We start from the raw sequence: 57,476 nt of genomic DNA on the forward strand, positions 1-57,476 counted from the left end.
AATACTAAACAGTCACTTCATTCATCAGCTGGAAGGTGTTTAGATTATTCCCTGCAATGAACCTCCATGGTTGGCCCGACTGAAGATGCAGGAGGGGATTTTGCTCTCCTATCTCTTTATAGTATACCATAAGAAGCAGCCGCATGGGGGATATTCTAGAGCAGTACTAAGAAATGTAAACTGTGAATCAAGCACTGGTGTGAAATCTAATGAACTAAACTAATATAGTCCCTCTGCAGTCTTTCCAGATACTTTCTAGTCTCTACCTGCCCCCCTCTCTACTTCTGAGTAAATGATGAGTCGAGGATGAGGAGTAAGACAATATTACTTTTTAATCCACCCCAGCCCTTTAGATAGAACCCAGCCCTGACCACTCTGTATCTAGACCCCAGGTCACAACCCTTGTGTATACATACCCCACATCGGAAATCACCAGTATGTAGATCCCACACTTTCCTCCACCCTATATACATATACAGCCCTTAGACCAGACCACCCCCTATATACAGACCCAGGTCATACCCTACTTTTCTACAGGCCAGACATCCAGATACTCAACTCCCCATTCCTGCCTTACTCCTGAGCACCACTTCTCATGTCAGGCCAGTGTCAGGATGTCATTTGTGGTTGTGCCTTGGGGTATAGAAGAAATCAGAAAGAGGGAGAGGTGAGTATACTTTAAAAATGCCCAGAATATTTGCCTTCTCTTCTGGGAGTTTTTGAAATCTCTGCGTTTTCCATTGTGGAAGAATTAAAGGATGTCCCCTGCATCTTCATGGAGATGCCACCCATATCACTATTTTTACCTACCGTATTATATGATACTGATATATTGGGTCTTTAGTTTCCTATAAAGTTTCCAATACTTGGACTATGCTTGCCATCACATTTGTGATATATATGGCACTATGAGGTCCTATGTCAGGAAGATCATAGAATTGGGTTATTCCAAGAAGATTTATGTACATACACATCCCAATGGTCGCCCTAGTTCTTAAGCCATACAATGTACAGCCATACGCCCCCATAGATGAGTCAGCTCGGAAACTCTTAAAGTGGCGAACTTCTAACACAACAGACAATTATGTGTCCTCACTAAAGAACACTAAAAATCGTTAATGCATGAAAAAAAAAAAAAAAAATTCTGAGCCATCGGGTACTTATTGTAAGAATGTTGTAAAGGACACATCTTGAGGAATGCTCACCGCTCATTTACTTAGAACCACAAGAAACTGTACAGTGTTCTTTTCTTTTAGGGGTTGGAAGAAAATTCTGCGGATGGTTAAGAGACTAAGTCATCAAGCTCTTAGAACAATCTATTGACAGGCAGTGTCACAGGAATGTATAGAGGGTAAAGCCATTGTCACAAGGAAATAGCGTTTATGAATGGCTCCCCCCCCCCAACCAAAAAGAGAGCCTCCCATCTACTCTATTGGCTTTGGTGAATGATCAACTAATTCTTTCCCAGCCCAAAACATGTTGCCATTACCTAATGGAGATAATGTGAGATCCCCAGCTGTCTTACATATAGCACCCGGCCAGACAGCAATAAAGAGGGGTGGAACGACCTGGCGTTCCATTCTAGCAGAACCAGTATACTTTAAGGGTACCGATGACCCTCCTAAAGATCATCACTCCTGTGCTTACTCACTGTGCCAGCACGAGATGACAATACTATTAGGACATCCTTAATTTTATTTTGTTGCGTTTTGCTTTTTTTTTTTTTTTTTTGGAGTAGTAGTAGTAGTAATTTGTAATTTTTTTTTGTTTATTTTGTATTTATTTTATTTTTTATTTATTTACACATTTTTGCACACTTAATTCAATATACAACTTGCAACTAATAAGTCCAGGCAAAAACTATAAAATGTGTATTAAACGATGCTAGTCCTCAACAAAAAGTCATCCTTCAGCACTCGGGAGAGGAAAAAACCCCTGTGGAAGAAACCTCTAAGGAACCATGGCTGAAGGATTGCCCTACCCTTTGGACCTGATATCTGATACCAAGTACAAAAAAAATAAGATTTACCATAATTCATGTATTAATACCATTGAAGAATAAACATTAACCCCTTGCCGCAAAATGACGTTTGGGAAACGTCATGTAAAGCAGGTAGTTCCCGCAACATGACGTTTCCCAAACCTCATGGTTTCCCTGCCTCCCCCACTGTCCCTAAGTGAGATCGGGCAGCAGGAGGAGGCTGTGTCACACAGCATCCTCCTGCTGCCTCTGCCCGGAGGGGAGCTGCGCTCCCCCCGGGCAGTTAACCCCATAAACGCTGCGGTCAATGCGACCACAGCGTCTATGGGGAGTTTTAAAAGAAGGCCGGCGATCGGGCGGCGGGGGGAGGCTGTGGCATGTTGCCTCCTCCCGCCGCCACTGCTGATCCCCCCCTGGCCCTTCCGTGCCCCCTCCGGTGCCGGCGGATCGCCACTATTACCGTTATAGCGGCGATCCGCCGGTACCGGCCATTACCGGCGCCGCCGCTGCATTTCATCTCCCCCCACCGTGAATCCACGGTGGGGGGAGATGAAATAAGTGTAAATCAGACCCTAGATCAGCCCCCCCCCCTAGTGGCCGATCACTAACCCCCCTCCCCGGGCGGCCATCACATCCAAGATGGCCGCCCCCATCGCTGCGAACAAACGATGTTTGTTCGCAGCGATGGAAATAAAAAAATTAATGAAAACCCCATGCTCTCCGCCACCGGAGGTAGCGGAGAGCATGGGGCAGTGATCGGGGACCCCCCTGGGGGGTCCCGGAGCAGGCGATCGGCGGTATATACTATATACCGCTGATCGCCTGTTCTCAGTGCTGCCTGGCACTTTTTATCCCCTGTCACCATAAATCATTGGTGACAGGGGATAAAAAGTCTCAGTGTCCCCCCCCCAAGTCGCCCCCCACCCCCCCCTGTCACCCCCGTCCTCCAGTCACCCGCCCTTCCCCATATACGTTACCTGATCCTGGAGCTCCGTCCTCCTCAACGTCCTGACTGCTTCTGATGTGCGCATGCGCGTCAGAAGCAGTTAGCTCTGAAAATTTAAAGTGACAGAGACCAATTTGGTCTCTGTCACTAAACTATGATTACTGTGATAGAAAATATCACAGTAATCATAGAAATACAGTGAAAATGAATGTGTAAAAAGCACAAGTGAAAAAGTGTAAATGTGAAAAAGTGAAAAAAAAAACAGATTACCCGTAACCCCCGCAGGTTCCCCGTATTCGCCCCAGGTTGCACGTAACCACCGCACGTTGACCGTAACCACCCCAAATTTCCAGTGACCCCCTGCAGATTGTCCGTAATCACCCCAGTTTGCCCGTAACCGACGCAGGTTGCCCGTAATCACGCCAGATTACATGTAACCACCGCATGTTGCCTATAACCAACGCACCTTGACCTTAACCACCCCAAATTGCCAATGACCCCCTCCAGATTGTCCGTAACTACCGCATGCTGCCTCTGACCACCGCACATCGCCTCTGACCACCGCACGTCGCCTCTGACCACCGCACGTCGCCTCTGACCACCGCTCGTTGCCTCTGACCACCGCAGGTTGCCTCTGACCACCGCAGGTTGCCTCTGACCACCGCACGTCGCCTTTGACCACCGCACGTCGCCTGTAACCACCGCACGTCGCCTCTGACCACCGCACGTCGCCTGTAACCACCGCACGTTGCCTGTAACCACCGCACGTTGCCTCTAACCCCCGCACGTTGCCTCTAACCACCGCACGTTGCCTCTAACCACCGCACGTTGCCTCTGACCACCGCAGGTTGCCTCTGACCACCGCACGTTGCCTCTGACCACCGCACGTTGCCTCTGACCACCGCAGGTTGCCTCTGACCACCGCACGTTGCCTCTGACCACCGCACGTTGCCCGTAACCACCCCAAATTGCCAGTGACCCTCTCCAGATTGGCTGTAACCACCCCAGGTTGCCCGTAACCACCCCAGACTGTCCGTAACCCCCCCCCCCACACACACACATTACCTGTAATCTCATTTTTTTATTGTATTTTAGTAACTGCGCTATTCTAATAACTATTACTAGCTGCGGTTTTGCTCAAGCAAATTGGCGCTCCTTCCCTTCTGAGCTCTGCTGTGTGCCCATACAGTGGTTTATGCCCACATATGGGGTACCGTTCTACTCAGGAGAACCTGCGTTACAGATTTTCGGGTACATTTTTTCTCCTGTTCCTTGTGAAATTTAGAAATTTTAAACCAAACAAACATATTATTGGAAAAATTTGAGTTTTTCAATTTTACTGTCTTCTTTTGAATACTTTCCTCCAATACCTGTGGGGTCAAAATGCTTACCACACCGCAAGATGAATTCTTTGAGGGGTGAACTTTCCTAAATGGGGTTACTTTTGGGGCGGTTCTCTTCTGCGGACACTACAGGGGCACTGCAAACGCACCTGGCGCTCAGAAACTTCTTCGGAAAAATCTGCACTGAAAATGCTAATTGGCGCTCCTTCCCTTCTGAGCTCTGCTGTGTGCCCATACAGTGGTTTATGCCCACATATGGGGTACCGTTCTACTCAGGAGAACCTTCGTTACAGATTTTGGCATGCAGCTTCTCCCCTGTTCCTAGTCAAATTGAGAAATTTTAAACTAAACGAACATATTATTGGAAAAATTCTAGTTTTTCAATTTTACTGTCTTATTTTGAATACTTTCCTCTAATACCTGTGGGGTCAAAATGGTCACCGCACCCCAAGATGAATTCTTTGAGGGGTGTACTTTCAAAAATGGGGTGATTTTTGGGGGAGTTTACTTCTGCGGACACTACAGGGGCGCTGCAAACGCACCTGGCGCTCAGAAACTTCTTCAGAAAAATCTGCAATGAAAATGCTAATTGGCGCTCCCTTCCTTTCTGAGCCCTGCTGTGTGCCCATACAGTGGTTTATGCCCACATATGGGGTACCATTCTACTCAGAAGAACCTGCGTTACATATTTTGGGGTGTGGATTCTCTCATGTTCCTTATGAAATTGAGAAATTTCAAACTAAACGAACATATTATTGGAAAAATTCGAGTTTTTCATTTTTACTGTCTAATTTTAAATACTTTCCTCTAATACCTGTGGGGTCAAAATAGTCACCACACCCCAAGATGAATTCTTTGAGGGGTGTACTTTCCAAAATGGGGTGACTTTTGGGGGGGTTCTCTTCTGCGGACACTACAGGGGCATTGCAAACGCACCTGGCGCTCAGAAACTTCTTCAGCAAAATCTGCATTAAAAAAGCTAATTGGCGCTCCCTTCCTTCTGAGCCCTGCTGTGTGCCCATATAGTGGTTAATGCCCACATATGGGGTACAGTTGTATTCAGGAGAACCTGCGTTACAAATTTAGCTGTACTTTTTTTTCTCTTGTTCCTCGTGAAATTGAGAAATTTCAAACTAAACAAACATATTATTGGAAAAATTCAGGTTTTTCATTTTTACTGTCTTCTTTTGAATACTTTCCTCTAATGCATATGGGGTCAAAATGCTCACCTCAGCCCAAGATGAATTCTCTGAGGGGTGCACTTTCCAAAATGGGGTGACTTATGGGGGGTTTTCTCTCTGCTGACACTACAGGGGCACTGCAAACGCACCTGGTGCTCAGAAACTTCTTCAGCAAAATCTGCATTAAAAAAGCTAATTGGCGCTCCCTTCCTTCTGAGCCCGGCTGTGTGCCCATACAGTGGTTTACGCCCACATATGGGGTACCGTTGTACTCAAGAGAACCTGCGTTACGAATTTTGGGGTGCTTTTTCTCTCATGTTCCTTTTGAAAATGAGAAATTTTAATCTAAATGTATATATTATTGGAAAATTTTAATTTTCAATTTTTTTACGGCCTAATTGTGAATACTTTCCTCCAGCCCCTGTAGGGTTAAAATGCTCATTATACCCCTAAATTAATTCTTTAAGGTGTGTAGTTTCCAAAATGGGGTCACTTATGGGGGTTTCCAGTATACAAGCCTTCTAAATCCATTTAAAAAAAGAACTGGTCCCTAAAAAAAAGTAGTTTTGGAAATTTCATGAAAATGTGATAATTTGCTGATACATTTCTAAGCCCCATAACACCCTAAAAAAGTAAAATATGTTTACCAAATTATGCCAGAATAAAGAAGACATATTGGTAATGTGATTTAGTAACTCATTTATGTGCTATGATTTCCTCTTTTAAAATCAGAGAATTTCAGAAGTTCATAAAATGCTAAATTTTCAAATTTTTCATGATATTTTGATGTTTTTCACAAAAAACACACAAAGTAGTGACCAAATTTTGCCACTAATATAAAGTGCCATATGTGACGAAAGAACAGTCTCAGAATCGCTAGCATACGTTAAAGCATCACTGAGCTATAAGCGCATAAAGTGAGACAGGTCAGATTTTGAAAAATGAGCCTGGTCATTAAGGCCAAAACAGGCTGCAGAGGCAAGGGGTTAAAAAAGGGGAGGATTATTTAAGTGTAACATCATAAGCACACATATACTTCTCCCTAACCACCAGTGCTTAAATGTATACGATTAGACAGGAAAGACTGCAGGGGCTAAAGTGCCTTCCCTCCAAAAGTCATGTCCCCTTTGCTTAGCTCTCCGGGGGAGTTTTATAAGCTGTCCATGCATAGCTGTCTTTCCTGATCCCCCATACACGTTGTGTCTTTTGAATAGAGAAAATAAAATGAAATTTAACATGCCTGATCCTCCTGTCCCCTTAAATCATCTATCAGTCACAAGTAAGGAAGCCCCCAATACACATTACATGGCTGGCCATGCCCACCGTAATCGTCTTAGTCACCACAGCCTAATGGGTATCTAATGACCAAATGGGAGTCCCCATATACTTTCTACTTCTGTCAGCCGAACCCTACCTGTTTTGTAGTCTGTTATCTACAAGTACACCTGTAACTCCCTCGGGACATATCACACATCATTATTATTATTATTATCTTTATGCATAACGTAACATACGCACATCTTCCATTAGCCGTACTATACTACAAAGTAGGGATGCACAATGCCCCGAGATATTGATACTATTACCGATACTAGGTGCCTAAAATTGGTTCGATACCAGGATACCCTGGTTTACCATACTTAAAAAAAATAATAATAATTTGGTGAACAGCATAAACACAGAGTCCAAATTTTCTGATTTTTGGTCTCATAACATTGCAGAAAAAAAAAATAATAAAAAAGTGATCAAAAGGTCAGAATAGGGTAATTTTAAGCACATTTATTTAAAAAAAAGTTTTTTTAAGTAAAATAATATAATTAGTATCATTGTAATAGCATAACATGTCATTCTGGGGGTATTACATCCTCAGCCTAGGAAGGAGGGGGGCATTACGTTTTCAGTCTGGGAGGGCATATTAATTATATATTGGGGGGGGGGCATTAGATCCTCAGTCTGTGGGGCATTAATTATATCTTTAGTCTGGGGGGCATTATATCTTTAGTCTGGGGGGCATTAGATCCTCAGTCTGGGGGGCATTAATTATATCTTTAGTCTGGGGGGGCATTAGATCCTCAGTCTGGGGGGCATTAATTATATCTTTAGTCTGGGGGGCATTAGATCCTCAGTCTGGGGGGCATTAATTATATCTTTAGTCTGGGGGGCATTAGATCCTCAGTCTGGGGGGCATTAATTATATCTTTAGTCTGGGGGGCATTAGATCCTCAGTCTGGGGGGCATTAATTATATCTTTAGTCTGGGGGGGGCATTATATCTTTAGTCTGGGGGGCATTAGATCCTCAGTCTGGGGGGCATTATATCTTTAGTCTGGGGGGGCATTAGATCCTCAGTCTGGGGGGCATTAATTATATCTTTAGTCTGGGGGGGCATTAGATCCTCAGTCTGGGGGCATTACTTATATCTTTAGTCTGGGGGGGCATTAGATCCTCAGTCTGGGGGGCATTAATTATATCTTCAGTCTTGGGGGGGGGGGGCATTAGATCTTTAGTCTGGAGGGCGGCATTTTTGCTTTCTTGTTCTTTGACAATAAATGGCTTCACCCAACTACTAACTACGAGTGGAAAAAAAGTTTTTGAGTTATCATTCATATTCTTTGAAAAAAGGACAAAAAAAAAAAAGTTCTGCCGGGTTATGTAAACTTTTGCGCACATCTGTATCTTACGTTTGGAGGGGGCATTATATCCTAAATCGGTGGGGGGAGGGAACACATATTTAGATTTTTGTGGATTTTTGTACTTTATTATAAGTACTGACTTGGTATTGAGTATCGTAATACTTAGTTGGTATCGGACTCAAAATTCTGGCATTGTGACATCACTACTACACAGCTGCGGAGATAGAAACCTTGCTGCTAATCCAACCTCTATATCATTATTCATAGGTTAAAAAAGAAACAAGCCGAGCCACTACTGGACCATGGGATGCCACCAGCGTAGGAATCATTGACCACAACTCTCTGGGTACAGTTTTCTATCCAGGTATAAACTAAACTTCCTACCTCTATAGACCTTCAGTAACCCATCAATCGTCAATGAGAGACGGACGAAAACACTTTTATAAATTCAAAAACCAGACACTGTACAAAATATACATACAGTACATCACCTTATCATGGGTATTCCTTAGCGCCCTATCAATCTGATAACAGAACCACCGGCTTCTCGTGACACTTAGGAACAGGATTACACCTGGCACTCAATGGTTAAGCTGGTTAAGAAAAGTGTGAAAAAGACTTGTGTGGAGGGAAGCCATCACTAAAGAGGTACCTGAGGTATATACAAGCGGTGAACCGTGTGATGGGGGCACGGGAAAGACACGGCTCCGGAAATAAAGGAGATGGAGCCGGACCATGAAAAGCCTCCCTCTACCTCCATTATAACCTGGTGCGTCCTCCTTCCTTCTTATAACTCGTCCATTCAGCTAAATAACAAGAAGCTTCTGGACTTCAATGCAAAAACACACCTGCCATTTATGATACTGGTATCTTTTATAGCCTTGGGGCCGGGGTGCAATTGCTACTTTTGTATCCATATAGCCTTCCATCTGTTTTTTTTTCTTTCAAATCAACAGGTTTCAGAAATTTATACAGATTTGTAATTAATTCTATTTAAAAGTACTTCTCAGCTGCTGCATGTCCTGCAGGAAGTGGTATATTCTTTCTAGTTTGACACAGTGCTCTCTGCTGCCACCTCTGTCCGTGTCAGGAACCGTCCAGAGCAGTAGCAAATCCCCATAGAAAACCTCTCCTGCTCTGGACAGTTCCTGTCTCGGACAGAGGTGGCAGCAGAGAGCACTGTGTCAGACTAAAAAGTAAACATTTCCTCCAGGACATATAGCAGCTGATAAGTATGGGAAGACTTGAGATTTTTAAATAGAAGTAAATTACAAATCTATATTACTTTCTGAAACCAGTTGCTTTGAAAGAAAAATATTGTCGCTGAATAACCCCTTTAAAGTGACCCATAGCAATGCAGACACACAAGAACCTACAGAATCGAGTTAGACAGCACCAACCACTAATCCTAACCTTACACATTTTACGGCCCCTGGACGGTCGTTCTCGGCTATTGCAGCTTTGGCTGCGGTTAAGCCTATGATAATATACATGAATACTGTATGTGTACATAATGGTTGAAAGCACGCCCACACAAAATACTGTCATTTGGGCAAAGAGTATAGTCCAGTGACCGTACACATTGGTTAAGATGACAAGTCAGATCCAGAGCTGTGCGGGGGGATTAGATGGTACAACAAATCTCCCCATAAAGAACAATAAAGAGCTGGCTCGTATATAATGGAAAAGTAGAATTATCCTTCCAGCACCCTAAGGCAAGTCACTCTATGTGTAGCTGGAGGACTAATGGGAAAGAACTGGTTCCTCCAGGTACAGACCACCTGTATATAAAACACAGGAGGACAGGTCCATAAATAGATGATATATATATATATATATATATATATATATATATATATATATATATAATTCTCTGACCAAAAAGGAAATTTTTAAAATATAGCTTTTATTACTTTTCTTTTAAAAAGTTTCATAATAATTCAAAAAATATTCAAAAAATATTCAAAAAGAAAGAAAATTGTACAACGCAGCCATCACCATTCTCCTGTGCATATGTAAAGACTTTCTTGTCCATAAATATTAAAGTTCATAAGTATTTTCAGTTTAGTAACATAGTGTGCATATTTCTTTTTTTGTATGTATAGCACTTATTTTTATTTGCACTTATATAATATTAGCACACTATCGTTATGTTTAATGTCCCATTCGGCTTACTTTGTGATGCAAACAGTCTTTTTTTGTGAGCAATTATTTTCATACACTCTATTTGAGTTATTGTAAAGATGTGAAGAATTTATTTACTTCCCTTTTATTTCCCCCGTAGTAGGTATCAGAAGTCCTTCACTTTATATTGCACTGGCCCGACGCGTTTCCTAAACCATTATCCTCCAGGGCCGTTGGGTAAGCTCACGTTCTGTGTGGGACCTTTCTTGCATTCCTTCTGCACGGCTCTGGTGATGGCCGCGTTGTACAATTTTCTTGCTTTTTGAATATTTTTTGAATATTTTTTGAATTATTATGAAACTTTTTAAAAGAAAAGTAATAAAAGCTATATTTTAAAAATTTCCTTTTTGGTCAGGGAATTGTGAAATTTGAGGAAATAAATTATTTCTATCAGTGTAAGTATACTATATATATATATATATATATATATATATATATATATATATATATATATAAACATATGATTGGCAGATGGATCCCATTTTAGGTCCTATATAGATTTGTAATTTACTTCTATTGAGAAATCGCAAGACTTTCAGTACTTATCAGCTGCTGTATGTCCTGCAGGAAGTGGTGTATTCTTTCCAGTCTGACACAGTACTCTCTGCTGTCACCTCTGTCCATGTCAGGAACTGCCCAGAGCAGGAGTAAATCCCTATAGAAAACCTCTCCTGCTCTGGACAGTTCCTGACATGGACAGAGGTGGCAGCAGAGAGCACTGTGTCAGACTGGAAAGAACACACCACTTCCTGCAGGACATACAGCAGCTGATAAGTACTGAAAGACTACTTTTATAGAAGTAAATTAGAAATCTATGTAACTTTCTTAAACCAGTTGATTTGAAAAAAAAAAAATTAAAATCACTGGAGTTTCCCTTTAAGTGCAGACTCCTACATGGCATAATCTGTGGGTTCTGCAGACTTTACCCTAAGGTATATAGGGACTTTGTGGACTTTCATGCAGATCTGGAGGTTTATTTGTTCCAGACCCGCTGAGGATTTCTGCATTGCAAAGTCTGAAATCTGCAGCTAATCCGCATTAAAATATGCCTGTAACAAATGCGGATTTAGCAATGGTTTACACAGCGCTCTAGGCCCCATAAACACATGGTGAATTTAATTGTGTATTCTGCATCTAATGCGATGAAAAGTTGCATCACATGCATATCAATAGATTTTCCGCAACCCTGTTCGTATACCATGGACAGTTCCTACACCTATTTTTACATTTAAAAATTCAACGTGAAAAAAAGTTGCATGAGGTTTCTTATTTATGGAAAGACAGCGGATTATTCCCATTGAAAGAGAATGAATAATCCTCGTGTAAATCTGTTGCACACTCACAACATGAATGTGAACGACAGACTGGAATTTCCGTCAGTTATCTCTCCCGTCCGCCCCCCGTCTTCCCCATATACAAGGAATGGTTGTCACGGCCAAGCTCTCCTGTGTTCTCTATGGAGAAGGTAAGCCGTAGCCAGACAGCTCTGTCTGAGGCTCATCTCTTCCAGAACAAAGGGGTTGGGCGGTGATTTTACATCACTTCTAACCCCAATCTCTACCATCATCGGACGGTGGTCAGTCGAGATCCCATAAACGCTATACACAAGCAGAAGGTATGGCCAACAAAAGTATAATATGTATGGGAACTGTGAAGGAGATTTATCAAACATGGTGTAAAGTAAACCTGGCTCAGTTGCCCCTAGCAACCAATCAGATTCCACCTTTCATTCCTCACAGACTCTTTTTAAAATGAAAGGTGGAATCTGATTGGTTGCTAGGGGCAACTGAGCCAGGTTTACTTTACACCATGTTTGATAAATCTCCCAGAGCATTGGCTTGAGTTTTGACACACCTGGCCCATCCACATATTACTTGGCGGCCATTTCTTACTACATTTCACCTCCAGCGGCTAACAGACAAAACCTGTCACTGGAGTTGGCAGAACCAGATCCAGCTGATCAGCTTATTGCCAGGCTGTAGTCTTAAAGGGGTACTCTGGCAAGTAAAAAATACTTTCAAATCAATTGGTTAGAAATTTATATAGATTTGTAATTAACTTGTAATTAAAAACATTACGTCTTCCAGTACTTATCAGCTGCTGTATGTGTATGTCCTGTAGGAAGTGGTGTATTCTTTCCAGTCTGACACAGTGCTCTCTGCTGCCACCTCTGTCCATGTCAGGAAGTGTCCAGAGCAGGAGAGGTTTTCTATGGGGATTTGCTTCTGCTCTGGACAGTTCCTGACAGAGGTGGCAGCAGCAATGTGTCAGACTGTAAAGAAAACACCCACCACTTCCTGCAGGACATACAGCAACTGATAAGTACTAGCAGACTTTAGATTTTTTTTTGTCTGGAGTAGCCAGAGTAGCCCTTTAAGAGAAGTGGTTTAAGAGAAGGGGTTATCCTTAAAAAGAAAAAATATAGTTACTTTCTACCAGAAACCACTACCACTCTCATCCTTAGGTTGTATGGAATATTACAGCTCAGTGCCAATGGAGCCAGGTTGTAATACCACATACAACCTGAGGACAGGTGTGGCGCTGTTTTTGGAAGAAAGCAGCAGTGATTTTTATTTTTTATTTACCCCTTTTAAGAATGCATCCCCCATCTACCACATTACACCATTGTCCATTGGTTCGATGTAAATGGACTTGTCCGTCCTGATTGTCCCACCTTCTAGGCTTAATACCAGTCTCTGTGGACATTTGTGCTTAGAGGGGGATTAGGATAATTCCATTTGGGGGGAAATCTGGAGAACGTGACTAGCTGCATATCCTCAAGTTCAGAGAGGGATAGGAGGAGCAGGTGGGCCCCTGGTCATTGTGGTGGTCCCAGCTAATGATAATGGTTCTCTTCCTTACCCCTCCTGGGGGAAATCATTCATATTGCATTTTAAAAGAGGAAGGGAACTCAAGACCCCTGGGGTAAGGGGAGAATAGGAGAGCAGGTTTCACTGGGTGATGTATCCCCTGTGTATTGTGAGCCGTACACTGATACACAATGTCAACAATCTGGGAGGGCGCTGAATAATAGAGCTGTACATTGATTAGTGTACAGTGCTGGCTGGGGTACAATACAGGCAAATAGTGAATATACAGCACTGTGTATATCTATGTCCACTCAGGTGGGCTATTCTATAGGAACAGTAATTGCATCATATTGATGGAAACCAGGCCTGTAGCTATAGTGCAGAGATAGGGAACCTTCGGCCCTCCAGCTGTAGCAGAACTACAATTCCCATCATGCCTGGGGTAAGGCATGATGGGGTCGTAAAGTTATACAGATTTGTAATTTACTTCTATTTAAAAATCATGTTTTCTAGTACTTATCAGCTGCTGTATGTCCTGCAGGAAGTGGTGTATTCTTTCCAGTCTGCCACAGTGCTCTCTGCTGCCACCTCTGTCCGTGTCAAGAACTGTCCATAGCAGCAGCAAATCCACACAGAAAACCTCTCATGACATGGACAGTTCCTGACATCCACAGAAGTGGCATCAGAGATTAATGTGTAACACTGGAAAGATTAAACCACCTCCTGCAGGGCTTATAGCAGCTGATAAGTGCTGGAGGAATAGTAGTTAATTACAAATCTGTATAACTTTCTGACAAAAGTTGATTTGAAAGATTTTTTTCTTTCCCTACAGTCCCCTTTAAATTAAAGGGCTATCTCTGTAATACATGAATGTGCTGGGTCCTCCAGGAAGAGACACTGTTTGTACATGATTGGGCCTATTGACGGAGGTCCCTTTAACTCAAACTGTTATTAACTAAACCAGACTATCCCTTTAATGGTCTTACTACACAACATGACCGGCGCATTTCATTCGCCAGTGACTGGCACAGTTTGCGCTCACCTACATAATTTCATATATTCATATTTTATATATTTATCATTAAAGGGGTACTTGAGTGGAGATCTTTTCCTTCCAAATCAACTCGTTTCAAAAAGTTATATAGATTTGTAATTTACTTCTATTTAAAACTCTAAAGTCTTTCCACACTTATCAGCTGCTGTATGTCCTGACATAGTGCTCTCTGCTGCCACCTCTGTCTATGTCAGGAACTGCCCAGAGCAGCAGCAAATCCCCATAGAAACCCTGACATGGACAGAGGTGGCAGCAGAGAGCACTGTGTCAGACTGGAAATAATAAAAAAACATTTACTGCAGGACATACAGCAGCTGATAAGTACAGAAAGACTTTAGATTTTTAAATAGAAGTAAATTACAAATCTATATAAAACTTTCTAAAAACTAATTGATTTGAAAGAAAAAGATTTTCGCTGGATAACCCCTTGAATGGAAATCTTTACAAGGGTCATGGAGTCCAGGCCATTCAGCGGTAGACAACAAGCTGGTGCACAAACACATTGTCCCACAGATTACCCCCTGTAACCTGTGAACAATGACCCGGCTATAGGACCCAAACACCATTAGCAGGTGACATGTGTCCTGGGGAGGCGCCTGCTGGGATCAGACATAGGGAGACATGGTGATGAGGGGATGGGGACTTACAGGATACATAGGCATCACAGATATACAGGGAGTATAGCATATTGGGATAGATGCTAAGGACAAGACCCCCATAAACCGTATAAAGAGGGATCCTACTTCCATGACCCCCATGTACCTTGAGTATACAGACGGGTTGTCATCATAGGACAATGCTATTAAGACTTGGCTCCAAGCTGCAGGATGTGTGGTAGAAACTGTGACCCTGAGGTAACACTTAGCCGAATCCTTCTGTTCATATGAAAATATCAGCAGAACAGGTCTACATAACAAGCATCCCCGTCACGCCATTGTTAGTGTGCAAATGTCCCATTTACAAGTGGAATCCGTGAGAACAGTAGCGCACATTGTCACACTCGCCTAATACTTCTGTAGATATGTATATACAGCTTATGACTGCCTTAGGATATGTTCACACATGTATTCAGTGTATGCCCTGGGAAAGCTCCCACATCCACCTGACATATGCCGAGAGGGTGTTTTCCTCATATTTATCATAGACGTTCAGTATATTTTATGTTCTGCTGTATGGAATAGTGTAGTCGACTATGTTATTCAATACAGAGGCGTCTGGAGAGGGCGCTATTACACCCCGAGTTCATAGATCGGCGCTTGTTTGCTAAGCCTATTAAAAGGTCTGGTAAACGGTATGTGTCGGGAGCTGTCAGCTGCACATCCTCCATTATACAGAGAGATGTAGAGCTGACAGCCGATGATTTTTAAGGCTGGACCATAGTGTATATATGCTGGCGCTATATAAAAAAAATTATTATTGTTATTATTATTGCGTCCCAATCAGACGATAAACATGTGTTTGCTTGTTCAACAGCTGATGGCTGGCCCTAATACACAGGGTGATATCACCCCAGGGCAGGGGTAGGAAACCTTGGCTCTCCAGCTGTGGCAAAACTACAACTCCCATCATGCCTGGACAGCCAAAGCTTTAGCTTTGGCTGCCCAGGCATGATGGGAGTTGTAGTTCTGCAACAGCTGGAGACTCAAGGTTCCCTTCCCCTGTCCTAGGGAAATAGTCTCTAATAGAGTTGAGTGAATTTCGGGCACACTTGGATTAATCTGAACCTGAGTGTGCAGCATTTGAATACCGGGGGCTGAAGAGGTTGGATGCAGCTCTAGGGAGTCCTGGAAATATGTATGCAGCCATAGTCTGTATCCATGTTGTCCAGGTAGCCTAAGGGTGCTTTTACACAGAAAGATTTATCTGACAGATTTTTGAAGCCAAAGCCAGGAACAGACTATAAACAGAGAACAGGTCATAAAGGAAAGACTGAAATGTCTCCTCTTTTCAAATCCAATCCTGGCTTTGGCTTCAAAAATCTGTCAGAGAAATCTCTCTGTGTAAAGGCTCCCTAAGGGCCCTATTCCACCGGACGATTATCGTTCAGATTATCGTTAAATCGTTCGACTCTAAAGGATAATCGTTCGGTTGAAATGCAGTTAACGATTAACGACCGAACAAGAAATCGTTGATCGCTTTATAAGACCTGGACCTATTTTTATCGTTGCTCGTTCGCAAAACGTTCGCAAATCGTTCGCATTGAATAAGACATCGTTCGGTCGTTTGCAGTAGATACAAACGCAATAGCGAATAAATAGCGAAGAAAAAACGATCTCAATTACGATCATAAGTAACAATTATCGTTCCATAGAAATGAGTGAACATTTTCAGGTCTTTCGCAATAGCGGTCGTTTGAGATCGTTAATCTTTAACGATTATGCAAACGATAATCGTCTGGTGGAATAGGGCCCTTAGGCCTGCATCCAACTTCTGCAACCACCGCTAATTAAATGCCGCATGCTCAGGTTCAGATGAATCCGAGCGGGCTTAACGTTCACTCTGCTCTCCAAGCTATTGGTCTCTACCAGCAGGGCCGTATTACCAGCTGCTGCTGACCTAGGCACTAAACCTGAAGGTTTCCGCCAAATGCATTGTAGAAACATTTTCTGAATCGTGTTTTTCCATGGTTTTTAACAGCTTAAAACATAAATTTCCATAAAGAATCAATGATTAGAACCGTCTGCACATTGTCTGAAGGAAATAGGTAGGTAATAGCTCCAGGCATCACAGCCATACCAGACCTGATCATAAGTACCCCCCTCAAAAAGACACCAGATTTACTGGCAAGTCTCACTGTGAGGTGAGATACTAATAAAAGAATAAAAAGAATAAAAAGTTGTTTCTTTCCCCCTGCTCACTGGTGCTGCTCCCCTGCAAGGTGCTACCCTAGGCACCGGACCACAGGCGCCTAGTGGTAAATACAGCCCTGTCTACCAGGTGAAGGCTGTCAGGGCTTGCTTGGAGTTGTAGTTGCACAACAGCTGGGGGGGGGCACAGCCTGGGGAACATTCTCAACTCATGGCCCACTATTGGTGCCTTTATACATTTATCTGAAAGATCTTTGAAGCCAAAGCCAGGAACAGGCTATAAACAGGGAACAGGTCATAAAGGAAAGCCGGAAATTTTAACTCTTTACAAATCCATTCCTGGCTTTGGCTTCAAATCTTTGGCAGATAATCTGTCAGATAATCTTTCTGTGTAAATGGACCCTATAGGCACCCTATCAGGTCAGGATTTGAGGATATCCGATACAGAGAACACTTCTGATAATACCTGATGCACTGACTATAGTTATATCACCTGTGACATACTAAGGCTAGGTTCACACTGTGTTTTCAGCATCTGTTTAACGGATCCGTTTTTTGCAAAAAACTGATGCATTTGTGTGCATCCGTTTTTGATCCGTTTTTCCATTGACTTCCATTATAAAAAATGGATCCAAACGGATGCGTTTTTTTTTTTTACGCACAATAAAGTACTGTTGACACTACTTTTTTGACCGTTAAAAAAAACGGATCCGTTAAACGGATGGTGAAAACGCAGTGTGAACCTAGCCTAAGGGTCCTATTCCACGGGCCGAGGATGGCCCGATCAACGATGTAAACGAGCGGTGATCTGCTAGATCGCCGCTCGTTTACTGGGCCTATTCCACGGCTCGATGATCGTTGAGCGAGGGCTGCAGGGACATCGTTACCGATGTCCTTGCAGCATCATACATTACCTGGCTGCAGGGCTTGTCCTCCGCTCCGTCTCCTCCCCGGGTCCCCCGCGCTCTATCTTCTGAATGGCCGGTCAGCTGACAGGCCACACTCGGCGGCGGTCCCGGCCTGTGATTGGCTGAGCGCTCCGTCAGCTGGCCGGCCATTCAGAAGATAGAGCGCGCGGGACCCGGGGATGAAGACAGCGCAGAGAAGAAGCCCTGCAGGTAATGTATGATGATGCTGCTGCTGTTGTTTCTTCTCAAATCGTCGGTCGCCCGCCGCGCATCGCTATTTAACCGTAGCGATGCGCGGTGGGGGAACGATGATTTTAGGTCTGGCCCTAAATGAACGATCAGCCGATGACACGATCATCGGCTGATCGTTTTTTCTATTTCACCGAACGATAATCGGCCGAATCGGGCCAAATGGGGCCGATCCGGACGATTATCGTTACTGTGGAATAGGGCCCTAAGGAAATCCTGAAAACATGACCGTGGCCATGAGGACTGGGAGGGAGAAGCACTGGTCTATGGAAAGACACCTAGGGAATATTCACATGGGTCATGGTTGATTTGGGAGTGGAATCCGCACAAATATATGTGAAAATTAGAATGGATTCCGTTCACAGATCTGAACCTCCATGAGCAGAATATATTACTTTTTAATGCTTCTTCATGGGGTTTCAGTGCAGAATCCATACTGGAGAACCAGGATGTGGATAATATATGTGTAAAACCGATGTGCTCTATGGGCCAGTTCACACGGAGCAAAAGCAGCGAGGAAAGTGTTCCGCCCGAAATCAGCACTTGTGGAATTCTCGCTTAGGCTGCATTCCCACGTTCCGTGATCCATCAGGACGTGGAATGCATGTACCGGAGTCCCCCTGCGCCCGGACAGCATCTGTAATTAGATGCTGGGAGGGGGGGAGACTGTATTCATAAGCGCTGCGCAGTAGTAACAGCACCGCGCGGCTGATTCATGACAGAGCGACGCTTATGAATACAGTCTCCCACGCTCCCAGCATCTAATTACAGATGCTGTCCGGGCGCAGGGGGACTCCGGTACATGCATTCCACGTCCGTGATCCGTCAGGATCACGGAACGTGGGAATGCAGCCTTATTCCGTGCGGAAATGTGGGAGGGAGACACAGGCAATGTTGCAAAGTTGGCTTTTGAATTATTATTATTTTTTTTACAATTCCGCACGCAGCTCAGAAACATTGTTAGAAAATATTACTTTACTGAAAGAGTAGTAGATACTTAGAGCAAACTTCCAGCAGATGTGGTTGGTAAATGTTCAGTAAGTGAATGTAAACCTTCCTAGTATACACATATCTATCCTAAGATAATAATAATATAAGGGCTGACTAGATGGACAAGAACAATCTTCTATGTTTCTATGAATTACTTATGAGCTACTGAGCTCTTTATACAGCTGTAATGATTATTGATCAGTTAAAGGGGTTATCCGGCGCTACAAAAACATGGCCACTTTTCCCCCCTCTCTTGTCTCCAGATTGGGTGAGGTTTCAAACTCAGTTCCATTGAAGTAAATGGAGCTTAATTGCAAACCACACCTGACCTGGAGACTAGAGAGGGGGAAAAGTGGCCATGTTTTTGTAGTATTTACACAATAGGATCAGCAGAATCATGGGTGTTGTCAATGGCCAACTTTATTAAGAAGTTCTGACTGATCCCATAATATCTTAGAATTATTGCACATAGACCTCTGACCTGCTGGGTTAATGTTTTGTGTCTGTGAAGTGTCAGCTCTCCTGGCCCAGTCTATGAGAACAGTAGCAGACACTTTAACACCTACTATAGGACTGGGCAGTTTAACTCTTTTCTTAAGGGTGTGAAGAAGGACAAAAGACTTTTCTCAAAGAAATAAGACCTCATTAACCACTTAACACCCATGCCTCCCCCCCAATGTCCAGCCAGCTGATGGGACAGACTCCTCCTATGGACACACACACAGGGGCTTTTATCTCACACTCCCACACTCTCTCCCACATTACTGGGATAGTCTCTTGTCACAGACAAGCACACAAGTGGTCTCCAGCTAGCCGAGGTATCCTTCCCAGCAAGATGCTGGGCCGCTATAAGAAGCTGACCTTCGGGACACCATGCAATGAAGGTAAGAGCACTATATATAATATATATATTTTTTTTTTTTTTAAATTGTTACATAGACAATTATTTACTTATTATATGCTGAGCCTATATTGGGTCGGGGGACCCTTTAAGTAGAGGCGTTCTATAATGCGGATTCATTTTATTGTGCTAATAGTAACTGGTTATGAGGGATCCCTAACACAGTGTTCCCCATATTCAGCCAGGGGAACCCAAAATCCAATTTAAGGGTGCGTTCACACCTATAGGATCCGCTGCAGATTTGATGCTGTGTTCAGTTATTTAAATTAAATCTGCTGCAGAAAATCAGCTGCGGATCCGGTAAGTGTGAACGTACCCTGAGGGTACAAACACACACCGTATATGCAGCAGATTTGATGCTGTGTTCAGTTATTTAGATCTGGTGCGTATCGCAGCAGTAAATACGCTGCGTCTACGGTGTGTGGGTTTATACCCTAAAGGGTTAGCAGAGCTGAACTTGCAAACTGATCTTAAAAGGGTTGAATGACAAACTCAGCTCTGCTACATCTTGTCCCAGCAGCATAAAATAGTAGAGGTAATATGCATGGTTGAAGAATTGTATGTTCTATGTTGTTGTATATGGGAAATGCTGAATGAGCATGGTGGACCTTTATACAATGAGCACAAACTGGGAATTGTTCCCGACAGTAAATGAGATACAGCAGAATATCATTATATGCTAAGCTGACGGGTGGGTAGGAAAACCACAGCTAAGCTGAGTCTCATTGAGAACAACATAGACGCCATTGTTTAATCATCCCCAAAATGAGTTATTTTTTAGGCCTTTCTCACGAGGACCATCATCATTTCATATTAGACTCCTATACTATGGCATAATTAGGCAGATTTCTCTATGAGCGGTCGTCAATATCTGTTCTCATGTGATATCAATAATTAAAGGGGTTGTCCAAGATTACAAAATAAGGTCTGTTTTTATGTTTGTAAAAAACAAAACAAAAAAACAGCGCCACCCTTGTTCACAGGTATCTGGTACTGCAGCCCCACCACACGAGTTTGTGTCTACACTAAAACTCCGATCTTATATCCACTCTCTGGATTTTGGTGCGGATTCTTATGTGGATTTTCATTCAGATTTTTTTAAAGATATTATTGGTTTCAGTGGAAGCTTATGTGGAAACATTTCGGCTTTTTTATTTTTTTTCAACACTTGCCATTGAAATTAATAGTGCAGTTTCTACATAACTTTTTTTTTACTGTGTAACATGCTATGTTTGGTAAAAGCAGACCATTACATCCTATGTATGGAGACGCTGCCGTATAGACGTATATACAGTAACAGGTCTCCATATAACCCAGTTCCTGACAGTGTGGTTAGTTTTTCTTTCTATTTCTTCCCTGGAGGACCCCTGTTCTTAAAGGGGTTATCCAGCGCTACAAAAACATGGCCACTTTCTTCCAGAGACAGCCCCACTCTTGTCTCCAGCTTGGGCAGGTTTTTGATGCTCAGTTCCATTGAAGTGAATGGAGCTTAAATGCAAACCGCACCTGAACTGGAGACAAGAGTCGTGTTGTCTCTGAAAGAAAGTGGCCATGTTTTTGTAGCACTGGATAACCCCTTTAATTGGGGAAAAAACCAGCGACGTGTAAATGCTTCCCTTTCCCACATTCTTGTCTTATGGCAGCGGGCGTGTATGAACGGTATACGTACACAGATATATGCCGCAATACAGCACATTACCCCTATATAGGACATTCTCAGCTGATTATTATCATACGGTGCGGGTGACATGATAATGATCGGCTGTCAGGGAAACATTTTAAGCACGTCTTGTGTTAGTAGAGGATGTGATATTACACATATTGCTATATATAACTCTATAGCTGAATTAAAGGAACACTTCGGATAAAGCTAATACACTCTGTTATGTCTAGTGCAGAGGACGGGCAATATCCAGTGAAGGCCAGAATGGGTCATGTACTGCCCCCTATGGCCAGTCGTCATAGCACAGTCTATCAGCTTTGTCCACAGTGTTCCCGTGGAGTGCGGAATTAGATGGGGGACATGTCATATAACGGGGTATATGTTGTACTTTGGGAATAGTAGTTAAAGGGGTACTTTTTCGCTGGGACTGGGGACGAGGTGGCTGAGGAAAAAGACGTCCACTCACCTACCCAGTTCCAGCGGTGGGTCCTGCATCACGGCGCTCCGGTGCGCGGTTCCCGGCCGCTTCCTGGTGTCTGACGCGGGCACAAGACGTGACGTCTCAGGTCCTCTCAGCCAGTCAGTAAAGGAGGCGGGATCTGAGCAGACTTGAAACGGATCCCACCTCCTTCACTGACTGGCTGGCTGAGCGGACCTGAGACGTCAAGTGGCCGGGAACCGGGCACCGGAGCGCTGTGATGCTGGAACCGGGGAGGTGAGTGGATGTCTTTTCCCTCAGCCACCTCGTCCCCGGTCCCAGCGAAAAAGTGCCCCCCCTGGAGTACCCCTTTAAAAATGAGCTATGAGTAGAGATGAGCGAACCTGGAGCATGCTCGAGTCCATCCGAACCCGAACCTTCGGCATTTGATTAGCTGTGGCTGCTGAACTTGGATAAAGCCCTAAGGCTATGTGGAAATCATGGATATAGTCATTGGCTGTATCCATGTTTTCCAGACAACCTTAGAGCTTTATCCAAGTTCAGCAGCCCCAGCTAATCAAATGCCGAACGTTCGGGTCCGGATCGACTCGAACCCGGTTCGCTCATCTCTAGCTATGAGCCATATACTAGGAGCTGTAGGGTGTTTTGCTTATAGGGGCCAGCTGTCTTTATCCACCAATCAAATATGTTCACTCTGGTGCTTAGCAACAGAGGACATGGCAGGTGGGTGACAACACTGGATCCTCCGTGGCCTTGTGAATGAGGGCAGCTGGTATAGTGTCATAGGTGGGAAAGAAAGGAAGATGATGGCTGGGACTTGGCAATGGACTGTGGGTTTCTGGGGGCTTTTAAGGTGTCTATAGATTTTGGATTACTCACTCAGTCAACAGCTGTCACTTCCAATCCCCATATACACGCTCAGCTGAGCAATCTCCTCAATTGGGGGGCAGTTTTCACTTGAAAACTGCCTCACAAACAACTAGGGGGTGCCTCAGAGTTTGAGAAGCACTGCCTTTAGATAAAGACTTATGTCCCCAAGAACAAAAGGATCCGGCAGACTGAAATCAAACCTCTTTCTTTGGACATTATATGGTTAGCTGGTCCCACCAGTTTGTGCCTGTAGTTTTGCAACAGTTGGAAAGTGATAGTCTAGCGAAGACTCGGGGCTAGCAGCTAGCTCAGGGATGGGGAACCTTCGGCCCTCCAGCTGTTGCAAAACTACAATTCCCATCCTGCCCGGACAGCCGAAGCTTTAGCTTCGGCTGTCCGGGCAGGATGGGAATTGTAGTTTTGACACAGCTGGAGGGCCAAAGGTTCCCCATTCCTGAGCTAGAGTCATTGGTTGGTAAACTCACAACATGATCCATAGCCCTATGCACATCATAAAGTGACTATATCTAGATGGGACATCTATGCTAAGCTTGTGGGCACAGCCGGCTGTCAGGGTAGTAGCCCTTTACGTCTGGCATTAGGTACCTTGTCTTTTTTTTTTTTTTTTTTTTCTGTCTAGAACTGGAAACTCCAGATTTGCATTATAACAGGAGAGGCAGACATGTGCTTTGTAGCCGGCCTCAGAGCCCACCAGCGCCGGCTGGAGACGGGTGTGCTGGAGGGGCCGGTGGCTGGATACTGAAGGGAGTGACAAGTGTGAAGTGGTATATAGAGAAAAAGGGCAGGAGGATGAGACAGGAGACAGATTTGTCTCCATCAGATTTCCAAGAAGATGTAATGACTGAGACGGGCGGATAATGATATACAATACATAGTCCTGCCCTTCCATTACACAAGGCTGTGCTATAGACCAATACCAGGCACCCGCACTTATCATAGACGTCTATACCTCATAGCCGTCTGCCATTACTAAAGTGCTCGTACTCCTGTTACTGATACCACCCATGCAAAGTGGTCCCATCAGTCAAAACCACTACGACTGTGTTCACACACATTCAGGTTTTTAATAGCAATTATTAAATACAAAGCCGGGAACAGATCATAAATGGGGGACACAAATAAAGTAAAGACTGAGGCGGCCTCTCCAATTCCATTCCAGATTTTGCATTTAATAACTACAATTAAAAACCTGAACATGTGACCAGACCCTCATCCATCTGCTGTTTATCGCAGATATTGGCGGGATATTGATCAAACATGGTGTAATGTGAAACTGGCTCAGTCGCCCCTAGCAACCAATCTGATTCCACCTTTCATTCCTCACAGACTCTTTGGAAAATAAAAGATGGAATCTGATTGGTTGCTAGGGGCAACTGAGCCGGTTTCACTTTACGCCATGTTTGATAAATCTACCCCATTATGCATTGGTCCTTTAGGTTGTGTTCACACATTGCGGTACTGTGTCTATTCGGTGAGACCACTGCAGTACTGCAACAGTACTACGATGTGTGTGAACACAACCTTAACAACCACTTTCCCAATATGGGACAAATTGACCAGCGCAACTGTGGTTGATAACCATACTACTTTGGTTACACCGATAGGGTGTCCATTTCGCATACAGAGTACACCCTCTAGTAGTCAGAGCGGGCACTTGGTTTTTCTAAGTTTTAAAGGGTCTGTCCTAGTAACATAAGCAATTTCCAGAAAACGTGTTTTTTTTTTTTTTTTTTTTTTTTTTTTTTTTAGTGAAACTACCTCATAGAAAATCTAGCAATCGCTGTAATTATTTCAGATCTCTTTATTGCAGTCATAAAGTAATATCTATTTTAGTTAGACTGGTCCTTTTTTTTAAAGGGTGAAAAGGTCCTTTTTCGGTGACCTTTTTTTTTTTCAAATCAATTAGTTTCAGAAAGTTATACAAAATTGAAATTTTCACTAAAAATCTCCAGTCTTCCAGTACATATCAGCTGCTGTATGTCTTGCAGGAAGTAGTGTATTCTTTCCTGCTCTCTGCTGCCACCTCTGTCCAGAGCAGTAGCAAATTACCATAGAAAACCTCTCCTACTCTAGAAAGTTTCTGACATAGGGTGCCTTCACACATACTGTATCGCTGCGTATTTATCGCACGAAAGTAGCTGCGTCTTTTGTGGTGTTAAAATCTCCTGTGAAAATCAAAACTCGCATGTAAAAATCGCACCAAACACACATCAAAATGGCACCAAAACGCAGCGAGAATACACGTACATTGACTTTATAGCAATCAGTATCACTGTGGATTTATGTGCGAGAAACTAGCAACGATAAATACGCAGCAATACGGTATGTGTGAAGGCACCCATAGACAGGGCTGGCAGCAGAGAGCACTGTGTAAGACTGGAGAGAATATACCACTTCTTGCAGGACATACAGCAGCTGACAAGTACTGGAAGACTTGAGATTTTTGAATAGAAGTAAATAACAACTTTCTGAACACTTTTGCTGGAGTACCTCTTTAAATCGGGTCACCAATCAATAGTTCAGTAACCCTATATCGATCCGGAGCACACAGTCCGAATAGTTGTGTCCCCATTAGAACAAATATGTCGGTCACATCCTGTTACGGGAGTCATGCCTCTGGTATGCGGCTTGCTGTAATCTGATAAATTCCATAAAGAACTTCTTGGTTGATGAAGCAGAACTATGTGGGTGTCTGATAAAGGGGGCAGAAACAAGTTCACTGTGTTCCTTTTATAATATGTTATAGAGAAGATTTTCCCAAACTGTGTCCCTCCATCCGCTGCAAAACTACAACTCCCATCATGCCCTGACAGCCGAAGGCTGTCAGGGCATGGTGGGAGTTGTAGATTTGCAGCAGATGGAGGGCCACGGGTTGGAAAACACTGCTGTAATGGAGTGGAATACCCAAAACAGCGCCACACTGGTCCACTGGTTGTACGTGGTATTACACCATCTTTAACACAAATGGGAACAATGATGATATGTGGGTTTGAGGTGGTCAAATAAGCAGGGTACGTCTTAAAGGAGTTGTCCAGGTTTGGAAAAACATAAGTTTCCCCCCGCCCCCATAGAAACAGCGCCACTCTTGTTCTCAGTTTGTGTGCGGTATTGCAGCTCCAATCCATCAAATTCAATCTCTATTACCACATATAACCAGAAGACAAGTGTTGCGCTTTTTCCGGAAGAAAGCAGCCATGCTTTTCTAATCTTGGATAACCCCAGCTACCATGCCCGAACGTGATGATCGATGGCTGCACTCGGCCACTGACCACACGCAGTAGCCACCAACGTAGTTTCATGAACAATCAGAATAGATTATAATAAATTATAGGTCAAATAACACATTCAGCTCTGCTACATCAGTATTGAGAGACTATGATCAGACGGTCCTAGGTGAGCACGTCGTCTTGTGTATAGCCCAGCATGCGCTCCATTGTGTGTATTGTCAATCTTTTGACCTGTTCCTATCAGATGAGAAGTGGAATGTAGTTGTGCCGGTTGTGCTGCATTCCCATATCCCAGCAGCGGTGGTGGCGGCGGCTCTGGATAGTGTCAGTGTGTGTGCGCTATGGCAGGAATCTGACTCGCAATAGGCAGCCATATAAGGAACTGAGGGAGCTGGGAGGAGCGAGGACAGGTGAGGCCGGGCAGGTATGACATGGACTGGGCTAGGACGGCTCAGTTTCAGTTCGGCACATCCAAGGGTGTAGATCATGGAATGCCACTAATACCTGGATAGACCTGTCGTAGAGCTCAGTCTGACCCCGCACCCGTCCGCTGCCAGGTAGGTCACTGCAGCAGGTGTATTATGTGATATTACGATACAGCTAGAATACTTTCAGTGCATTGTCTGTGATCATTGTGTGAAAGTGATATCACTTTGTCCTTCTCTATACATAGACTCGTAAGAATTGAATTGTCACTCGTCATAGGAATGTATCATGTCATAACTCCATTGCGGATGACTCTTTCCAGCAATGCTCATACTCAATGTAAATGCTAATACGTCACATAAGTACTATGCAAATTACCATTTAGCAATAGCTTAGAGTAACGTGTCTATAAGTCATTCGGAATACTTGTACAGTATATGTAACGTATGGTTTATATGCTTGTAGATCATTCGGAGGGCTGCGTACTGCTTGGAAGCACTGCTGTATACCGGCGCCTGATGGATTCTACCTCGCCGTGTAATGGTCCAGCGGTTTCACATTACGTTCAGTCTACGACTAACCATGGAGGGAGCAGAGGATGTATAATTATACGTAAACGCTTTGAGAAATCGGAGTCTGAAGATTCTGGGGTGGAGTTACCACCACCTTCTCCTTTTGGATCTGAGAGTAGCTACAATCCTGATGAATCTGACAGTCTGGAAAGCTCCACCCCTGAGTACTCTGAGAGTCTGGATAATCCCACCTCTGAGGACCCTATAAGCACTGTTACTGAAAACCAAGGCTCCTCAGAGGAGACGGTCATATTGGAAAAATCATCTGGGAGCTTTAAGATGCATGCAGAAAAGGATACGGAGACAATGAAATGTTTGTTCACCCAGCATCGGGAGAGGGACATGTCGGGTGTGCCGCATAAACTGGAGCAGGCCATCCTGAGGAGCAGGAGGCAGCGGAGTATGTACAGAGAGCCTGCTCAGAACAGGGTCCCAAGGTATAACCGGCAGTATGTTGGATCATTGAAAGAGCAATGGAGAGGGGATAATATATCTTACCAGGCAAAAAGTCCAACACGTCAAAGTCAGGAGAATAAGGTATGTGATGTTGAAGAACATGCAAGAAGACATACAGTATATGTTGATTTAATTCTTTAGTTAACAGGTCTATATTGACATAAACCAAAGCAGTTTACAATGTATCCCTATTATACATAATATATATGTAATGCTAGTCATATGTTCTAGAGCCGGGGTGTCAATTTCGGGCCCTCTTGCTGTTACAAAACTACATTTCCCATCATGTTTTAGATACAGTATAGCATCCTTCTGGAATATTGAGAAAATGCTCTGCAACAAAGGTGTCAATCGCAGGTCCTCCAGCTGCTGCAAAACTACAATTACCATGATGCCTGAGCAAAGGTAAGCTTTGGCTGTCCATGCATGATGGGAATTGTAGTTTTGCAACAGCTTAGAGACTGAGTTTGACACCTGTATTCTAGAGCATATTCTCAATGTTCCAGAAGAATGGTATACTGTAACTGGGAAACTTTGCCCAGAGGAGAGGCAATTCTCCAGCCTTGGCTCCCTCAAGGTTTCCTCTACAGGGTGTTTTTCTTTGTGATTCGAGAGTCTGTTTATTTTAGTAACCCTATTATATGTAATGCTACTCATCATGTTGTTGTTAGTGATGGAAGAGGCCAATGCAAACATGGAAAGAACATACAGACAACAATTTAGGATACTCATCGCTCTTACTTTATCTTTCTTTCTTAGGAACAGGACCCACTGGTCCTCCCCGGGGATGGTCTCCGCTACCTGGAAAGCCTATGTCAGATGTTAGAGCAAATAGCAGAGCTGCAGCAGAAGAATCAAAGGCTTCAACAAGAGAAGAGAGAAGCTGAAGGAAAGCTGCACAAAAAGGAAGAAGAAAGGCTGCAGAATCAGGTGAGTAACATAACGTACACATACGACTGTGCGTGACACTCACCATAGGGACAGGGAGATGTTATATTGCTCCTCATAAATAACTCTCTCCCTAGGCAATGTGACAAGTAGCTGTCATTTCTAGGCTGTTCGTGTTCATTTAGAAAGGTTAAAAATACCTTTAAAGTTCTCAGAATGACATCTTAACCTTACTCTCTCATACTCAAGGTGATTGATGGCAATGCTCAATTGTGATCTATTTCCTTGTACAGGTGCTTTTTCTAGATTCCTGTGTATGTGGCGCCTCTCAAGCCTCTAGGGATTCAGCGAATGACCTGACCGATAACCCCAAACCCATTGAGAAGATCTGGCAACCAACACACTATAGGAAGAGATCGAGTTCTCACGCTGGGGTGCTGCTGAGCGTAGCCAGACCCACCGGTAAGTGTATAGCCCCACTAGGCATGGAGGCCTCAATCCAATCTGATGACAACATTTTTCCTATAAGTTGATGGAATGCTAATTGTGTGTTGTCTTTAAAGAAAATGGGTTAAAAAAATCAGAAAAAATGGACCCCCAATACGTGAGTGTACCAAACCTGCAAGAAGGAGCGGGAGTGAAACCAAGGAGAAACTATAAAGTAAGTAGTACCTATAGAAGAGGCAGACAGTCTGTAGGAGGGGGGGTTACCTCAGATGGAGCTTCATTATTGCTGTTCGTTTTAATTTTGAATGACCGATTTGGATGTTCTAGAAAACTGGTTTCCAACCTTTGGTTCTGCATTAGTTATGAAGCTACAACTCCCATCATAAGGCAGTCTAGGGTTGGTCGGACATGCTGGTAGAAACAACTGGAAGAGTCTTAGTTTGCAAACCAATGTTGTAGAGCATATTATCACTGGTTCAGAATAGCAGTATAATCTATGTAAAACTGGGAGCCTTAGCACAGGGAAGGGGTAACTCTCCAGCCGTGCTTCCCTCGAGGTTTCCTCCACAGGGTCTTTTTCCTTGACTTGGTGTTGGAGAGTGACTCTTTGGGAGTTGTGGATTTTTTTTTTCAGTGATTTTTTTTATATAACTTTGTGGCCGTGTGACACCTGAAGAAAAACTGGGAGTCTTGGCTGACAAGACACACAGACTCTGTCCATAAAACCAGTGTTTTGTGACATTTGTACTATTGAAATACACAATCTGATCAATGAAATAAGAGAATTGTCCCTACAGTTGTCCTTTCCCAGTTGTATGTTTTGCACCATTAGTACTTGGCTCTAATTAAGAACATCATGGTTGTCCAAGGCCCAAACTACCAAACACAAATATTTGGCCAGTCCAAAAATTATGATCATTACTATTGCTTGGGTAGGTGAAGAATAAAAACAGATGTAGGGAATGGTTGTTGTGTACGGCTTATGTTCTTACAATAGGTATACGTAATATAGCTGTATATAACACTTAACTTTCTTGTTCCCTTAGCCTGAAACAACTCAGTGGCACAGAGTGAAGGAAATGATATCTCGGATTGCAGGGAAAGGTGCAGGACCAAATAATGGGAGCAGCAAGACGGCAGAACGGCGCAACAATTGCAGGTACGGTAATAGACCATAACCATACTCCAGCATGCTCAATCTTTCAGAATTTGAAAACCGGGGGCAGAAGAAGTTGGATGCAACCCTAGGGAGTGCCGGAAAACATGGATATTGGCTATGGCTGTATCTATGTTTCCTGGTACTCCCTAGGGCTGCATCCAACTCCAGCCACCGGGACTCAAATACTGAACGATCGAGCATTCTCGAGTTACGCCAATCTGTAACCCATACAAAACCATAAAAACGTGCACTAGATGGTGTCAGGTTTACATATCTAATACTGTCATCTTCCACAGGACACAAACATTGCTAGAGGGAAACTCTCAACACCCAAGAAGATTATTCCTGCCCGGGCTGGTCATCAGACCCCGCGACCATGGCCGACTGTTTCATTGAGTTTTCTGTATGGACTGATTAACTCCAATGCACTGTAAAAGAAGGATTCACCACCAGTGAGTCCGCAAGAAACGCACCAGTATCTGGGAAGATTAACATTGGCACTAAGTGTCGTAGCTGAGGAAAGGACCTCCATGCCCATAGTCATACTCTGCACTGTACAAGTCTATGATAATGCTCCTATACATCTCATTATGGAGGTATATATCCAGAGGACTCAGGGGGGTTATCATCTGTATCATTATGTAGAGAGGCACAGTAAATATATGTACATAAAGGAAAAAAATATATTTCTTTAAGTTATAGATATGTATTATTGGAATGAAGATTTGCCTTATTTTTATGCCCATTGGTTTCTTATTTTATATAGAAATAAAGTAATGATATGTTACTGATGCAAAGTGTAGTTATTTATTGCTGACTATAGTGCTGTAGGAGATAAGTGTATGACTGTGTGTGACACTCTATTCATATAGAGCAGTGGTGTCATACTCAGGCGGCCCTACAGCTGTTGCAAAACTACAATTCCCATCATGCCTGGACAGCCATCATGGCTGTCCGGGCATGATGGGAATTGTAGTTTTGTAACAGCTGGATGGCCTGAGTATGACACCAGTAATATAGACTATAAATTAAGAGGTGTGGTGTTCCTGTGCTCTTATGTAAGACTTGGGACTCTGTTCTCGATCATACACTTATGCCCTATCATACACTTATGCCCTATTCTGTTGATAAAGATAAATTTTAATGGTGGACAACCCCTTTAAAGGGGTACTCATGGTGTGTGTGTGTGTGTGTGTGTGTGTTTTTTTCCCCTTTCAAATCATCTGGTGTAAGAATAGATTTGTAATTTACTTCTATTTAAAAATCTAAAGTCTTCCAGTACTTATCAGCTGATATATGCCCTGCAGGAAGTGGTGTATTCTCTCCAGTCTGACACGGTGCTCTCTGCTGCCACCTCTGTCCATGTCAGGAACTGTCCAGAGCAGTAGCAAACCCCCATAGAAAATCTCTACTGCTCTGGACAGTTCTGGATATGGACAGAGGTGGCAGCAGAGAGCACTGTCAGACTGGAAAGGATACACCACTTCCTGCAGGACATAAAGCAGCTAAGTATTGTAAGACTTGAGATTTTTAAATAGAAGTAATTTCCAAATCTGTATAACTTTCTGACACCACTTGATCTGAAAAAATAAATAAATAAATCCCCAACCACGCAAATCCCATTCCCCCCCCCCCCCCCCCCCCCCAAGTAACCCTTTAAGTGTCAGTGATGATATAACCAACCTGGTGTCAACTGGCAATGATACCTGTTGTAGCCTTATATCTGCTGCCAGGTATACAGCTCCCTCTGTGGTGCCAGTACAGTACAACATTGACGTCTGTGGCACTATTGGCTGACGTGCCTCCATGTAGCTGGGAATAATCTACACATATAATAGTGAATATCCTGCCTTTGATCTTTGGAGTCTTTCCCACCATTGTATATATTTATATCCAATTTAGAGCAAATTCTAGAGCAAACAGCTAAACGTTACAAGCTTCTCAAGTTACACCCCCCCCCCCCCCCCCCCCCAAGTTATCACTAACGTCTATGGATTACTAGAAACCTAAGCATATCTATAATACATGAGGTCCCATACCAAGAATGGACTTCGCACTGACAGTGAAAGGTTCCTCTTTTCTTAGCCTGGATATTCCTCTTTAAGGGTATGTGCACACTGAGGAAAAGGCGAGGAATTCAGCTTGAAATTCAGCTAAAAATTCAGCTTGAAATTCCTCCCGTAAAAAATGTGCAGAGCAAAGTCCCATTGTGTTCAATGGGTTTTCTGCTCTGTTGTTCACACTGCAGAATTTCCGAGCAGAATTTTCTGCTGTAGATCTACTAGAGGAATCCTATAGTAGTCAATGGGGGGCTTAAATTCTGCTTGAATTCTGCCTGAAAACTTTCAGCTACAATTCCTCGAGAATTGCTCAGTGTGCACATAGCCTAATGGTGCTTTCACACCTACAGGATCTGCAGCTGATTTTCTGCAGCAGATTTCATTTGAATAACTGAACACAGCATCAAATCTGCTGCAGATCCTGTAGGTGTGAACGCACCCTAAAGCTTTTTTTTTTTTTTTTTTTTTGGCGGGGGGGGGGTTAGGTGTTATCAAAAGGGTTTAAACTGAAACTGGCTCAGTTGCCCCTAACAACCAATATGATTCCACTTTTCATTTTCCAAGGAATCTGTGAAGAATGAAAAGTGGAATCTGATTGGTTGGTAGGGGTAACTGAGCCAGTTGTACTTTACACCATGTTTGATAAATCTTCTGCTTTATCTTTAGCAATAAAAAGGGAAAAAGTGTACATAAAAATTTAGTATGTGCTTAACATTTTTAGTGTGTGTGTACATTATAATATATATATATATATATATATATATATATATATATATATATATATATATATATATATATATATATATATACACACACACAGTGGTACCTTGGTTTAAGAGCGTTTTGCAAGAAGAGGGTCTGCAGCACAGTACTCTGACCCAGAAAGTCTCTCTCACCTTCCAATTTATAGCAGATCCACTTCAGGCTGGGGCTTGCATCAGGGGACAGGACTGTGGAGGTAATCTCTTTATAGCTTTAACGCCTCTCTCCCCGGACAGAGAGTGCTGCTATACTGTGCCACATCTGCCCTGCTCATTCCTTCATGCTCCCTGCAGTCTCTATCAGTCCTTGTGTTTCCCATCCTCTCCATTCCTGCTATAATGTGCTTGCACTCACACTCAGCTATACACACTGCTGCTATAATGACTATAAAATGATTTTTGGGGTGTGGAACCAATTGTCTACATTTCAATGATTTCTTATGGGAAAATTTGCTTTGGTATAAGAGTGGATTTGGATTACAAGCACGGTCCCGGAACGAATTATGCTCGTAATCCAAGGCACCACTGTATATATATGTATGTACACACACACAACAGTTGGAGCTCTGGTCACCAAATCCTTTGCTTGGTCCTGAAACCACCTCCTGTTTGGGTGCGGAATTGCAGTTTAGTACCATAAAGGATTGAGCTGAGCTGTAATACCACAGAAAACCTAAGGACAGGGGTGGCGCTGTTTCTGAAGGAAAGTAATTAATTATGTTTTTCTAAACCTGGAGAACCCCTTTAAAGGGAACCTGTCACCCCTGTGCTGGGGTGACAGGCTCCCGATCCCCCGTTAGAGCCCCCTGTACTCACCTAATCCCGCCGGGTCCCGCTTCTGGAGATGGTCGGGTCACGGAGATCTCAGCCACTGCAGCCCGGCGTGCGCTCCTCAGATGAGTCCAATGCTCATAGTGAATGACGGAGCGCTGGACTGTCCTGTCATTCTCTGAGTGTTGGACTCATCTGAGGAGCGCATGCCGGGCTTCAGGCGCCGATATCTCCGTGACCCGACCATCTCTAGAAGCGGGATCACGTGAGTATAGGGGGGTCGGGAGCCTGTCACTCCGTCACCTCGGGTGACAGGTCCTCTTTAAATGTCAGTCTACTGCTGATCCCTTCATAAATTACCATTTTTCACACTGAAATCCTATAGATACAAAACTTCAACCAACCTGGACCAAAGTTCATACAATTTGGTGCTGCTGTTTATCTTCACCATGGAAATTCCCCAGTGTTTCCAGTGTATATGAAAGTACCCCCAGTCTTTGCCCCGGGTGAGGGAAAGCCCAGCTCTGTAAGGATCTCAGCCATAAAGCAGAACAGGTGGAAGCATTTAGAGCTAATAGTCATTTACTATATTACAAGGGAACAACCCCAGGGACCGAGAATTCCATGGGAACAATCTCTCACACCTGGGACTGTCCCTAGAAATTAAGGAAATGACAGGGTGTGGACGGCTATAATAGAGCCATGAATCACAGATACTACTGGCAGGAGGATTCATAGTCCTGAATGTATCCTCACAATGGGCCTCATGCCTCAGTCACACCAATGAATGGACAAGAGCATTGTCACCGGCCAGCTCATAGAATAGCAGGGTGTAATGTGCTGCCGCAATGGATGCATAGAGCATGGCGATACAGAACGTGCTCACTCTCCCATGTCCTTGGCTCCAGTGATGGGGATATATATATATATATATATATATATATATATACATACATACCTCCCAACTTTGGCTGGGAGGAAAGAGGGACATGGACACGCCCTTAACCCCACCCAAAGACACGCCCCTAAATAAGTCATAAAAGCAGCGTTTCGGCGAGTCGATCGCCATTTTCACGCTTCAAGATGGTGATTGACTCGCTGAAACATCGCGTTTGTGACTGTTTGCTGTGCTGCACTATTTGTTATTGCTTTGCATGTTGATGAAATAAACACTTCTTTTGCAACATAGAACTTGAGTGCCGTGAAGTATCCGTATGGTATAGACATCTATCTCTGGTCAAGATATCTATCTATCTATCTATCTATCTATCTATCTATTATCTATCTCCTATTTATCTATCTATCTCCTATCTATCTATCTCCTATCTATCTATCTATCTATCTCTCTATCTATCTATCTCCTATCTATCTATCTATCTATCTATCTATCTATCTATCTATCTCCTGTCTATCCATCTATCTATCCATCTATCTATCTATTTATCTGTGTTTCTCCTGTCTATCTATCTATTATCTATCTATCATCTATCTCCTAGATAAATAGGAGATAGATAGATAGATAGATAGATAGGAGATAGATAGGAGATAGATAGGTGTTTAGGTCCCAAAGCTCGCAACAGAGTGAGGACCTGAGGGACTACGTATCAGGGTGGTTTGGTGCTCTCCCCACTAGGAGGCACCCCTTGGCAATGGGCTTCCTTCTCTGGAGAGAGGGATATCTGGCTATTCCCGTGTTTTGAGACTTGTAACTGAGGCTCCACGGACCCTTTTTTTTGCATATTTAAATTTTGTATGGGACAATCAATGGAGACTCATAAATGAGTACTCCATTGGAATTTTTCACTTTTCTCCCTGAGTTCGGTGATTGTTGTTTTTTTGTTGGTTTATTTATCATTGCCCCAGTAGCCAGAATCCTGCTCCACACTGACGAGGGGCAAATACCCGGAAACTGCAGTCTGTGGATGGATGCCTAGCCTTGGTAACCCTTTTCTTATGTCGTTATACTCGCCACAGAGTTAGACTTTGACTTACAGGGGCCACCCTGGTGTTTCCCTGTTTAGGTCCCAAAGCTCGCAACAGAGTGAGGACCTGAGGGACTACGTATCAGGGTGGTTTGGTGCTCTCCCCACTAGGAGGCACCCCTTGGCAATGGGCTTCCTTCTCTGGAGAGAGGGATATCTGGCTATTCCCGTGTTTTGAGACTCGTAACTGAGGCTCCACGGACCCCTTTTTTGCATAGATAGATAGATAGAAGATAGATAGATAAAAGATAGTTTATCTATCTAAGTAAAGCCCCCCTGTGTACCAGAAAAATAAAAAAAAGCATACTCACATGGCTGCACAACAGAGGCTTTCTCCAGCAGAAGCTCAGCAGTAGTGGCACAGCCCCACACACAGCTCCCAGCCCCCGCAGCTTCTATCTCCAGTCCCGTGGCCCCTGCACTCTCCTCACTCCTGTCTGTCCCCGACATGTGACATCATCAGCAGCGTGGAGAAGATAAGCAGGGGAGAAGATGAATGCCAGTGCCGCGGGGCCGGAGATAAGTGCTTCGGGGGCTGTGAGCATGTGACCTGTCAGTGGCCACTGAGTGATACTGAAGGCCGCAGCTGCTGAGTGTCAGATGGCCTTCAGTGTCAGTCAGTGACCCCCCCCCCCCCCCACTGGTAATCTGGGCCTGATACACTGCTGATCACTCTGCTGTCTGACTGCACCGACCCCCCCCCCCTCCGACCCCAGTCGGGATGCATAGTACAGACAGCAGAGTGATGAAGACCCCCCTCCCCCAGCACTCCCATGATGAACACCCTTCCTGTCAGCTAGCCTCCCCCACCATCCCTCGTTAAGCACATACTCACTGCAGTTCTATGCTTCAGCCCTCCAGCGTCTCCTTCCATCTCGGCTCTGGGCAGACATCACTCCTCTGCTCCGCGCCGGAACGCAGGGGATGAGAGAGACCTCTAGTGACCGGAGGCAGAATGCAGCTTCCGGCCACTAGAGGGAGCTGTGCACAGCCCAGCATCTGCGAGCGCTACATCAGGAGCGCTCGCGGTTAAAGGGACAAGTATGTTTTGGAAAGCGGGACACACGGGGGCCGTTCCGGGACAGGACCCCGAAATCGGGACTGTCCCGCTTGATCCGGGACGGTTGGGAGGCATGTGTGTGTATATATATATATATATATATATATATATGTATATATGTATGTGTGTATACACACACTTCTCATGTATACTCCCCCCGTTATTATACTATACCTCTAAATCAGTGGTACATATGCTGCAGTGCTATATTTTCTAGCATACATGAGACAGACTATCGTTCTCAACACTGAAACTGCAAAACCAAGAAAGAAAAGTTGTGGAATTATGGAAGTCACAAGATTGATAGATGTGTCAATGATTTTATTAAGAGTTTATTAAAGGGGGTGTTCAGCCAAAAAAAATCTTTCAAATCAACAGGTGTCAGAGATTTGTAATTAACTTACTATAAAAAAAAAATCCAGTACTTATCGGCTGCTGTATGTCCTGCAGGAAGAAGTGTATTCTTTCCAGTCGAGCAGGAGAGGTTTTCTATAGGGATTTGCTACTGCTCTGAACATTTCCTGTCGTGGACAGAGGTGGCAGCAGAGAGCACTGTCAGACTGGAAAGAATACATCACTTCCTGTAGGACATATAGCAGCTGATAAGTACTGGAAGATTTTTTGTAATAGATGTAAATTACAAATCTCTGGCACCAGTTGATTTAAAAGATTTTTTTTTTTTACTGAACAACCCCTTTAACAGTTGTGTTAGACTCAGTTCACACTGCATTTTTGCAGTCCATTTAACATCAGTTTAATGTGAAAAAAAATGCAATTGTGTGCAGCTGTTTGGATCTTTTTCTTCTCACAGACTTTTATTATAAAAGAAAAAAAACATCAAAAGTAATCCATTTTTAATTCTTTTTATTTATTAGCATACACAAAAATGGTAAAAGTAACTATTCAAAAACGGATCCGTTAAACGTTAGTGTGAACCCAGCCTTAGGCCTCATTCACACGTTCTGTGATTTTTCTGGGCCGCAAAACCTCCCGCAAGGTTCCGTAATTGCAAGGTTCCGTAATTGCATCCATTTCCATAAAATGTGAATAGTACTAGTTTGCACAGATTTGATCCGTGTTTTTTGTGGACATCAGTATAAAATACAGATCCCATAGACTTCTATTGGTAATCTGTGCCGCAATCACAATCCGCACTCGGACATGTCTTTTTTCCATGGAATGGATTATAGATCAAAATTAACACTGTGTGAATAGCCCAATGTAAATCAATGTGCTGTAAGTTGAACCGTGATTATGGATCCGCAATTACGGACAACTTTACGGGAATAAGGTCTTAGGGTCCTATTCCACGGGCCGATAGGAGCCGATGTAAATGAGCGCCAATTTGCTAGATTGTTACCGATGTCCTTGCAGCCCTTGTCACCATACTTTACCTAAGCATGTTGCAGGTCTTCTCCTGCGCTCCTTCTTCCTCCCGATTCCGCGTGCAGCAGAAACTTCGGTGCGGCCTGTCTGAGCTGACAGACCGCTCAACCAATCACTGGCCGCGGTGATCCCAGACAGTGATTGGCTGAGCAGTCTGTCAGCTAAGACAGGCCGCACCGAAGCTTCTGCTGCACGCGGGACCGGGAGGAAGAAGGAGCGCAGGAGAAGACCTGCAACATGCTTAGGTAAAGCATGGTGCTTGTGGAATCGCCGGTCACCCACCTCACATTGCTATTCCATACAGCGATGCGTGGTCAGTGCCCGATGATTTTAGGTTTGAACCTAAATAAACAATCAGCCGATTACACGATCATCGGCTGATCATTGTCTCTAGTCCACAGAAGGATAATCGGACGAATTGGGCCGAAGTCTGGAGAAGCTGCAGACCATAGCAATGCGTTTAGGCCATGCAGGCTGCTCACAGTACCAACATTCAGCCTGATGTAGTCACCTTGTACAATGTCTCCTCGGACAATGGAAATGGATGCACCACTAATACCAAGACCAAATGAATGTAAGGGCGAGCTGTTAGTGTACCTAGAATAAAGATTAGAGGGGACCGGCTCCTGTACATCATGGCCTCCCCATAATCCCGGGATCAGGGTGGTGAGATGGTCTCACAATTTAACCCTTGAGGAGGGTATACCCATGGTTGTAATACATGTAATATAGTCTACAGTCCATCCCAAAGGAATCTGTGTCAGTGCTTTTTCTCTAGGATAGTAGTTCTGTGCAATCTTTTGATTGATCCCAAGTTGGAGGGTGGTTTCAACCCTATACCTATAGTCCTAGCAAGTCTGATATAGAGTATACTATATGTACCCCTCCATATCTGCTATACACAACCTTCATACTGACATATACAATGGACTGAGGATGACATGAGGATGTTTGACAAGGAGAACGATCGGGGAGAAGGTGAGTGGATTCGAGGGGGAACAAACAGCTGATCCCATAAGGATGTGTGGGCAGCTGGGTGGCCGCAGGACTGGTCTCTGCTATGAATGGCGTTTACCTGCCACTCGGTAGACAGCGGTGTGCTCAGTGTGGATGCGCACAGTCCGCCCTATTGTATGGTAATGACATGAGAGGCCATGTGTGCGCCTACAGTCGGATAAGCTGCTTATTAGCTCTTTAGTTTTTATTTGCATTAACAGTTGGGGTAGAATTCTCACTTCCCCTACAGAGAAAGAGAACAAGGCATTGTCTTGAGAGATTGCTCTGTAAACTATTGTGTTAGAGTGATGATCACTGCACCAACACCTTTCAGTGCAATTCCCATAGACAGGTGAACTGCAAAGAGCTCCCTCTGCCAGTCCAACATGGTACTGCACCCAACTGATTAAAGGGGTTATCCAGCGCTCCAAAAACATGGCCACTTTCCCCCTCTCTTGTCTCCAGACTGGGTGGTTTCAAACTAAGTTCCATTGAAATAAATGGAGCTTAAAGGGGTTATCCAGCACTACAAAAACATGGCCACTTTTCCCCCTCTCTTGTCTCCAGATTGGGTGGGGTTTCAAACTCAGTTCCATTGAAGTAAATGGAGCTTAATAGCAAACCACACCTGACCTGGAGACAAGAGAGGGGAAAAAGTGGGCATGTTTTTGTAGCGCTGGATAACCCCTTTAATATAATGCAAGTACAATGTATTGTTCTTCTGTAACCCCTGAACCCGCAGCTTTCCTAACCACAAAGAGATCACCTCGGGTTGTTGTACTAAACTGCACCTACTAAGAAAATAATTTCTTTCCCAAGAAGTGCATGTGACTTTCTATTAACGCCTATGGGAGGAGGGGAAAAGAGAAACAATACAAGAGATATAAAAACACTATCTCACGTGTGAATTGCATCATATAATACACCGGCCTCGCCAAACTCTGTTTATCTAAGGGTTAGGAAACATAATGTGGGAAGAACATGCTTGGGTGGCGGAATGAGACCAATGATAATGTGTGCCGCTCCTTAGCCGCATGTCATATGGCTGGAATCACACATGCAGCTATTGTGGCCAACACAGGAAAGCATAAAAGGAGATGGAAAAGGAAAAAGGATGGAACAGCGGATGAAATGTGGCAGAAGCTTTTGAATTTTTTTTATTATTCTTAATGTGAGGCACAACAGTCTTGGTGGTTACTGTCACTTTAAGTGGAGCAAAATGCAATAGTTACAGTTCATTGTGGAGGTATACAGCTGGGTGGTTTCTCTTACTCAGGGTGGGCACTGTATCGTGAACAGTGCAATAATGAAGAGTAGAACAGTAGCAGCAAATTAATACACCCCAAGAAGGATGACAATTCTTGCCTTAAAGGGGCTATTCAGTGCTACAAAAACATGGCCACTTTAACCCACTCTAATCTCCAGTTCAGGTGTGGTTGCAATTAAAGGGGTTATCCAGCGCTACAAAACCATGGCCACTTTTCCCCCTACTGTTGTCTCCAGGTCAGGTGTGGTTTGCAATTAAGCTCCATTTACTTCAATGGAACGGAGTTTAAAAACCACACCCAATCTGGAGACAACAGCAAGGCTGCATTCCCACGTTCCGTGATCCTGACGGATCACGGACGTGGAATGCATGTACTGGAGCCCCCCCGCGCCCGGACAGAATCTGTAATTAGATGCTAGGAGCGGGGGAGACTGTATTCATAAGTGCCGCGCTGTAATGAATCAGCCGCGCGGTGCTATTACTACAGGCGCTTATGAATACAGTCTCCCCCGCTCCCAGCATCTAATTACAGATGCTGTCCGGGCGCGGGGGGTCTCCGGTACATGCATTCCATGTCCGTGATCCGTTAGGATCACGGAACGTGGGAATGCAGCCTAAGTGGCCATGTTTTTGTAGCGCTGGATAAGCCCTTCACTTCAATGGAGCTGAGTTTCAAAACCCCACCCAATCTGGAGACAAGAGTGGTGCAAAAGTGGCCATGTTTTTCTAGCATTGGATAACCCCTTTAACCCTTTCCCGCATGAGGACGTAACTGTACGTCCTTGAGCGGGTGCCGCATGTAGCTCGGGGCCGCAGCTATTAGCGGGCACGGTCCGATCACCGTGTCCGCTAATGAAGTCTTCAGAAGCAGCTGTCAAAGTTGTCACGGAGGAGCGATCTCCGTGACTGATGCCGGCCGGGGTCTGCGCCGCAATGGCGCTGATACCGGCTCGCCATTCAGTCGCTTCCGGCTGCAGCAGCCAGAAGCAAACAAGTGCCGATCTCATCAATCTATGCAGAATAGATCTGAATGAGAGATCAGTGCACTTATACTAGAAGTCCTCCAGGGGGAATAACCTTAACCCCAGGGGGGAATTACCCTAACCCCAGGGGGGCTTCTAGTATAAGTGTAAAAGTTAAAAATATAGTGTCATTATTGATAAAAAGCCCCCTCCCCTAATAAAAGTCAGAATCACCCTCTTTTCCCATTTTATAAATAAAAATAAACATGTTTGCTATCGCCGTGTGCGTAATCGCCCAAACTATTAATTTATCACATTCCTGATCTCGCACGGTAAACGGCGTAAGCGCAAAAAATCCCAGAGTGCAAAATTGCGCATTTTTGGTTGCATCAAATCCAGAAAAATTGTAATAAAAAGCGATCAAAAAGTCGCATATGCGCAGTCAAGGTACCGATAGAAAGAACACATCATGGCGCAAAAAATGATAATCGTAAAAACTTGAGGAACATACATAACATGTACACACATAACATAACACATAACATAGGACACACGGCGTAAAAACGAAGCCCCATCAAAGAAAAATATATATATATTTTTTTTTAAATTTCACCGCGCATATAATTTGTTTCTGATTTCGCAGCATATTTTATGCAAAAGTTCAGCCTGTCATTGCAAAGTACAATTAGTGACGCAAAAATAAGGGCTCATGTGGGTCTGTAGGTGTAAAAATGCAAGTGCTATGGCCTTTTAAGCACAAGGAGGAAAAAACGAGAATGCAAAAACGAAAATTAGCCTGGTCCTGAAGAGGTTAAGTCATGTGCCTCTATGGGACTCATACCATACATTAGGCCATACCTCTGCCATACACCAACCACTTCTCTTTTCAGGGGTGTCTAATGTTGCTGTGCTATTACTTGTTTTCAGAATCCTTCTGATCATCACAGTTGGGGTACCGCGCCTTTAAGAGTATCACTATAACTTGTCAGGTACTCTGTATCTACTCCCTTAGTTTCTGGTGCCTCATTGTATCCTTACAGTAAGATAACTATAGACTCCTGTATCAGTGATCCCCTGGTGTGCTCACCTGTAGACAAGATCCCTTCTTTTTCCAGTTAAGGCTCACACTCTCTCCTAGTTTCTTATGGCTCTTGACCAACCTATGGCCCCCAGTAGTATTAAAGGGGTTGTCCAGCGAAAATCTTTTTCTTTCAAATCAACTGATATCACAGAGTGATAGCAATGTGAGAAAATATTATTTTACTGAAAGAGTAGTAGATACCTGGAACAAACTTCCAGCAGAGGTGGTTGGTAAACCTACAATAACAGAATTTAAACATGTCTGGGATAAACATAGATCTATCCTAAGATAATGAAAAAGAAAATAATAAAAGGGCAGACTAGATGGATCCAGTGGTCTTTTTCTGCCGACAATCTTCTATGTTTCTAAGTTATATAGATTTGTAATTTACTTCTATTAAAAAATCTCAAGTGTTCCCATACTTATTAGCTGCTGTATGTCCTGCAGGAAATACTTTATTTTCAGTCTGACACAGTGCTCTCTGCTGACATCTCTGGCTGAGACAGAGTCCCAGCCAGAGATGTCAGCAGAGAGCACTGTGTCAGACTGGAAATAAAACAACACTTCCTGCAGGACATACAGCAGCTAATAAGTATGGGAAGACTTGAGATTTCTTAATAGAAGTAAATTACAATTCTATATAACTTTCTGACACCAGTTGATTGAAAAGAAAAAGATTTTCGCTGGACAGTCCCTTCAAGAAACCTTTGAGGCCATTCTGCTGTTCCAGATAGTACGTAGCAATTGGCTCCTTAAGGCGCCCCTACATTTTCTCACAATACATGGTCAAATGTTCATGTGTTCCCTCTGGGGAGAGGCAAGCTGCAACTAGCCATCTCTGGAGCTGGCTTATCCCTCCAAGAACAATAGAGTCAGGTATTGAAAATCTATCATAACCGACCATTCTATCCACGGACCTCATCTGGCGGTGGGGAGTCGGGTGGTCGCCATATGGTGACATGGTGGTGGCAGGTTCCACTGCCTTCAGTATAAGGTGTATGGGCACCTCGGCCAACAGCACCACATCTTTCTTACAATTTGCACATTGTACATTAAAGCGAATACACAGTTCAAGTAGTGACATTTTTTTGTGCTGTTTTGAAAGGCGGCAGCCATGTTTTTCTGTTCCTGGGAAACTTCCAAGATCTTAGAACACAATGGCCATGATTTGTCAATCGGTCTGAAACCAAGACTATTTAGTGTTTCACATAGCGACCAATCACCATTCAAGAAGCAGTTCACTTTTTTTTTTTTTTCAATCAATGCACCGATATTCAGGCCATGTTTCCCCCGATCTATGTTTGCATTAACTTACCCCCTTCCAAATATCAATTTTCCACCTCTTTTTATCGGACTCCGCGGCCATCTTGTTGTCATCTTCGGCACCGAGACCGTTGCGGACACTCCCCCAACAGCGTGGCTACGCACGGCTACGCTTCTCCTTCATTTTCCTACAACTCCCAGCATCCCTTTCGCAATGAAGCACTGCCTTTATTCCACGCCCCACTTTATGGGCGTGTTTCCAAGCCCAGAAGACAGCCGTCAGCACCCGAAGAGTAGAGGTGTGCTGTGTCGTGGGCGCGCACATACAGCAGCACGGTGTCTCGTCCGCGCGCTTGTTTGCCAGCTATGAGGTGGTGGGGGCACCCACATGTCGCAGCATGAGGCGGTATGTATGTAATCTCTCATTTGGGCACAGTTTCAACAGTCTGTGGTGTAGGGGCTGCACATGTCCGCCAGCATGCTGTGTCGTGGGCGCGCACATACAGCAGCACAGTGTCTCGTCCGCGCGCTTGTTTGCCTGCCGTGAGGTGGTGGGGGCACCCACATGTCGCAGCATGAGGCGGTATGTATGTAATTTCTAGTTTGGCTAAATTTGTATATCCAGGGGTCCATAGTCATCAGCATGAGGTGCCAGGTAATGTCTTCTCATTTTCTGTCTTTGTGGGTTGGCGGGAATTATTTGCAGTTGTCCACTTAGCGGGAAGAGACTATTGGCGGGAAATTTTTGCGCGAACTGCGCCCTTTTGGCGTGTTTGAAATCCACCAGCTGGATATGTGTATGGTGAATTTATCAACTACACCTGTGCAGAGTCTGCGAAGTGTGAGCTGCACCTGTGCAGAGTCTGCGAAGTGTGAGCTGCACCTGTGCAGAGTCTGCGAAGTGTGAGCTGCACCTGTGCAGAGTCTGCGAAGTGTGAGCTGCACCTGTGCAGAGTCTGCGAAGTGTGAGCTGCACCTGTGCAGAGTCTGCGAAGTGTGAGCTGCACCTGTGCAGAGTCTGCGAAGTGTGAGCTGCACCTGTGCAGAGTCTGCGAAGTGTGAGCTGAATTCATGCATAATTTCTTTATGATATTTCACTTTTGATGATATGTGGTCTTTGAGCTACACTATTGGACAATGTGATGTCGAGTACCAGTACCTGAAATGCTCTTATCAATGAGCTTGTGTCGTTTATAGAAAGATGCTGTTCCATTAGATTGTTTTAAAATAATTTTTTATCTCCCCTATTCTAGAAACAACTATCTTGCAGCTTGACCGTTGGCCCATATCAAAAAAGATCAATTCATGAACTTTACTGATTGCTTTCTCTATCAAGTAAGAAAAAACTATATTAGAGGAGAAGGTGCCACTTCACCAGTACAATGGACTCCAGTGTGACCGATTCTTCGTTAAGTTGAATATTTTTTCATACTAATATTATATATCAAAAACATTTATGACTTATCAAGCACGTTGTGTTTTTTTGTTTCATGGAGATAAGGGATGGCCAGGCGTAATATATTCTGTAAATCCTTGAAGTCTATAGGACATAGTTCTCTTCTGCTGTTGATCCTATAACATGTAGTCCATGCCAGCAGACTATCATATCTTTTTATGTTGGTTCCAAACAATATCCACTGGTATCATCTAATCTAGCATATGTGTTTTATTTATGGTATTTTAATCTTACCTTTTTACATGTCTTACTATAAACATTTATTCATTTATATACATATATATTTATTTTTCAGTTTGAGGATGAAAATTTTTCCATAATTAGTGGTTGCTCAGCATTTTCATCAACAAATGAAGACGACCTTGATACCCAAAGAAGTGTAAGTAATTAATTTTTATTTTTAATTAAATTTCATGTTTTACATGTACGGATGGTCCAAACCGTCATACAGCCTATGGCCATGGCTGTATCCCATTTTTCCAGGCGGTCCTCCAGATGTATTCACCCGCTGCACAGGGCAGCCAGACAGCGTGAATCATAGCTGATCCGGAACATTGGCCTGTTTGGACCCTCCCTAGTTAAATATTTATAGTGTCTGTAACAACAGTCCGTGGCTGAAGCACTGGAGGCGGGCCAAACCACCTTTAGTGAGAGGAAACCCCAGCCCCTCTATGATATGGTTCCATTGATTCTAATGTAGTCAAGTCATGGAGGGGCTGGGGTTTATTCCATCACTTGTTTTGTCAGCCATCCTCCATTGCTTTAGTCTGGGCCTGGTGGTACAGTCACTTCATTTCTTATCCATAGATCGATAATAACACTGAAAGTGACAAGGATATCAGTATGGAGGGGCTGGGGTTTATTACATCAGTGGTTTTGTCAGTCAGCCTCCATTGCTTTAGTCTGGGCCTGGTGGTACAGTAACTTCATTTCTTATCCATAGATCGATAATAACACTGAAAGTGACAAGGATATCAGTATTTCTTCACCTGAAGTTGTAATTCATCCTTATGACACAGTGAGTATTGATAATATATAATTTATAATCTTATTAAAGAGGCTGTTTATTTTTTTAATGTTTGGGGCCCCGCTGGTAGCCTGTGGCATGTATACTTACAGAAGATCATCGGTGTCCCGCGCCGTAGCTCCGGGCCCGTCACGCAGTACCATACAAATCTGGCGCGCGCTCACTTCCGCCGGGTGCTGCTGTCAGTCCTCTTCTCTGTCCTGTCTTTATACGTCGGAAGTCACTCGCTTCCATGCATTCTCTAGTGAAGTGCGTGACTTCCGTGGTTCAAATTACAAGCCTGAGAAGAGGAGTCACATTTCTGGCGGAAGTGAGCGCGCGCCGGATTTTTATGGTACTGCGTGACGGGACCGGAGCTACGCCGCGGGACATCGATCATCTTATGTAAGTATACATGCCACAGGCTAAGGACCCCCCCCCCCCAAAAAAAAAAAAAATAAGTGAACTGCTTCTTTAAGAACTGTAATATGAAATTTGATCTTTACTTTCTAGGACCTAGAAGAATTACTTCAAGATTTAGAATTTCAAGCTACAGCAAACAACAATATATCTGCCCAGTGTTTCCAGAACGACCCAGAGACTTCAGATGAAGAATTTTCAGATCTGAATGTTATGGATCCTATAATTTCTCGTGTTGGGTCTATAGACTGGTGCATGTGTAAAAATTGTATTATAATGCCAACCGCTCCGGAGTCTGTCTGTTGCATCGAATTTGAAAATGCTGTATCAAAAATATTAGAAACACAGGAATGTATCACGGAGGTGCATGAATTTAAAGAAAGGTGTCTACATTCAGAGCATCTTCAGTGGATGCTAGAATTTCATATGGCTTGCCCTAGCAATGATCATCAAGATACTCCCAAAAGGTAAATATATTAATATATAAATATCTACATTTAAATCTTTGGATTCTGTATTTTAATGAATAATCACCAAGTAGGCTTGTCATATCATAGTACAGTCTGAGTGGTGTTTCACAGTGCCACATTTTACTATATGGTGTGCACGTTCGATGCTCACAGACTGGGCAGCATGTCTGAGTGCGGGAAGCACCACATTCAAGTGACTATACCACCATGCTGAGTCAGAAGCAATGGAGGCGAGACGACTCACCCTTAGTGGTAAGAAACTACAGCCCCTCAGGGTAATCAATGGAACCCTATCAGAGGGGCTAGGGATTCCTCCCACTAAGGGCTGGTTCACACTACGGAATTCTCGCGGACAATGTCCGCGGAATTCCGCTGTCTGTCCGCCCGCACATCTGGGCGCTTTTCCGCCGGCTCCATAGACACCATTCTATGAGCCGGCGTATTCCGCGATCCGCTGAAAGAAGTGACATGACACTTCTTTCAGCGTATAGCGGAATACGCCGGCCCATAGAATGGTGTCTATGGAGCCGGCGGAAAAGCGCCCAGATGTGCGGGTGGACAGACAGCGGAATTCCGCGGACATTGTCCGCGAGAATTCCGTAGTGTGAACCAGCCCTAAGGGTGGGTTGGCCTGCCTCCAGTGCTTCAGCCTTGCTGTGTTATAAACTTATTTTATATTTTCAAAACTTTATGACTTATAACATAGTAAGATGCAAAATGCATTGTATTAGTGTAATAAAATTCCACTGTTGGATACAGATAATTCTCGGTAAGGGCTGTATTATACCTAAACATAATCAGCTGATTATTGCTCCGTGTATTGGTGTGTTTAAAAAGAGACATTTATCAGACACATTTTTGTAGCCGAAACAAGGAACAGAATATAAACAGATAACTGTTTATAAAGGTATGTTATTTATTTAAACCATTCCAGGCTTTGACTTCAACAATGTGCCAGACAAATATCTTGATTTATGCACACCTAGATAGCAATAAATTGTCCGATTACACTGAGGATCGGCTATTTTTATATACTTTTCGAAATACAAAAGACTACCGCACATCTAGTTGTTCTCTTTTGAATTGCTTCGCCCTGTGGCTGTTGTCTACAGGTTCATTGTGGCATGTCTCAGTTGAAAGGCCGCTCGGGCAATAACTTACACTGATTGGCTGAGTGGCCTTTCAGCTCAGAGAGGCCACTCTGAACCTGCACAGGCCAGTACCATGGATGCAGTATACTCAAGGCACATATATTTAATTTTGTGTACAATTTTTTTTAACATAAAACAGTGTTAATAGATTATATAACAAAATTTAAAACTAATTTATATTTTTCTTTTTAATAGATTGCTTCGAAAAGCAGCGTATCGGAGTTATACCCGAATGATTCACGGTTTTCTTGGCAAACATCGACGTATCCCAATACCCTCTTGTGTTGTCCACCTAGTACGCTGCACTTTTCCAGATGAAGACGGCTTATATATGGGCTTTATACAAACTCACGATTATCCTGCCACTGATATGGCAATGGACATTTGAATAATTTTCTATGTATTTTTTATTTTCATCCTTTTTTGTTTTTTCAATGATTAGCTTTATTTTTGGGAAATTAGAAGATTGGCCCTGTGAACTTTATTTTAGTTTACCTTTCACAACACTCATCTCTTTTCTGTCGCAAACTAGTTGATTTTGTTACGCTGCCCCCAATGCATCTCATTGAACTCACAGGCAGTGCATCTATGGATGAAATCTGATTAGTGAGCTGCACAAGTTTATTATAGTTCAGTGGTATATGTAGAAGTAGAATAACTTGCTTGGTTATAGTTTATGTATAGTTTGAGCTGCACAGGAGCATTATATTTGAAGATTGCGCTTCTCAGGTGGATTATGTCTGCAAATATGTGAGCTGCACAGGTGGAGTATATGCAAAAGTCAGGTTCCATTTACACCAAAATATTTTGACAGATATCTGCTAACGATTTGAAGCCAAAGCCAGAAACCAACTATAAACAGAGATCAGGTCAAAGTAAAGCCTGAGATTTCTTTTCAAATCCATTCCTGGCTTTGGCTTCAAAACTTTGGCAGATAATCTGTCATATAATCTTTCTGTGTAAATGGACCCTCATACTACAAAATGTTTCAATTGTATAGAATAGCTGGGTGGCTGCCCATCCTGCCAGGGTCAACTTAGACAAGATCAAGGTTTAAAGGGTGTGTGGGAATATGTTCTAGGATCGTTTGAGGATGCATAATTCATGTGTCACGGCACAGCATGACTATGGCGCAACTGAGACTGTAATTTTTGTGGTTCCCTGTTGAGTTTGCTCAGCAAACATCTTAACACTCCAATATGCTTTCACATTCGTGGTCAATACAGTATTCTTGGGGCATATTTTGGAGAATGGATTATCTAGTACCGTTGTATTATCTATTATCAGTAAAAATAAAAAAAGAATTTCGCAGATACGTTAACAGGTGATTTTATCACTCACCCAATGTAAAAGCCACCGTATCTATGTAGAGTAGTCATGATTTTTTGTTCACTTTGAGGCATAACCAAAAATTTTTGCCATTTCATGACATAACACAGACTATGCATTACAGTGCTATTCATCTTTCCGGAAAGTAGCACATTTCCATAACCGTAAAGTTATATAAGTTACCCATAAGTTTGATTAAATATTGTAATTAGAAATGTTTGTAAAAAAAATTGCATATGATTGTAAAGTATTTATAAGACCTATGTAATAAAAACAAGTTATATTCTTTTAAAACAATAAAAATTTATTTGTCACAATTTGTAGAGCAAAAAAATTCACTACAACATTTTATTGCAAAAGAGTATATATTTAGCATAAATTGGTTATACAAGTGTAAATATTTAAATTCATTGTTAAATCAGAATATGGAACAACAATTCTACAATTTTATTTATTCACCATAAACAAATTATAAAACAACACAACAATGTAAATTTTCATCCATTCATCATGTCTTAGACAATGCGAAAAGAATTATCTAAAAATACACCAACAGCCCCGTTAGCAGCTGCCATATATACTCACGGCAGCTTTTTGGTTTACAGTGGCGCTACTGAAATGCAGCGCTTGCTTACATCAGCCTCTGCTGTGACTCCTATTCTCAGCCATGTAAAACGCCAGTTCTCACACGCTTTCATTCATTAGCTCTGCAATAGCATTACTTATGGCAGTCAATTACAGGCCTAAGAACAGTAGTCACAGAAATGGCGGATATCAGTCAAGACGGATTTCAACATCTATGCGCTATACCAAAAAAAACAGCTGTGAGTATATATGCACGCGTCTAACGCGGTCGCTGATATACATAAGACATTTGTTAGTCTTGTCGTGTGTGTTTGTTTTTACTTACATTTGCTTTAGTGTATCCGTGTTTGTCAATTGTGGATTGAGTGGATGGCAGGGTTGTGGGTGGCACCACCCTTATCCCAACCACTATTACCAAACACCATCCATCCATAGTCCACCCCCTCCATCCTTACTACCCCCCCCCCTCCTATCATAAACAACCCCTACCATTAGCCGCACACCCCTCAACTCCCATCATCCACACACCCATCAACTCCCATCATAAACATACCCCTCCCTTTATCCACACACACCTACGCTCATCCACTCACCCCTCCTCTTACACACCTCTCCAATCATGCACACACCACTCCAACACTCCTAATCCACACACACCCAGCCATTCCCATCACACACCCCTCCCCTCATCCACTACCATTACACCAACCCCAACATACACATCCCCCTCCCTTCAGCCACACAACCATACACTCACATCTTCAACGCACACCGACGCTTATCCACTCACCCCTCATCCACACCCCTATGCCCATCCACACACCCCTACCAACATCCACAGCCCCTGCAATACACAGCCCACACAATGCACCATGTCTCCGTGACAAAGTAATTGAAATTTTAAAAATAAGATAACACACACGACACGAGCATTAAAAATGTTTCGTAAAGTTTCACTTGATAATAACGTTATCGCTGATGGACATCACACACTTCACCAGTGCATTTATGATAAAATTTGAAAAGCTAAACAAGGCTTTCAAGCCAACTTACTAATTGAGAAGGTGTGAAGGAGTTACAGCGAGGCGTTGCAGGCAAGTCCACAGTGACTATAGGCTGTGCCAATTTGACACATGCAAAAAGTATAAAAGGGTTTAGTAAGGCCAAATGGACACCATCAGCTATCTTAGATTGATGGTGTAGTGCGGACTTTTAAAAATATTCACTACATAACACACATAAAGTAATTAACCAACTTATTAAAGTGTAATATGTTATTGACTTGCCCCCTTCACCGTGTCAACAGAACCACGTTATTGTACTGCACTATATTCACCAGATGCCTGTACAACCCGTCCGTTATCTTGGGGACAATAAGGGCATATTCGTGATGTCAACCACACCGCAACTTTGGTCACACAGCTGGTCAACTGCAATTGTTCGAGCATAAATAAACTCAGCCAATGGCTGATAAGCATCTTATGATGAGTAAAAGGAGGGTGGGGTGGTGGAGAGGGAGGGTGGTGCAATCTGTCCACCATCCAGAATATTAGGTCTTAGTCCCCAAAATGACAGGTGGGGTGTACACACATCAGTTGAGTATTCACACATTGACCATCACTGACTGCTATTGGTTTAACACATAAATATCTTATAGTGTTCTGTCTATCCATGGTTCAAAAATGATTTAGAGTATGTAAAAAGAATATATTTAAAATAGAAAAATGTTTACTTTTTCAAATGTATACTATCTTCCTAATTTTTTATAAATTATATACTTTAAAATAGGTTTAGCCAACAAGTAGGATACCGGAAGACATTATTAGGTTGCCAAGTGGCATATTGCCAATACATGGCTGATTGTAGCAAATCACAACAGTTCAAGTTATGGGACAAATTGCATGTATTGCAACAGCTGAACCTCTAACAAGTAATTTATAAGAGGAAATAGAGGACCGACATTCAGGGGTATATTCACAGTGGCATTTCATTATTACTTTTACCAGTTGACTCAAAAACAATAAATTTCCTTTCTGCGATAAAATCAGTATTATCCAATTGACCCGATTGGTCTATGTTGGAGAAATAATAATTAGATAAACCACCCGTGCAGGGTTGACAGGATCCAGACCCCCGCTACAGCACCCTGTAGTCACCTGATCACGCCGGGTGACGCTTCTTGAGATGGTTGGGTCACGGAGATCTTAGCCGCTGCAGCCCAGGCCAGGCCTAGCGCTGAGAGATGAGTCTAATGCTCATAGAGAATGACGGAGCACTGGACTCTCCTGTCATTTTCTCTCTGAGCGTTGCACTCATCTCTCAGCGTGCGGGCTGGGCTACAGTGGCTGAGATCGGTGACCCGACAACAAAAATAATGCGTGACCCGGTGGGATCAGGTGAGTATAGGTGGCTGTAGATGGCGATCGGGAGCCTCTCACCCCGGCACGTAGGAAGACATAGGTTCGCTTTAAAAAGCTGCACTACTGCTTTCAAAGCAGCTATCCAAAAGGTCCAAGCTGTTAGGAGGGTGACAACTCTTTTTACAGAGTCCAAAATAACACAAAATAGATTTTAAATGAAATGTTCAGCTCACATTTCCCTAAAACGGGACAAATGTTTTTCCAAGAGAAATTTCTTATCAGGCATTGGTTTGCTAGCAATGTTTTTAGGAGCAGTTTCATTTTTAGAATCCCATTCAAAACTCACAGATCCTTCAGCCATTGATACTATTCCATTGATTATGTGAGGTAAATGATCCAAATTTCTTTCCTCAAAGATTTTTTGCACTATCCAATCTTTCTTGGCTTTACTATATGTAAAACGATGTCTGGGCATATTTGTTTCTACGCCAATTTTTTTTTTGGCTGTTGCTTGCTGTCTATTTACATTATTGTTATGCTCCAAAGCAGAGAGCTGGGTCCGTGCAATCATACCATTAACAGAGAAATGGTTTCTCTTTGAACGATATTTCAGCGTGCTTGAATGAAATGATTCTAGATCACCGGTATGGAAGAAATGAGTTAGATGTCTAATATCTTTGATAAATGCTGGGTTTAATACTATAGTTTTAAAAGCATTGTAGGCTGTGGAACCCACTGTTAGCCACTTTCGTCTACGTTCGACTGTGTCAGTCAAAGTGTCATGTTCACATGCCGAATAATGTTCAGCACCTTCCCAAGAGTGTTGGTTTATCACATGAAAAGTAATGGATTTCCATTTTTCCACTAGCACATCTGGATTCCGATTACACGTTTGTGAGCACCACCAAAGATGGTCCTTGGTGGCGTTTACCCAACGTGCTAGAATTTTACAGTCTTGACGCTTACTAGCACTGAGTAACTTAGATCCAATAGATTTGGCACAATGCCAGACATCAAATTGTTGTATAATACTTGGATACTGCTCACGAATAATTTTTCTAATGCTAACGTGGCGGTCAGTGCATATCACACGAATATTTAAATCACTGCTAAGTCGATCTATACACTGAACAAAGGCTTTTTTTTCCAAAGAAACAGATGATATATTTTGGCTAACCTGTTCTACTTGAAAGTCAAGAATTTTTTTGGAATTTAAATCCATGACTGTATAGGTACAGTACTTCGCACAGAAACCAGGTGAGTCACATTGACCATCACCGGCGACTGCTACAGGTTTACCCGAAATATGTCTTATACTGTTTTGTCTATCAACTGTCCAAAAATGATTAATTGTTGGAAACAAAAATCGACTTTGATTGGAAAAATGTTTAGTTTTACCAATGGATACAATTCCAAAAATCTTTAAAAAATTTGATACTTTTAGATAGGTGGAGCCACTCAGGAGGATAGCTGTGGACATCAGTAGGTTTCCAAGTGGCATATTGCCAATACAGGGCTGACTGTCCCATAACTTGAAATGGTGTGATTTGCTACAATTTGCATGTATTGCTACAGCTGAACCTCTAACAACTAATTTATAAGAGGAAATAGAGGACTGACATTCTGGGGTATATTCACAGTGGCATTTCAGTATTAGTTTTTTCAGTTGACTCTCAAAAACAATAAATTTCCTTTCCGCAATAAAATCACTATTATGTAATTGACTAGATGGATTTTGCTCTGTGTTAGACAAATCAGATTCGGAAACAGTAAAGTATTCATTAGCCATCAGTGTTCGCTCAAATAAATTTTCGTCCTCCTCCGAAGGTAAGTAGCTACTATCATAATTTTTTTTTTTGGAAGCAGAATTGTCTATTTCTGAGTCAGAGCTAACTAAAAGTCCTGTGAAGGATGGAGATTTAAAAATAGGTGAGATAGGACAATCAAAATGAGGTGTCTTTTGTAAAGAATTGATAACTGAAGAATTGACTTCAGTATCTAGGTTCACACCTGATAAATTTTTCACAGGTGTGCAAGTATGTAATTCATTGTTTTGAACTAATGCAATAGTTTTTGGTTTGGTTAACGGTGGTAAGTTTACTAGGTTACACTGAATTCCAATGTCGTGTGTAAAATGATTATAGAACACTTGAATTTTTTTATGTTTTTTTCCCAAAAATGGTTCAGTTTTAGTAAATACATTTTTTACGTTGACTTTGGCTGTAGTACAGTCTTTTACTGGCTTAGCCGCCACAATTTTTTTTTTTGGATTACTTTTTAAAGGTATATTCAACAACAAGGGCTGGGTGTCATTAACAGTCGAAGCTTTACCATATTCCTTTTCAGCATTTCTGAACAATTTAGCCGCCTCCGGAGCTAAATTAACACCATATACTACTTCAGTTACTGAGTAGTTATGATCATAGGAAAAAGAAGATTTTGTTGGGCATGTGTACTGATCTACATTCTTAGATACTTTTATTCGCTCATTTGAGACACTAGACACTGTATTAAAAATTGTAGGCCGAGAACCTTTTTTTAGTACACGAGCTTTTTTTCGGTTGTCATAACATTGCTCTGTAAAATGACGTGAACATATCCGATATATACCTTTCTTGCTATTTGAAATGCGCTCAGCTGTATCATTGATATTTTCAAACTCATTCGGAATGGCTATCAGCCACTGCAAAACCATTTCTTTATCGTGTGGAAAAGCATGCATAGTCGTATAACATTCACTAGGTATCCATTTGGTTTTACATCCTTTCACAAAGCATGTGGGCATTTTCAAGGCCTAGAGGAATTAAAAATAAAATATAATTAAATAAAAAAATTTTAAGTTTTTTTTTAGTCAAGCGTAACTGTCATATTTTTATTTATTGAATAAATCTGTAGTATAAGCGATCTCCGAGCCTCCCTCCCGACTTCTTATCTGTGCATTATCAGGCAAACACGTCTTCATTACAGAGAAGCCAGTGAAGACAGGCTCTGCTCTCTCCATTGCAATCTTTCAGTGTAAATGCACCCAAATAAGTTTAAAAAAAAAAAAAGTAAAATTATCGTTAAACCCCATGGCAGTCGCAGGCACGATTATTGACCCACAGCGTTAATTATGGTTCTGCATCAACGTTAAAATCACGGCAGCATCTACTCAAACTCATTATCGCTGATGAGATCGAACGCCCGAAATCTACATAGAGAATCTATTGTAAAGCGTGCCTTACTATAACAGAATTCAGAAGAGGAGTCATTGCGCACGGTTAGAGCTGCGCCACAGGACTATGAACAGCTGTGGTGAGTATACAAGAAAAGAACCTGGTGGGGGCTGCATTTGGCTTCTCTTTTTTAATTATCTGTAAATTGGGACTTACTTTACAAAACTCGATACTTCAGACACAATATAGGAATGTTGGCATCTGTTGCAGCCAATATACGTTGTTATTGGACAATTGCGCAAACCTGAAAATTAGATAGAAATAGTAAATAATGAGAAACAACTATTACTATTTATAAAAGAGTAGTATTACTATAAAAAGAAAAAGTTTATAAAAAATAGATGTTCACAAAAAACAACCGGTTAATGTACATCCAATAATGGGATATACATTTTTTGAAATATATGAAAAAAAAAAAATTGTCTCAATTCAACATACAAAGGCAGAAATGCCGGTGTAGAGCTTTCTTTTAGTCACGTTGATCATAGAAGCAATATGCATTTGGACTGGTCATACTACCATTACTTTTTTAGGGCTGGTTCACACTACGGAATTCTCGCGGACAATGTCCGCGGAATTCCGCTGTCTGTCCGCCCGCACATCTGGGCGCTTTTCCGCCGGCTCCATAGACACCATTCTATGGGCCGGCGTATTCCGCTATACGCTGAAAGAAGTGTCATGTCACTTCTTTCAGCGGATCGCGGAATACGCCGGCTCATAGAATGGTGTCTATGGAGCCGGCGGAAAAGCGCGTGCCCGAGAGGGCGGACAGCTGACGGAATTCCGCGGACATTGTCCGCGAGAATTCCGTAGTGTGAACCAGCCCTTATCTATAACTTTGTTAAAAATATTTTAAATTATACACATTCTCTACACCAAAAACTTTTACAATAAAAGTCAAATAAACAGGCTGAAGCACTGGAGGCAAGCAGACTTACCCTTAGTGGGAGAAAACCATTACCCCTCTATGATAGTGTTTCATTGATAGTAACGTAGTCGCGTAACGGAGGAGCTTGGGTTTACGCGCAATAAGGGTGTGTTGAACCGCCTCCAGTGCTTTAGCCTGGCCATGCTAGTAATGTCACTTCAAATCAATTCCATACTTACTGGTCAAAAATTTTTTTAGGTTTAGACCCTCTTTAAATCGGCGTGCACATATAAAGTACCTCCGGAAGAAAATTAGATAAGATCGCACTGGAATTTAAATCAGTTGGTGCAGCTAAAGGTAAAAACTTTTGAAAGGAAAAAAAAAAAGATCACATGGTTAATAACTATCTTTTAAAGCATGTACAGTAAATAAGTAGTATAAAATGCACACAACTGTATCAACAATATCCTAAACTAAATAAATATAAGGGCAAAAAATTACCTACCTTTAGAATTTGACATTTTAAACTAAATGTAATAGAAGTGTAGTGAATTCATAAATTCAATCCAATAACCTAAAAAAAATATAAATTCTGAGATTAAAATACACATAAATAGTATGAAAAATACTAAAATATTTAGACATGTAACGCACCCTCCGACACAAATAACCCACAAGTGCAGGTCACGTTTCCCACATAACACAACTTGTGCAGATCACGCTTGACATATATGATACATCATATTTATATGTTGGTCATGTAAAAAATATTTGAAGCCAAAGCCATTACTGCACTTAAAGGTGTGGTTAGTTTAGTGATTATTTTGTAAAATTTTTTATTACAGGTTACCAATTCCACCACTAGAGCCACAG

General features: G+C 42.9%; 1 protein-coding gene across 1 annotated transcript; it reads left to right on the forward strand.

Moving 5' to 3' along the window:
• The first annotated feature begins 19,849 nt into the window (after window positions 1-19,849).
• On the forward strand, window positions 19,850-30,945 carry C1H8orf58 (chromosome 1 C8orf58 homolog). The gene is made up of 7 exons (XM_069964968.1): window positions 19,850-19,969; window positions 27,098-27,741; window positions 28,420-28,590; window positions 28,842-29,010; window positions 29,112-29,209; window positions 30,042-30,154; window positions 30,451-30,945. The coding sequence occupies exons 1-7, from the start codon at window positions 19,921-19,923 to the stop codon at window positions 30,548-30,550; spliced, it is 1,344 nt and encodes a 447-aa protein (XP_069821069.1). The 5' UTR covers window positions 19,850-19,920; the 3' UTR covers window positions 30,551-30,945.
• The last annotated feature ends 26,531 nt before the right edge of the window (window positions 30,946-57,476 follow it).

This window comes from Dendropsophus ebraccatus, chromosome 1, assembly GCF_027789765.1.
Source record: "Dendropsophus ebraccatus isolate aDenEbr1 chromosome 1, aDenEbr1.pat, whole genome shotgun sequence".
Classification (NCBI taxonomy): domain Eukaryota; kingdom Metazoa; phylum Chordata; class Amphibia; order Anura; family Hylidae; genus Dendropsophus; species Dendropsophus ebraccatus.

Excerpts from the sequence above, each read along its gene's own strand:
- C1H8orf58 (XM_069964968.1), top strand. The coding sequence starts at position 19,921 with ATGCTGGGCCGCTATAAGAAGCTGACCTTCGGGACACCATGCAATGAA. Across the intron at positions 27,742-28,419 it reads GTCAAAGTCAGGAGAATAAG|GAACAGGACCCACTGGTCCT; the intron begins GTATGTGATGTT and ends TTTCTTTCTTAG. Across the intron at positions 28,591-28,841 it reads AAGAAAGGCTGCAGAATCAG|GTGCTTTTTCTAGATTCCTG; the intron begins GTGAGTAACATA and ends TTCCTTGTACAG.